The sequence below is a fragment of the Epinephelus lanceolatus genome, chromosome 16 (genome assembly GCF_041903045.1).
Source record: "Epinephelus lanceolatus isolate andai-2023 chromosome 16, ASM4190304v1, whole genome shotgun sequence".
Classification (NCBI taxonomy): Eukaryota; Metazoa; Chordata; class Actinopteri; order Perciformes; family Serranidae; genus Epinephelus; species Epinephelus lanceolatus.
This window is the reverse complement of record NC_135749.1, coordinates 13539249-13611337: the sequence shown is the minus strand read 5'-3', so window position 1 is coordinate 13611337 and position 72089 is coordinate 13539249. Positions and strand designations below refer to the sequence as shown.

General features: G+C 42.5%; 2 protein-coding genes across 2 annotated transcripts; both read left to right on the top strand.

Moving 5' to 3' along the window:
• Positions 1–1723: 1723 nt before the first annotated feature.
• nup42 (nucleoporin 42) lies at positions 1724–7675 on the top strand. The gene is made up of 7 exons (XM_033638093.2): positions 1724–2005; positions 4079–4442; positions 4538–4626; positions 4717–4793; positions 4981–5067; positions 5165–5267; positions 6702–7675. Exons 1-7 carry the CDS (start codon positions 1831–1833, stop codon positions 7226–7228), a joined length of 1422 nt encoding a protein of 473 aa, XP_033493984.2. The 5' UTR covers positions 1724–1830; the 3' UTR covers positions 7229–7675.
• Positions 7676–15098: 7423 nt separating this feature from the next.
• On the top strand, positions 15099–67076 carry rims3 (regulating synaptic membrane exocytosis 3). Its single transcript, XM_033636305.2, has 7 exons — positions 15099–15294; positions 35004–35329; positions 60893–61034; positions 61122–61234; positions 61770–61871; positions 61988–62127; positions 64068–67076. The coding sequence occupies exons 2-7, from the start codon at positions 35065–35067 to the stop codon at positions 64278–64280; spliced, it is 975 nt and encodes a 324-aa protein (XP_033492196.2). The 5' UTR covers positions 15099–15294; positions 35004–35064; the 3' UTR covers positions 64281–67076.
• The last annotated feature ends 5013 nt before the right edge of the window (positions 67077–72089 follow it).

Genomic DNA, 72089 nt, shown 5'->3' with positions numbered 1-72089 from the left:
TTATCAGGGTTAATTAGTGGAATTTCTTGCTTTATCAATGGGGTTGGGACCATCAGTTGTGTTGTGCAGAAGTCAGGTTAATACACAGCCGACAGCCCTATTGGACAACTGTTAAAATTCATATTATTGCAAGAACCAATCAGCTAACTAAAGAAAAATGAGTGGCCATCAGAAATGAAGGTCAGTCAGTCCAGAAAATTGCAAAAACTTTAAATGTGTCCCCAAGTGGAGTCGCAAAAACCATCAAGCACTACAACGAAACTGGCACACATGAGGACCGACCCAGGAAAGGAAGACCAAGAGTCACCTCTGCTTCTGAGGATAAGTTCATCCGAGTCACCAGCCTCAGAAATGGCAAGTTAACAGCAGCTCAGATCAGAGACCAGATGAATGCCACACAGAGTTCTAGCAGCAGACCCATCTCTAGAACAACTGTTAAGAGGAGACTGCGCGAATCAGGCCTTCATGGTCAAATAGCTGCTAGGAAACCACTGCTAAGGAGAGGCAACAAGCAGAAGAGATTTGTTTGGGCCAAGAAACACAAAGAATGGACATTAGACCAGTGGAAATCTGTGCTTTGGTCTGATGAGTCCAAATTTGAGATCCTTGGTTCCAACCGCCGTGTCTTCGTGAGACGCAGAAAAGGTGAACGGATGGATTCCACATGCCTGGTTCCCACTGTGAAGCATGGAGGAGGAGGTGTGATGGTGTGGGGGTGTTTTGCTGGTGACACTGTTGGGGATTTATTCAAAATTGAAGGCACACTGAACCAGCATGGCTACCACAGCATCCTGCAGCGACATGCCATCCCATCCGGTTTGCGTTTAGTTGGACGATCATTTATTTTTCAACAGGACAATGACCCCAAACACACCTCCAGGCTGTGTAAGGGCTATTTGACCAAGAAGGAGAGTGATGGAGTGCTGCGGCAGATGACCTGGCCTCCACAGTCACCGGACCTGAACCCAATCGAGATGGTTTGGGGTGAGCTGGACCGCAGAGTGAAGGCAAAGGGGCCAACAAGTGCTAAACACCTCTGGGAACTCCTTCAAGACTGTTGGAAAACCATTTCAGGTGACTACCTCTTGAAGCTCATGGAGAGAATGCCAAGAGTGTGCAAAGCAGTAATCAGAGCAAAGGGTGGCTATTTTGAAGAAACTAGAATATAAAACATGTTTTCAGTTATTTCACCTTTTTTTGTTAAGTACATAACTCCACATGTGTTCATTATAGTTTTGATGCCTTCAGTGAGAATCTACAATGTAAATAGTCATGAAAATAAAGAAAACGCATTGAATGAGAAGGTGTGTCCAAACTTTTGGCCTGTACTGTATATTGTGTATTGTTTATCTTAAAGTAATTTTCACAGTATTTTTGTTACTGTAAATTTTCTATTCTATATTTATGTTCTTGCAGTACTTTGCCTTACTTTGTTTTCATCTCGTTTATTGCATGTTAAATCTATTTAGAGAGAACCACACCAGATTCCTCCTCAGTGGAAACCTGCTCTGTAATAAACTTTATTCTGCTTCAGATTCAGAAAAGTTAAGAGTTAAGAATAACATTTGAGTGTATGATGAAACACTGCAGCCATGGAGGAAATGCTGAATGAATATTCAGTGTGTTTTCTAATGCAAACCAGCTGTTGGCGCCTTGTGTTCCTTTAAACTACCACATGGGGTCGCTGTTTCACACTACAATAGTGAGCGATGACGCAAATCTCCTGCGACACCAGCTCGTGCTTCTTCTTGAGTCGCACGAAAACACTACCGAGTGTGAGCGGTATCTGGGAGCTAACACTGCGTCTGACACATTAAACACTGTGTCGAAATGACAGTGTGTAGCTTTTTCCTCCAGGGCCGCTGTCGGTACGGCGACAAATGTTGGAATGAGCACCCGAGAGGAGGAAACAGAGGAGGAGGAGGAGGAGGAGGTGGAGGAGGATACAACAACAACAGCTACAACCGCTCCTCAGCTCAGCAGCAACCCAGAGGAGGTGGAGGAGGTAACGACAAATAGAAATAAAAATAGCAAAATTTAAACTTAACCCTGTAGCTGCTCTCTTGTATTGTAAACTCTGCGTTTGCTGGTTTAATTACAGGCGAAGTTACCGAGCAGAATTAACCGTCGTCTCTCATTCACTTCACTTCACTGAACTTAACTTTAGTTTGTGAGTCCTAACGTACATCAGCTAGCTACTTACTGAATATGAACATTTGGATACTTAATCTGAGCTAATTTATGTCAATTATATTATGAAAAATATTACAAACACTCTCAGCTTCAGCTGGCAGAGTCCAACTGCTTCCAACTGACAAAATTGCTAAGCTAGCTTAGCTAGCCGTATACACTCACCGGCCACTTTATTAGGTACACCTTGCTAGTATGAGGTTTGACCCCCTTTTGCCTTCTGAACTGCCTTAATTCTTGGTGGCATAGATTCAACAAGATGCTGGAAACATCCCTCAGAGATTTTGGTCCATATTGGCATGATAGCATCCATGATCCATGTCCATGAATCTCCCGTTCCACCACATCCCAAAGATGCTCTATTGGACTGAGATCTGGTGACTGTGGAGGCCATTGGAGTACAGTGAACTCATTGCCATGTTCAAGAAACCAGTTTGAGATGATTTGAGCTTTGTGACATGTTGCGTTATCCTGTTGGAAGTAGCCATCAGAAGATGGGTACACCGTGGTCATAAAGGGATGGACACGGTCAGCAACAATACTCAGGTAGGCTGTGGTGTTTAAACCATGCTCAATTGGTACTAAGGGGCCCAAAGTGTGCCAAGAAAATATCCCCCACACCATTACACCACCACCACCACCAGCCTGAACCATTGATACAAGGCAGGATGGATCCATGACACCAAATTCTGACCCTACCATCTGAATGTGGCAGCAGAAATTCAGACTCATCAGACCAGGCAAAGTTTCTCCAATCTTCTGTTGTCCAGTTTTGGTGAGCCTGTGTGAATTGTAGCCTCAGTTTCCTGTTGTTAGCTGACAGGAGTGGCACCTGGTGTGGTCTTCTGCTGCTGTAGCCCATCTGCTTCAAGGTTGGACGTGTTGTTGGTTCAGAGATGGTCTTCTGCACACCTTGGTTGTAACCAGTGGTTATTTGAGTTACTGTTGCCTTTCTATCACCTTGAACCAGTCTGGCCATTCTCCTCTGACCTCTGGCATCAACAAGGCATTTTCACCCAGAGAACTGCTGCTCACTGATTATTTTCTCTTTATGGGACCATCCTCTGTAAACCCTAGAGATGGTTGTGTGTGAAAATCCCAGTAGATCAGCAGTTTCTGACAGACCAGCCTGTATGGCACCAACAACCATGCCACGTTCAAAGACACTTAAATCACCTTTCTTCCTCATTCTGATGCTCGGTTTGAACTTCAGTGGGTCGCCTTGACCATGTATACATGTCTAAATGCATTGAGTTGCTGCCACGTGATTGGCTGATTCGCTTTTTGCGTTAAGGAGCAGATGAACAGGTGTAACTAATAAAGTTGCCGGTGAGTGTAAATATCTATCTAGAGCCAGTGTTTGGTTTGTGCGTTCGGGGCGACTGTACCGAAACATGGCAGTGCAACATGGCAGACTGTGTAGACAAGGACCGACTCCTTATGTAGCTGTAAACGGCTCACGCTAAAGTAACGAAAACCCAATGATTATATACCAAGGAAAAGATGGGTTTTATATTATATTCCCTTTGCACTAATATATCCCCCAAAATCCTACACACAGGACCATTTAAGGGATTTACACTTTGTACAACATCCAGCAGTCTCTATCCTTTGACCCTCAGTTCTGGAGGACACACACACACACACACACACACACACACACACACACACACACACATGAACCCCTTTGTTTTAGATGAAATAAGGGGAGACAGAAGGAGGATCCGTATTTTAGGACAGACAGCCATGCAACAGGTGTCATATGTACAGAGTAGACAGAAGTGACAGTAGTAAAATTATAATATGGACAAACAGGATGACTGTAAGTGTTGAACATCAACCTTTTTTTCCTCATCATATATGGTATTGGTATGCATGTTTGTTTCAGGGTTTGGAAACCGAGTTTGGGTGAATCCTTCCCAGCAAAAAGGAGGTTTTATCCAGCCTTCATCTTTCTCCTCTCATGGAAGTGATGATTGGGGTCGAGGAGGAGGAGGAGGAGGAGGAGGAGGAGGAGGAGGGAATGACTGGGGTGGAGGAGGAGGAGGAGGAGGAGGAGGAGGAGGAGGAGGAAATGACTGGGGCAGAGGAGGAGGTGGAGGGAGAAGAGATAACGTGAAGAGCTCCGAATTCAGCTTCTCTTCTCAAAACAGATTTTTAGCACTCAATACTCCCAGCACCTTTGACAGGGGAGGTCGAGGAGGAGGAGGACAGCAGGTAACAGCTGGTGAGGAGGATGACGACAAAAAACTGTGAGTACACCCTCTTTTTTAAAAGTTGTGTAGCATTAAAATTACTGTCGTCATAGGGAAATAATCAATGTAACGTCTGTCTCACAATCACCCAGGGAGATGATTCAGATGGACATGGACATTTGGGAGAGTTCAGGGCAGTGGGGCTTTTCGTGTTACTCTAACTTAAGGACATCTTTATCTGGTCTGTATTACATACACATTTAATTGCATGATTTTTTTTGTCATTTGTAAACACTTAGCTTTGAACATGTTTTGTATTTCTCATTTACAGGTTTTGCTGATCTCTCTCCAGAAGAGCTCAGGCTGGAATATTACTCCACAAGAGCTTCAGGAGATCTGCAGAGCTATGTAAGTGTAGTGACAATTATCAATGCCATGCCTGATATTTGTCCTTATATTTGTTCTTCTGATTAATAAGAACGTAAAGAGGATGAGACTTGACTCTCCTGCACTGGCACGAGTATTCTTTCATTGAAGATGATGGGTGATATCTCAGTGTTTTTGAGTCTAAGAAATCCCTGTTTCATGTGTGTAGGTGAATGGTGTCAATCAGTTGCTCAACCAGTGGAGAAGCAGAGTCCAGGAACTTAAGGTTATGAAGCCAGCCACGCGCACAGCGTTGGTGAGACTCAGACACACACAGTTTTTGTAACAGTACTCCCATGAGGGGCTTTTTAAAAAATACAGTCAACATGTTGTGATGTTTACTTTCCTTGCAGCTCGCAGAGATGAACAACCCAGATCCTCAGGCATCTTCAGGTGGCTTTGGTTCAGCAACAGTGACTGGATTTGGATCCTCAACGTCCAGCTTTCAGAGCGGAGGTGAAGATTAAGTGTTGCTTCACTATTACAAAAGAGGAGTAAAGCAATAGTTTAACATTTTCAGAAATGTTTTCTTTCTTGCAAAGGATCATAGGAAGTGTCTGCTCCTGGTCAGGAAATAGTCCAGCACATAACTTCTCGTCAAACCAGAAGTTGTTGTACTTACAGTTCGACTCTCTCAGGGTTTCCACGGTCATGAAATCCCTGAAAAAGTAATGAAATTGAATTTATTTAATTAATTTAAAGGATTTGGAATTAGTGGAGCATTTTTGAAAAGTTTTGAGTATACATTGTTTTGGCTATCGTTCAGAAGATGTTCTTAAAAAGCCTCCAAACATGCCTAACGTTAGGAAAACATGTTCCTTGTATATCTAATTCAGAATCGCCAAAAATGATTGGCGTATGCAGCTAGTTGGCAGCAGGAATGTGACAAGCGCGTAAAGCTCACATGGGAAGTGTGTGTTTAATAATGTATGGCTTTTGAAGAGCAAATATGATACATGGCTCAAGAGAGATGTAGTCTCCAGTCACGCTGGGTGTGTGACATTGGCAACATGAGGGAAGTGGCTCTGGTTAGCAGCGTCAAACGCCAAACATCTAATGTAGGTTGAGAATGAAGTCAGACGGGTAAAGACAGGGATATCATGTACTGACGCTGAGTGACAGACCTGTCAGTCTACGCGTCATTCTCTTCTGCTAATTCTGATTTAATACTTTTCGCTGTGTCTCGTGAAACTCTTCTGGTTTTATTTCTCATACCAATGGTAACCATGGCAACTGGAACAATCCCTTTTTGTTCTGGTTACATGTTCAACACAGTTGCTGAAGACAAAAATTTAGCTTAGACTGGTTGTTAGTTGTTACAGACACGGACAGTGCAACAGGTACCAGAGCTCCGCAAAGACATTTTAGAAAATGCTAAGTTAACATTAGTTAAATATTTGTTAAATTACTTTTGAAAAGAACCAGCGTTGGCGGTTAGCCACAAAGAGTAGCCACTGGGACTAACCACAGACAGTCTATGGAACTAACTAGCTTACTGCTACTTCCGCTGTCTCACTGGAAGTTGCGCACATAATCATTTCTACAGTAGTGCCCTCAGGAATAAGGTGGGTAAACAAAAAGGCATTTCATTTCATATTCCATGCTATATGTTTGCTACAATTTCTGTCTCAGCACACTGGAATATAGGGTTGCAGCTAAGGAACAATTTTGTATAATGCTCATAACAATTTCCCAGAGCTAAAAGTGACGTCTTCAGCTTGGAGAAGAGCTTTAGAGGTGCATCATCTAACACTCTTTAGTATCCCTCATCTCTCATGAATACAGTACAGATAATTTAACTACCTATCCTGTTTGAATATGTTGATCAGATAATCAGATCGATAGTAGCCATTTCTCCGGTGTTAATTCTAAATCTTTCTGACCATGTAGGCTTTGGGGCTCCAGCACCGGCCCAGGCCAACACTTTCAGTTTTGCTGCTCCAAGTGGTGGCTTTGGTTCCTCCGCAGCACCATCATCCTCCACAGGTTTTGGCAGTGCCTCAGCAGCTCCTACACAACCTCCCTCTGGGTTCGGTTCCTCATCTGCACTTCCAGCTTCGTCTTTCTCCTTCGCTGCTCCAGCTGCCAACAATCCAGCAGCCACCGCAGGAGCTGGCTCTGCCACTGGGTTCAGTTTCTCCTCGACACCGAGCACAGCAGGAGGCTTTGGGAGCGGATTCGGGGCTGATGCATCTGCTGCAGCAGGAAGGGGTAGTACTTTTGGACAGGCGAGTGGAGGGTTTGGGACGACCTCTGCTCCACCTGCAGCAGGAGCCGGGGCCGCTGGTGGGGCATCGGACAGTCTGTTTTCACAGGAGAGCGCACTGACTCCAGAGGAACTGAATCAGTTCAAGGCCAAGAGGTTCACTCTAGGCCAGATCCCATTAAAGCCTCCCCCAGCGGACATGCTGGTGTGATGACACTACCGTTGAATTTAATGTGATTTTTGAAAAAAAGAGATCATTTATACAAAGAAAATATTTCCCTTTTCAACCAAAGTCAGTCTACTAATTTTTTAAGATATGGTAAATGTTTAAATACTTCAATTCCGGCAGGGAGAATTCACTTTGGTTCATTTAAGAGTTTTTCATATATGCAAGGAAAACTTGACTCACAGATGTCCAATACACAGTACCTATTTTTAGATGATGTAATTTTTGTCATATAAAAATGCAATTGTATTTTCAAAAGACTGAATGTCTTTCAGGATTATTCTGAATCGCCAATTTTACCTTTTCCCATGTGTTGATGCTGACAGTAAGCTTATCAGCTCATGAGCAGATTTTCTGAAGCTTCATTTGCATGGTTATGTAATCAGACATAATCTTTATCACAACAAAACAATAAAACACGCGTAGAACTTGGTTGGAAACTTTTATCTGCACAAAACTCCTGCAGCAGTTCAGACATAGTGTCTTCCTAGAAATCCCTCTTAAAAGGTGACTTAAGTATTTTTCAACCTGGACCTATTTCCAAATGTTTTTGTTTCTATGTGACTAATGGAGACAAAAATGTTGGTGTAGTTGGTCCAGTAATGTTTATGGGTAGTTGTGCACCGTCAATGTACGTCAACTAAAAGCATCTGACAACATTATGGAAAGGATTTCTCCAGAGATATTACCCAAAATCGCTTTTGCCAAACCCACCAGATTCCATCGGAATAAACAAATTTTATCATCACAAAACACTCTTAATTTAAAGTTGACAGAAACAAAAAATGTCTTGGTTTCTCTTTCCACTGTTCCAACAAGTACAAACTCGGTTAGGTTGAAATAAACCCTTATTTTACTCAGTTAGGTGTGAAAATGTGTTGTCTCTATACACTAAAATTAATGTTTGTTCAACTGGAGTCTGGTGGGTTTGCTGATGACAATTTTGGATCTGGCTAAACATAGGTAAAATGATCTTCCATCCATTTCCATCCATTTTCATCTGCTTATCCAGGGTCAGATCGTGGGGGCAGCAGACCAAGCAAAGCACCCCTGATGTCCCTCTCCCTAGCAAAGCTTTCCAGTTCCTCCTGGGGGACCCTAGGGGGGTGATCACACCTACAGGTGGTGCTAGAAACGTGGAGGCTTCAAAGACACTTGAAATGCCTGAAACGCCCTTTCAATGAGTGCTCCTTATGAGGACCGCCTGTAGAGCGAGGGTGCATGAGCAACCGGACGATCAAAACATTGAAAATGGACCCAAGATGGAGCTATGGTGCTACTGACGCCCAAAAGTTGAGATTATTTCAACTTTCAGCATCTACAAATGCGCGTCTAAAAAGACGCCAGAAAGACACTCGTCATAAAAAAATGCTTGAAAACCAGTCAGATGCGCCGTATCATAGGGAATCAATTGTTTTCTGGATTGTTTTTCCTCCAGCGTGTTCTGGGTCTGCCCCGGGTCCTCCTCCCAGTGGGATGTGCCCAAACTCCTCCAGCAGGAGGCACCCAGGAGGCATTCTGATCAGATGTCCGAACCACCTCAACTGACCCCTTTCAACGAGAAGGAGCAGCGGCTCTACTCCGAGCTCCCTCCAGATGTCCAAGCTCCTTACCCTATCTCTAAGGCTGAGCCCAGCCACCCCAAATGATCTTACTCTTTAATAATACAAATGTCTGTCTCTATAGTGATCCTTTCTATAATTTTGTCAAACATGGGAAAATAAAAAAAAACTCAAGTTACCCTTTTAATGATAAAGCAACAGAACATTCTCATGCTGTCGTCATACTGTATTTGTGAAAGGTGTACTTGCACAGTATGCCCAGGAGATGGTGACAGAATATCACCAAAAAATCCAGCCTTTTACCATTTTAGTAAAGCACAAACAGATAAGTGTAAACTTTGATGTAACTTGAAAAGAAGAGGTACTTCAATGCCTCAGGCTGGGTATTATTCTCCCTCTGCTAATGCATGCTTCAGATTGTAACATGACACCAAGGCCATCAGTCTAAAACCATCTGTCTCCATCAGCCTGCAGGCCTGCATCCACTAAGAGACAGGGAAGTGGTAGTGTAGGGATGACAGTGAGTGAGTAAGCTATTCAATACGTATTCATTAGGTGTTGAACACCCGGTGGGACCACAAGAAGAGGAATACGGCGACAAAGAGACAGCAATAAGCTATTCTGCTGCTATAGGGGATTACGGCTCTGCTGACTGGAGCATATTTTCAGCTGACAGGGAGTTTGTGATATCGGCGAGAGGTGAAACTGAGCTGGAGCTGCCTCCTGTGTGCGTGTGTGTGTGTGTGTGTGTGTGTGAAATGATGTCAGTATCTCATGGCTAGGTCAGAGGCAGTGTGAATTATTCCTGATACTCCTCTCTCTTACTTCTCAGTCTGTCAGCAGTAACCCCCCCCCCCGCCAGCAGATAATACATTAATAATTCAGCAGATAAATGAACGATTGAAAGAAGCTCGTATCATGAAAAGGCCCTTGCATGCTCATTTCAGGGAAGCTTGTTTAAATTGCCATCCGGTGGCTCTTAAATACATGTAAAAGAAATATAGGCGTTTGTGAATCCTTATTTCCCCAACAGCAAATTAAAGCAGATTTAATCACTAACTGCTGTGGCATCAAATTACCAGCCTGCCTGTGTTTATGTAATGTATGCATGAGCTGCACAGTGTGGATCAGGGCAATATTAAAGATGAGGGATGAGTGTGTGGATGCCTGCGTGCGTGCACACACACACACACAGCTAGACACACATAACGTTATATCAATGACCTGTATATGGTTATGGTCATTTGATGCTTGTTTAATAGCGAGGAATATCATTTGTGAGTGCAGTCACATCCTCCTCCTTCCCTCTTGGGGACTGCTCAGTATTCCCAAGAGGGAGCTTACATCTTACGGAATGACATACGAGTTAAAATGAGCACACACACATGCACACCTGTCATGTCTGCACACACTGTCCTGCTTCTCCTTTAATCCCCAAGCTGCCCCACCCTCCTGTGAAACCACAGCTTACACATACCCGCTCGCATGACCACCATGTGTGCTGTAATTCAGTTGACCGTGACCTGACTCCAGCAACATGGGCCGGTCATGCAGTACACGGCGCTCCAGTTTACTTAGCACACTTTTCCATAGGGGTAACAGGGTTTGTGTGTCTTGTTAATTCCCTGTTTGCTGGTGTGGTGAATGTATGTCAGAGCTCTGAAAAGATCAATCCTTTGAATTATGACTGTAACCTGTAACTATTAAATTTCCTTCTCCCTGGCTGCCTTCTCTGGATCAGCTTTTTTTAATGACATGCAGCACCTAAATGTGTGCATTGTGTTCACTGCTATTACACAGCCATCGTGGTCACTACATCAGCTGATGACAGCAACAGATGCTCCCACCACCGCTCGAATCCCGCCTCTCTACAGAATGCCAATGAGTTGATTCGGATTCAGTGCTGGTATTAATGTTTGATGGGGCTGATTCCAGTCGACCCTCCTTACTGTTGCAGTAGGGAACAAGAAATTGATTGTGTTGTGCCACAGCGGTTCGCCTATGGGAAACAGGGCATTGATCCAAGGCCTGTGATTTATGTCTATTTGAGTGGCTTGCGCATGGGTGACTGAGTGGCACATATTTCTCATGCGAGGCTCTGGACCCGAGTTTATGTGCTGCAGATGTTTATGGGTTCATATTAGGATCAGTGCACCATGTTCTTCTAACACACTGACAGTAATAATACACTGTAGTGGGTAAATACTGTCAGTACAGAGAACACACTGTGTGTGAGACATAAGTAAGAGAGGCCTGGATGATTTGAACTACAGCGGCACTAAGAGGCTGAGCTGATAATTAGGCTACATTACATTAATTTTATCTGTGTATGCAGATGGTGCTGTGTGCTCCCTAAGCTTATGCATGTTCTGTATCAAAGTGCAAAAGGCAGTGCATGTTGAAGCATATTTAATACAAATTACAAAGACTTTCAGTGAGGATCATGTCTGCTTTTTTTTCCCTTAAAGGAACATGACTGGTGAGGTGATGCAGCGCACACTGAGCAACAATAGTGTAACTTTGACAGCGGCAGTGTGATCGATGACTTTTCTCAAGCAAGTTTCAAGTCTCCAAGTTGAGTTTTATAAAAAACAGAAATGGAAAAACACATTCAAAGATAACATATCCTATCCATAAAGCACTGAACCCATATAGGCTGCTGTATCCAGCCCAGCCCAGGTTTGCTTAGTAGCTATCCGGGTACTGAATTTTCACTCCTGCAGATGACGACAACTGCCAGAAATTTGCACAGTTCTTAAGAAATATAACTACAAGTTGCAGTGACGCAGACCTCCTGTCTATTTCTGTAAGCTGAAACCATTTCCCTCAGTGGAAACAAAGCTTTTATTTACTTAAATTTCACAGATAAGAAACAATAAATTGTGAAGACAATAAAGCCTCCACAAAAATAGCATTTTAAGTCTTGGGTGTGATTTATCCTGGCTTCATATGAGCAGAGGAAATCTCCTCTCATTGCTAGGCTAATTCATACAATGTAAAATGCCATAGGCTTGCGCTAATAACGTTAGCATGTTATATTTGTTTGAAAATGTGTTTAGTATAAGACAGTTGTTTTGTTGGTGAACCTTGTGAGTTGATATGGACCTAAATTTTGTAACGTTATCTTTGTTAAATGTTGCTGTTGTCCCTGGTTTTATATGAGAAGAGGAAAAGATCGCCAGCGGCTAGGCTAATTTATACAATGTAAAATGCCATAGGCTTGTGCTAATAATGTTAGCATGTTGTATTTGTGGGGAAAATGTGTTCAGATAAAGACAAGTGTTTGTCTGTGAATGCTGCGAGTTATAGTGAAGCTGATTTGTGTACTTGTGTTTGAAATTGTCTCTATTAAGCGATGTTTAATGTGTGTTTAATGTGTTTAATGCATGTTTTGAATCAACTAAACTTTACAGCACTTCACAGAAACCTCTGCTGCCAACTAGTGTTTCGGAGGTGTAACTGCAGAGTGACACAGACACATCGCCACACAAGTATAAATGCGCACAACGATGTAGGATCTGCTGCACAAGTATAAATCCCACTTAACTGAAATTATCCAGATTATCAGAGTCTCAGTCCTCAAAAATGATAAATCCCTGCCGATTACAAGACACAGACTATGATAACATTATTGGATAAAGTAGCTTTAGGCCTGATGATAAACAGAACAAGATTTACACCTTTAAAATCCCATTAGTGTATGCTAATTATCAGCTGGCGCTGAGTGTACACCAAATTATGTGGCTTCTCTGTGCAAAGTATTCGTCACCTCATCATGGCTGGAATACCTATCAGGCAAAGCTGGCAACTGGCCCAGGACCCCAGACCTTCAGGGCCCATTGTGTGTCATCTGATTAGTTGCAAGATATAGATTAAACAAATGGGATATAACTGTTATTATTAAATAAACCTGAATTACATATTTTTTTCACCACTTGGGAGCAAAAAAACAAACAAACTGTGAACACAACATGTTTTAAAGTTCCCAAAGGTCAGATTTCCATGTCTTTTTTTTAAATGCAGATATAGGTGCTATATAAATACTGTGAAAGTACCAGAACACTCAATCTACACAGAAATGCACACAATACGTATTCAGAAACTGTGCCTTTAAACAAGCTGTCAGGATGTCCGTGAAGTTGTGATGTCACAATTATACTACATCAAGGTAGAAAAGGCAGGTACAGTGCCGTAGCAGTCATTCCCTGGCTGCAAAGACCTGGAAACGCTGACCAATCAGAGCAGACTGGCTTTTTCGGGAAGGGGGCTTAAAGGAACAGGCACTATAATGGATCATTTCACACAGAGGGTATAGGTATATTCCACAGACTGTATACATAATGGACGTAGCCACCGTGACATTACCTATTGGTTTGTGGACTGCTGTTCTGAAGCCTGCAGTTCGGCATTTTGGCTGCCACCATCTTGGTTTTTGGAGCCAGAAGTGACCATATTTGGATGAGAGGATAGCGCCATGGAGGAGCGAGGGGTGAATCTTATTCATAGACTGCGGTGAAGCCTTGCAAACAGCATGAAAATATGTTCTAGTAATAACTTAAACTACAAGCAATCTATAAAACCAAAAGTGAATGTAATACGGGACCTTTAAAGTTGATATGGCAAACTTGTTGACAAACACACGTAATTTGCTAATGGTGCTACATCAAATGGCCAGTATATTTATACATCCAGCAGTTACAGAAATACATTGCCATTCATTTAAAGTCACTTAAAATTGTATTTTTGTCTATCCGGCAAGTTTTAGTCCAAGAGTCGCTCTCGGTTTTTGGCCTTCACCGTCAGTGTTGCCAGGTAGTCGCTAACTGTGTCTGCCTGCTCTTTGGTGCTGAGCACGTAAGAAAATAATTTGAGCCTTGAGACTGAACCACAAAAGTAAAGTTTGGTTGAACTGTTGATACAAGTCAGGATGGATCCATGACGCCAAATTCTGACCCTACCATCTGAATGTGGCAGCAGAAATCCAGACTCATCAGACCAGGCAACGTTTCTCCAATCTTCTATTGTCCAGTTTTGGTGAGCCTGTGTGAACTGTAGCCTCAGTTTCCTGTTGTTAGCTGACAGGAGTGGCACCTGGTGTGGTCTTCTGCTGCTGTAGCCCATCTGCTTCAAGGTTGGACGTGTTGTTGGTTCAGAGATGGTCTTCTGCACACCTTGGTTGTAACCAGTGGTTATTTGAGTTACTGTTGCCTTTCATCCTCATTTTTGGACCATCCTCTGTAAACCCTAGAGATGGTTGTGTGTGAAAATCCCAGCAGATCAGCACCCATGCCAGCCCATCTGGCACTAACAACCATGCCACGTTCAAAGTCCTCATTCTGATGCTCAGTTTGAACTTCAGCAGGTCGTCTTGACCATGTCTACATGCCGAAATGCATTGAGTTGCTGCCACATGATTGGCTGATTAGCTTTTTGTGTTAAGAAGCAGATGAACAGGTGTACCTAATAAAAGGGCCGGTGAGTGTAGGTGAATTTTACAGGACTGGTAGCCTATAGGTAGTTGGAGGCTGCCCATGAGAGGAAGAGGGCAAAATATGTGGACCTGGTGGCAGAGTGCAGGGAAGGAGGATGGAATGCCAAGCTCTTCCCGGTGGAGTTGGGAGCCAGAGATTTTGTTGGAGCCACAACAACACGGTTGCTCAAGGCTCTGGGGTGCCGAGGAGCCTGGCTGCATAAGCAAACCAGGGAGCTGTCAGAGGAGGCTGAAAAGGCGAGTTTCTGGCTGTGGATGAGGAGACGGGATAAGGGGTGGGGAGCAAACCCTGCAGGGAGTGTCAGGGAGACGTCCCTGTTCACTGCCCTGCCACCAGGAGATGTTCAGGGTTAAGGGGCGAAACATCAATGAGCGGTGGTCCCTAGCTGATGACCATGCAGCTAACCAGAGCAGGCACCGGTGGAGGTGCAGCAGGCCTAAGGTCATGCAGGAAGAACACTTACTTGTATAATGAATACCAAGCTACCACAGTCAGGGGGTCCGGCCATGCACCTCTTTGGCGTACCTGACCTATAGGTGGGCTCTGTGAAGCAGACCTAGCTGCTTTACTTTTAAAGCTTTTTAAACACAGACATCCATGTGCAATTAACCTGCTGATGTGAACCAACTCAGGGCAACATCCTGATCCCTCCATCTCTGTCACTACACATCCACAGTATTTATTCACGCTTCACTCACATGGCCACACGTTGTCGCTGTTTGTCATGCTGCTGAAAGCAACCAGGCCTAATCTCCTCTCCTCTCCCCTGCCCTCCCTCCTCTCCTCTCCTCTCCTCTCCACAGCAGCGCGCCTCTCACCGCGCCTTGGATGCCGTGTGACCAGCAGCCCTGAGCGGAGCAACCGTCCAGCAAAGCGCCGTGCAGCACAGCAAAAATAAAACCCAAACGATGACCTTCTTACAGATACGACAGAAGCAAACAATCATTTGACAACTTCCGACCCCACACCTTGCCTTCGCCGCTCCTTGCTGTAAGCGGTAAGTGCTCTGATTCCCCGTTTTTTAATTGCAGGGCTCGCATTGCTCAATTTCCGCACAGGGCAGTGATAGCGCCAATGGACTCATATTCTGAATCATGCAATTGATAGTAGATGATCAGTGATAAGAAATGCATGGCTCAAACTGGGCACAGTCATGTGCATTTGTCTTTATTGTTGCAGTGTATGTGCCTGGTGTAGAGGCAACAGCTGAGGTGATTAGTATCAGCTGGGTTCAGACTTGGTTTCTTCTTTTATACTCTCACCTTTTCAGCATTAGGAGCCTTGCAATACCAAGATGCGCTTACAGGTTACAGTTTAATGCCCTCTGCTACTCCAGCTAATCACATTAACGGTTTAAAGGGACTGATGTATTCATATGAGATGGTGTAAAGATAATGCACAGTAAGCCTGTAGGAGAGTGACTGTAATGTGACCTAAATACTCAGTTTCTTTTATGAGTAGCCTGTGTTTTGCAGTTTAAATGTGCTCTCATGTAAAAAATGGAAAACTAATTGTCTCACACAGGGACAAAGTTCAGCATGTCAGTGGTCAGTTTTGTATTTCTGCTGGTGATGTTTATTAAGGTTGGGGTCAAAGGCCTAAAGGTGCCTCAGGGTACGACAGCCATGCACTGCTACCCATTTTTGATTGCGTTTGTATGTGTGAGCGCATGTGAGCGAGGGTGACAGCAAGGGGAGGAGGGAATGGAGTGTGGGGGGAAGTATAAGCATATTTTGAGATGCCTGTCCTCTGCCAGCACTCAGGTCAGGCCAAGTGCACGCTGAGGTGCGAGATTATATCAGATGGCTGCACACACAGACACAAACACAACAGTGTCCAGATCTCAGCTCAAACTGTGTTCCCCACCTGTGGATGGGGACAGAAACACATGATGGGGCTCCAGAGCGTCCCGTGTCTTTCTCTAAACCTTTTTATTTTGTAGAAAATCTAACAATCTGAAAGCTTTTTAGTGTTTCTGACTCGTGTAATTGTCCGTGTTAAGCACATTGTGTGAAGCGCGTTAACTGGCACGAAAGGAGTGTGCCCTCCTTGGCCCGTTTTAAGGAGAACGAGAATAATTATCCACGTGCTTAACTCTTGAAATCCTTGCCTGACTCACACTTGATCCTCTGAATAATCCATTGAGACAGTAAAAGCTGGAAAGAGACTCAACCCTGTCCTGTGGAAAGCCATGTTTCTGTATCTCCATTTGCACGAAACTCAAAACATTTAAACGCTGAAGCCATTTTCCACAAATTCTCCAATCTATACTAGTACAAAAAAAATTGTCATCCCATTTGACGTCCTCAAACAGCTGTGCCACACAGCTCACATGACAGTTTATGAAGTATTTATGCGTTTGTGTCACAGTTTTGGTCACGGGTGTGGTCACCAAGCAGATTTGAGATGTGTGGCACACAAGTTCAAAGGGCAGACCAACCCCCTGTCCTCCTGAAATATTCACCAGGGTGAAATATATGTGCGTGCGTGTCTTTGAGTATGCGTTTGAGTCAGATTGTATCAAATAAGCTGGCTGCTCAAAAGGCCAGCCTGACCGCTATGTACTGTATCATCTTCCATCAAAGAGTTTCTGCTCACACGCATACACACACATACACACACATACACACACTCTTTTCAAAACTGATAGCTGGAAAGGGCAAAGGCAAAGTCCAGTGCAGCACACACCCACACACACTCACTGATGCACTGACACATCTGACCACACGTCAGATCTCTAGCTGGCAGCTGCTGGTCCTGGTCTTCTTTGAAATGAAAATAAAATGAAAACAACCAAGGGGCAGAGAAGACACTTATCATAGTAATGAGTAGGCCTCAGTGTGTGCGTCTATGTGTGTGTTGTTGTTGTTGTTGCACTGTGGCTGTGTACACTTGTAGACAACCATCAGCAAGGCACAATTCAATGGCCAGCTGGTATGTATCATCAAAGAGAGTCGCTGTGGTTGGTTTACAATGAATGCTTGGTCGCTTTCGCGCCTCTCTTCCCACTTCAAATCCGACTTGCTAATGAGACACTATAGTATTGTGGGAGGTTATTTTTGCACAGTCAGACTGAAGAGTTGGGCCCATATGAATGTGGATGTATGGGCTTTGTATGGGCCTATATTTTTGAAGTGAGTATTTTTCATTACACATACTCAGAGGATCATCCAGTTGAATGCCGCTGTACTTTTACCAGGCCGTATTGGACTCTGCAACAACGGCCCTCGGAAAATCAATTCCTCTCAACACCTGATACGTGTTTAAAGGCTGCTGCTGCAGCAAAGGTGACCTCCATCATGTGCACGAGAGTCACTCACTTCTTAACCCAAAGCCTGTCTCTGGGACAAAAGTGTGCCATGCTTCCTGCTAAAATAAATTCTAAAAAATGAAAAGAGATATGACAATAATCAGAAGACCTTTCAGTATTACAATATCTGTAGCTATGTGAAGGCAGTTGTCAATTTGTTTTGTTGGGTTCACAGAGGACTGCATGTCAGTAAGAATTCACTTTCAAATTATTTTTTAAAAATTTTAATTTTGAAACCATAATTGTGAATTGAAAACAAAAAAACACACAAAATGAATGCAGTGGTAGGCAAAGAAACGTTCCTAGCAACTAATTTCCCATACATTTAAACAGATGTTTAAATTTAGGATGCACTCACACTGGCGCTATTTGGTTCAAATGAACCCTGGTCCTCTTCCAAGGATAGTTTGGTTCGTTTGGAGTGGTGTGAATGCTCATTCGAACTCTGGTGCAGACCAAACAACGAACCCTGGTCCTCTTGAAAACTGGGGGTCTCGGTTCACTTGCAAGTGAACCCTGGTGCAATGTGCTTCTAGTGGGAAATGCAAATGGACTATCCAGCGAACCAAAGAGAGGAAGTGAACCAAAGAGAGGAAGTGACGTAGAGCACAGTGCATTTTGGGTAGAAAAAAAACAAAACCAACACTGCAAACCGGGAGAGGCAGAGGTAAAAAAAAAAAGAAAAAGTTGGAAACTGTCTCATGGGCAGATGTGGAGTAGTGAGGAGGTGCAGGCGGTTGTTGATATAAATTTGGTGTTGCTCCATTGTTTCTGTGGTGACCAAACTGGCTGAAGGGGATGGATTTCCTTTTTCGGTCCTGGCCAATCGATGAGCCGGGTTTTCTGCTTCCTCATGCGTTTTTTCTTCCTGGTCAGTGGTTGTCTCGGGCAATACCGCCCCCAAACGAGCAGCTGCTGTAACTGCGTGACGTTGTCCAGGCGGTTTGGTCTGCTTTAAAAAGTGCAGTGTGAAAGTGAACTGAACCAAATGAAGGTGTGAAATTTTTGAGCATTCCCCGCCCAATAGAACCAAGTCCCTCGGACCATCATGGTGTGAATGCGCCCTTGGACTGTGAAACTAGGCAGCACAGTGGTGCAGTGGTTAGCATTGTCGCCTCACAGCAAGAGGGTTCCTGGTTCGAACCCAGGATTGGGGAGCCCCTCTGTGTGGAGTTTGCATGTTCTCCCTGTGTCAGTGTGGGTTTTCTCCAGCTTCCTCCCACAGTCCAAAGACATGCAGGTTAATTGGTGACTCTAAATTGTCCGTAGGAGTGAATGTGAGCGTGAATGGTTGTCTGTCTCTATGTGTGATAGTGATAGTCTTGTGACCTGTCCAGGGTGTATCCTGCCTCTCGCCAATTACAGCTGGGATAGGCTCCAGCCCCCTGCGAGTAGTTACGGAAATTAATGAAAAGTAAAAAAGTAAGTAAAAAAAAAAAATAAAAAAAAAAATAAAAAATAAATAAAATAAAAAAAATAAAAAAATGGTTAATATATATATATATATATATATATATATATATATATATATATATTAAAAAAAGGTTTGAAATTGTTTATTTTTATTAACCAAATCATATTTTAATCAGTGCTGAAATGTGTGTAACTTTGCACATTATCCTACGAAACAACTCATTCAATAAAACATAATAAATAACATTTATTGAAAACAATATTCTTTAGGACAATAAATCTTTAGGAAATGTGTCTGTTTATTAAAATAGCATTTTAATTGAGTGAACACATAGTAAACAGCCTAAAAAAATAGTCGTCAAAAAATGTCTATGTAATTTACGTGTGTACATTATTTTAATAACAATGATTTTATTAATAAGGTTAACTGACTAGTATTTCTGGTGCCCAGCTTGTGAGAGTCGCAACGTTCTATTGACTAGTTGCGCACATCCCTAGTGGACACCAATGAAAGCTATTATTTTAATGGTAAATAACACAGACTAGTTGATATCCTGTTGTACCAAAAAAACGGCATCTGTCTGACAGATCAGCCAAACATGCAAGCAACCTTAAAAATGAGGTCACACATAAAAGCATGATAGGAGAGAAATGCATTAAAAGCCTATGTCAGAAGTCTTAAAAACAAAAGTGTAAGAGAGATAAATATACAGCTCTTATCTTATCCTCCCTCAGGGTCTGACGTTCGCATCCCTTTCAGAGGTTTAGCAGTAAATAAGACAGAGAGGCGTGCTTTGGTTGACCCCAGCCGTGTCCCCACTGGACTGTTTTAGCCCCCACCTCAGCAGCACACAACCAATGCTGTGTAAGCTGGGACTCAGTGATCCAGACATGGTAAGTGGGGTGAGGTTGTGTGCTACTCTGCTCCGAGCCTGCAACCAGAATCCCAGGTGGAGTGGAGAGATGGGGCAGGGTGGCTGAGGGGTGGTGAGAGAGATGTCACTGACCACATTAGTCACCAGAGAAAGCAGGCCATGAGTCAGGAAAGCTCCCAGTCTCATCCATCACGCCCCTCTTAACCCACTTTCCTTCCAGTCCAGCTACTTCGGCTTTTTATTTTTCTATTTTCTGCTGGGTCTCCATCCCCCTGCTGCTGACAGTAACCTTCCAATCCTTCTTTTGATGGTGATGAAAAGGAGAAGAGGGCGCAAAGAGAATGGCTCAGTGCTGGACGGGTTGTGGCAAGAGATGAGAGGGAGAGGAGATTTAGGGCCAACCTTTGGAGTGCAGCAAAGGAAACAGTCAGGACTTTCTTTTTCACAAACAACTTTAACATTTGCGTAAAATAGATTTAAGTTTGTGTAATTTTTGTCACTGTAGGGAGACAAAGAAGACGACACAGTGACACAGTGTGTCGCATTTTCACACTATGGTGGTGTGTGGAGAGAGACCCTGTGAGCTGGTGAGAAGTCTCACTTCTCCAAAAGGCTGCTGGCTCAAATCCTGGATGAGGTTTTTGATTCACTGCTGAGACGAAAACAATGTATTGCTAGCTCAGCTGTGGAGGGATTAGCGTGGAATGTGGGGGAGGCTGTGGATGAGTGATTGAACATTTAAAATGATACTCCAGGGCAGTGATTTGATTGTTATCAATGTGGCTTTATGCCAAAAGTATTTTCATATACAGGTAGCACCTACCTCCCAAGTGAGAGTTGGAGCTTGGCTTGGTGTTTTTGTGCAGCATGATGCAGAGAGAGTAGTAGTGTGCACCAGGAGTGGTCGCACATTCACACCATGGCTCTGTTACATTTCAGTATATTAAAGGTCCAGTGTCTAAGATTTAGGGACATCTGTTGAGAGAAATGTAGTTTATAATTACCTAAAATAAAAATTAATAGTGTTGTCTTGCCTTAGAGTGATCTTATATCTACATACAAAGTGGATCCTCTTCGACAGAGTCCGCCATGTTTCTACAGTAGCTCAGAATGGACAAATCAAACACTGACTCTAGATAGGGCCATTTGCGTTGTTGTGTTTTCACATTGGCCACTGCAGCTCTGCTACATGCTTGGCGCATGGTAGAAGTTTGAGTTAGTTGCAATCTGCAACCCCACTGCTAGATGCTACTGAATCCTACACACTAGACCTTTACAAAATAATTTCAGTTTATTACAGCTCAGATTTTATTTATCTGTCCCTCATTTCAACATTGTAGCATACACAGCGAGTTAAAAGCTGAGATCTTGGAATGCAGCAACTTTGCTAAAAAGAGGTCTGATAGGGTTTAACTTCCAAATTAAGTAGCATAGATATTTTTGTTCTAAACTTTGGTGAGTACAATATTTCATAATCGCCAGTGTTGAAGGCCAAAACTATGAAAATAAGTCCCAAGTTGCAATAAACCATTATTACCTCTCTCAGTGACAGCTCCAAACCGTAGTTGGAAACACGCTGGCTTGTGAACTTTAATTTAACTTGGCTCATTATCAGCTGGTAACTAGCTTCTAGTGGACCACTCTGCAGACGGAAGGATAGCAAGGTGCTGTTCACCAACAATGGCATTTTTGTAGTCTTCACCACACAACAACAAACATGGCCTTCTCATGAGGTTGAGCAGTAGCTCTGAGCTCATCTAGACACTTGATTCTGCTGACTCTCATCACTCTTTGCTGCCTGCCGTCTTCACCATGACACAAAGCCACCACCTTTAAAGGGGAAAAAGGGTAGGCCGATAACATGATTATGATCTTTTAATGAATAATGTTTTAGCATGATAACAAATATTAGCATCTTAAAATGTTTAATAACAAGCACATTTTTGTTCTGATTCCAAAAAAGTAGCAATAGTAGCACACAAAAAAGTATGTTAGCATCATAGTGTGGAAATCATGATAATAATAACATATAACTAATAACAACATGTAATTGAAACCACCCATGTCTAATGTTTATGCATGCTAACAAAAATAAGCTTTCTAAGTTTTACAATTAAGGGTTTTGTAAAACACTCAATAATGAATGTTAGCAGTGTATAGTTTTTGAGATGTTCTTATAAGTAGACCTACAAAAAAAAAAAACAAAAAAAAAAACAATAGTTTATTGGTATATCATAACTAACAGAACTAGCATGCTAAAGTAGTAGCGTTTTTTTTGTGCTCCATCTCTGCTGCGTGGAAGCAGGTAAACACAACCAGCAGTGGTTACAGTATAGTGTCACATGTAAATCAAGTACGCATTAAAAAAGTACTATTATAAATTCTGTTTCAATGACAAGCGTTCTGTAACTGTTATTTTCTGATAAGAAGTTGTGCGTAGTGTAGTTTGTTATAGCTTAACGCTACCATTTACCTTCTAGCAATAGCATTTAAAGCCCTATTTAGACGGGATTAGTTTAACATGGAGACGTGGGGTAAAGTAATTATTACCAGGGATTTTAGTCCTGTCAAAACGTGCCATGTCTGTAATCATTACAGATAATGAGAGTAAAAATGACGGTGACTTTTACTTTCTGTAAAACGGTCCTGAGAAAATACCTCGGGTAATATTAATCCCGTGCCAATGCGATTCTCTGTAAAAAATGTGTGTAAATATTTCGTCACGTCCTGTTTACAACCATTTTTCCATGTTTACAACTAGTTTTCTGCGGTTTTTCGATGATGGAGGCGTTGAAGAAGCATTCGGTGTTGTCGGCAGTTGTGATAGTGGACATTCTTCTAATGATCGCACGGCCCTCCGTGGGAGACCAATCAAAAAGGTCGAGAAGAAAGCACTTTTAGGAGCCACGAGACTTCTGGTTGTGTTAGGTAGGCCTAATATAAATCCATATTGCTAATCGTTGTGTACACACAATCCTGATCATGGGCAATATTTCATATTGGGCTAATAAACGTAACACATACAGGAAGCAACGTAGCACGCACATGCCAACAGGGAGGTGACGCCAGGGTGCAAACCGAGTTACCACTCCCATCTCTCGTAGAATTACAGAGATTTCTTGTCCCGTGCAAATCGGACATTTTTATTACAGACATCCTGTGGTTAACCGACATTAGTCCACATCCCTATGTAAAACTAATCCTGGCCGAATAGTACTTAAGTTAGAAAATTATAAACGTAATTTGTGAAGATTATCTTCCTGTAGAAAACGTGTAAGTATAAGATTTTGGTTGGCACAGAGCTTGAAATGAAATCATTTTATGTAGGATTGTTGTTATTTAATAGGAGAGGTATCCTCATAATGCAGTGTTTTAACTTTTAATTTCTTTCTCTCCTGTATTTTTTATACATGTAAGTGTAAATAAACTAAACTTTTCCAAACCCTAAGGAAAAAATCCCATTGACTTTTTGACAAGGGAACAAAAAACACATCATCCCTGCAGCACTTGAAACTATATACTTTTCTTATTCAAGTTTTTATTGAGGTTTTATAATGAACAAATACAAGAGACAACAAAATAAATACATAAACGTGAACTGAAACATCTCAGATGAAACAAAACCACGGCATCATCTCTGCAGTGTTCGTGCCATTAATGATTCAGAGGTCCGTCAGCACGGCACCAGTCCATGAAGGAGTCATCCAGTGACCCATTTTACAGATCAAACTTAGAAACAAAAGAAAAGTCCCAGTAGCACACCCTGAGTAGAAGAAAGTTGTTCATTCATTAAAAAGGACATATTTAATTAAACATGAGCCACACATCCAAAACGCAAATCCTCAAAAGTTTAATGTCTTACTCCTTTTATAAGACATATTTCAATACTACATTTAAAACAACGTGAGACAACTTGAGGCTAATTTGACCCTTTTACTGCAGCTGTGACAGAGAAAATGTAAAGCTTTGCTTCTGTCGTGGCTGATTCACCATGATCCTGGCAATTTGTCTGAAAACATGGTGTGACGGATCGAATTTATGTCTGCTGTCAGAAGGTGATGTGGAGGGAGTGACTCAATGACTCACCTCATTAAAGACTTTATTGGATAAAAATTTTGATTGGACCAATGGGAGAGGCAACGCGAAAGCTGCTTATGAACTGCTTTTTCTGTTCATTTCATGGCTGTTAGCATTTGATTCAGAGTTGTGTGTGTGTGCGAGTGTGTGTGTGTGTGTGTGTGTGTGTGTGCGCACCGGGCATAATATTGCTCTGCAAAGTGTGAAATGGGAAATTTGTGAATATCTTATTGCGATGTGACCGTATGTGGTCAGTTTTTTCTCTGACACATTGTACTATTTCGGGCAATGTGATAGTGAAGAATTCAAATCTGTGTCAGAGCGGAGTGTTTTACAGAAGACTTGGATGCTAATTCAAGTCCATCAGCCAAGACATCAGTGTCAACGGCCTCTGTCATTCAACATTTGGGCTCTTTTCTTCTGCCACACTCTGGCTCGTACATTCAGTGCAGCATATGTGTGTTTGCACTATGCTGGGTTTCTCTGTGTGGGATTTTGTGTGTGATCCATTTGGCTCTCAGTTGTCTCACAGCCTGGCACTCTTTACTCTGTCTGTGTGTGTGTAGCTGCAAAACCAGCCTTCTGTCTTCTCGCCTTAAGAGACCCCTTATGATCAGAGAGATACATCGGCCACACGCACACACATGCACAGGACACTGGGCCCAACACAATGGCAGCAGGCGCTGGTCCGACTCATACAGTATCATAACCTGGGACGTTTCCATGGTAGCCTCAACAGGAAGTGCATTACAGCTCCTGCCAGTCCGTGTGCACTGCCACTGTGATTGTTCATCATGAATTTCTTCTTTATTCCAGCTATTTTTCACTCCTGCACTCTTTGCAAGCTGCATGAAAATAGCATGTCAAGGATATAAACTTTTTGAAGAAAAAAAATATATTAGCAATGTACTGTTATACACTCACCAGCTACACCAATACAAATTACTTAGGAGAAAGAAGGACGCACACATGACCTGTTAGAACACAAACTCCTTAATTTACTTCAACATACTGTAATGTTTCAGCCAGAACAACTTTTATCAGATTAAGAGTGACACATGGCAATTACACATGCAACATGAGGCGGCTGTTGTTCAGAGGTAGAGTGGGTCGTCCACCAATTGAAAGATCGGCCCTGACAATTTGGGGTTCAGGTGCTCAAGGATACTTATGTCGAATTATCCTTGAGCACCTGAACCCCTGATGGCTGTTCCATTGGTGTGTGAGTGTGTTAAAAAGCTGAGTAACAGGTGGCACCTTGTGTGGTAGCCTCAGCCTCCAGTGTATAAATGACTGTGTGAATGGGTGAATGTGACTCGTAGTGTAAAAAGCGCTTTGAGTGGTCGAATGACTAGAAAAGCGCTATACAAGTACCATCCATTTACTTAATAGACAAGACCAATGACGGAATATAAAGATGGACAATGCATCTCCACTTCCTGCCAATGTAGGGGTGAGTTTGTGTACAAAAATCTCTAAACGTTTAGAGTGTGTCATTTTTTTCGTGTACACAGGTTTCACCGCTGGGTGGTGCTATTGCATTATACCAGTAAAGCCCCAGTTATCCGAATACCAACTGAACGACCAACGGTTACAGGCCGCCACACCAAAATATTGCCATTCCGACGGTCCGCCATCCCGAATTCTGGTCCCTGAGACCTGACAGTAAGCTATGGCGAGCCTGTAGAAGCCGTATTTCCCATGCATGTCAGCGATTTTCACCAGGGACACACGTGAGTAATTCAGGCTGACATTACCTGTTTTTCAGCGAACTCTTCTGGTAATTTTATTTAAAGGCATGGCATATAGGTCCACAGTAACTTATTATTATTATTATTATTATTGGGTCTTACAAGAGTAAGACTCAAAATCACAGCATCCGCGGTGAGAGGACACGGAATTGTGTGCACTTTTACACACGCGGGTGTAGGTGATCACGGATATGTGATGTGGGAAAGATGTAGCCAGATGTATTACCTGTTTTAGATACGTGGCTGTCTGTCTGTCCGTCCGTCCGTAGCACAAGTCACGTACGCCACTTCACCACCGACCCGTGCGTAAAAGCGCAAATAATTCCGTGTCATCTCCCCGCAGATGCTGTGATTTGGCCCTTTGCTCATTGTAGCCCACTGCCGAACGACCCCCTTAATGAACGCACCGTTTTAATAGAATGGAGCACGTAGGCTACTGACCTGTTGCCAAACCCGGTCTGACACCATTTCTTGTCATATTCACAGTCTATCACAGTTAATTAACAATTAGTGTTACCCCCCTCCCCCCTAAAAAAAAAACATACGTTTTTCGTGTACTAATTTTTCATGACCGTTTATGATCTCAAACACGTGTAAACATGTAAAGGTGTACATGGACTCACCCCTATGCCAATGTACAAAAATGAAGCCAAAATGTCCCAGATGCGGCCGCCACCATCTTGCACTGGTGATGTCATTTGGAGCCAGAGTCTGCACAGTCACAAGCTCAGCTGTTTCAAGTCCCCGCCCAAACACTGAACAATTGCGAGCAGTGCCATCGATCGCAAGCACACAGCTGTCAATTATGACTTCAGACCCTTTATCAGATAACTAATAATTAATCATAAAAGAACACTTGAGCATACCTCAATGTGATAAGAACTACCTAAAATTACTGAAACCATCTGTGGGAAAATGTAACGTGAACTTTGATTTTTAGTTCGGCCCATCCACTAACATAGAATGGCCGGGGTTTATGACATATACTGCAGCCAGCCACCAGGGGGCGATCGAGATGTTTTGGCTTCACGTTTCAGGGAGCTGTAATGTCGTTCATCTTTATATACAATCTATGGCCTAGGCCAGGGGTCAGCAACCTTTACAATCAAAAGACCAAAAATGATTTTAAAACAATTCTGTCTGGAGCAGCAGAACATATTTTAGCTCTATAATGGATGTAACACATTAACACTATTGACTAAATTAACCTATTAATATTACTGATAGGCTACTTTGCCTTGGGCGATTTATAATTATTTGGAACTTTGACTTTGCAGAGTTGGCAGTGAAATCAAATCTATCTGTCCACACAATATTAGAGTTTTACTTTTTGGATTTGGAGTCCATAGCTAGCCTAACAACGGAGGCTCAAGACTGATCACTGCTACTGAGGTTTGGCAAAATATAGAGGAAAAGGCGGCAGGCTATAGATGTATGATGCACATTTAAGTAATTTAAACATTTTTTAAATTTGCTGCATAGGTGGCTAATTTCTTTAGACCTACAACAGTGATATATAAAAACTAAAATGTTAAAAAACAACTGTAATCCATTTGCATATGATTTTTTGTCAAAGCCACGGGGAGCTAGAGGTGCTATAGAGTCGCAGGTGGCTCCAGGGCGACAGGTTGCCTACCTCTGACCTAGACAGATCTCTTTCAGTTGAATAAGATGCTGATTATTTGCAGTTTAATGTCTGTTGACATTTGACCGATGACCAATGGCCAGTGCACTGCTGAGACATATTTTTTTTCTGTTCATTTAGCTATGATTCAGCTCAGCTCACTCTCTACTGTCCCACATGGGAAACTTGCTGCTGCTTGCAGCAGCCAAAAGCACTTGGCAAAGCCACATCAAAACACACTCATCCAACAGCAAACACAGCAAAATCCTCAATTAGAAAAAAGAATAACATGCAATAGTAAAAGCAATAAATGGAGGCCATAGCAGTAAAAACAAATTAAAAAGAGGTAAAACAAGTTTTAAAAAGCCAATTAGACAGATGCTGCTGTTTATCGCTTCACATTTATGTTGATATTGACTCACCTTGGCTTTATATTGATTGGTTTCTGACAAGACACTCAGACCTACAGTATATCTTTACCATCTACTGTCCAGCTAAGTTGTAGGTTAATTAACAGACCGGCAGCGGCAGTGTGGCCTGCATACGAGAGCAACTTTAAGGAGACCATTAATGGATTGCTCAACCATATCTAATTACAAGGTTGTGGCTTTTGTGTTTATGGGAGACGCTGAAAAGTGAGGTCTCATTTTTACTCTTTGCTTCTCTGCATCAGCTTTCACTGACTGCAGACAGTCATGCTTGGCTGAATTCAACTGAGGTTCTGTTTTGTGGTCTTCAGCACTGTTAGTTTGCCAATAGAGTTTTCTGCTGGATAGTTGGTGTAATATAAGACAGTCACAACATTCAGGGCATTTTGTCATTTATACAAAGAATGTGTGGCTTCGTTCTTTTTCATTGACATGGGAATGACAAAAATTAACATTGTGAATATATCTTTTTTTATCGCATATTGTAGTCCTTGACGGCTTCTTCACACGGCACTAAACGTAACTGGTGTCGCTAAACGTAACTAGTGTCGCCATGTTTCTTTTGTCAAGCTTGTCCGACCTTGCAAAAGTAACTAATGATGTTGGGACTTAGGATTGGTCAAGTGTTAAAGAGGTGCTTTCACATTTTGGGAAATAGTCACGTGAAAGAATCATCAACACCACTCTAATATCTCTCTGTTACATATGAAGCTGCAGGCAGTTAGCTTAGCTTAGCACAAAGACTGGAAACAGGTGGAAACAGCTAGCCTAGCTCAGTACAAAAGTAAAAACAATCCGCCTAACTGCCTCTAAAGCTCAGTAACATATTTTATCACCTTTGTTGATTATTTAAAGTTTATGGCCACAAACCTGAGTAAAGTGTGTCTTTGCATGGGTGCATCTGCAGGATTTAGCTGCTGCTCTGTTAACACGCTGCTCACACGACGCCTCCTGTACAGACACGTTGTAACACTTATACAAATTAAGAGGCCAGATCTCTCGCAGCAGGGGTTGGTGTTGGGCGGAGACAGGTGGTGTTGAGGTGCGGCTGAGGGGCTGATGGCCACCGGGCTGGGTGGAGGGGGGGGACAGTTTGCTGACGTGAGGAGAAATAAATGAGCTCTGAGATGAGACGTTAGAGAGCACAGAGACATATGGCAGGGGAGATGTCTGGCACGGAGATGAAGATAGATGGGCTCCTGGTTGTACCTTTAGGTCCAGCAAAACACAGTGTGGGGACAGGTACATGGCGACATCTTTAAAGATTGAAATACTCTTAAATGCAGGTGTGCGTATTTTTTTACATCAGCTATTATTCATGTCCAACATAACAACAGAGGTTATACCTACAGGCTGATTTTTCTTTATTTGAACTTAATATTGACAAGAGTACTCCATGCCCCACTTTGAATTAAATATTTTATTGTCCTCTGTGGCTTGATTCATAAGCTACGGAGTTCACACAGCACAAGATAAGAAACTCTTTGAAAACGTAGAAATGTTTTACCTTTATTTACTCTGCCTTTTTTGGCCAAGAATGAATACTTAATAATTGGAAATATATGGAAAATATTGGAAAATATGTTTACATGACGTACTGATTGTCTAACTAAAATCATACTCAATCGAATTTCTCAAAGTCGGACTAACACACTGAGATAATGTGATTGGGAGTTGAATTACACCTGCTTGTATACAGTCAATCGAACCCAAACTGGCCTAGATGCTCTGCACATGCTCCACAGTTTCCGTCCTGGGCTTTGACCTGGAAGTCAAACAGCATTAAATGCATAACAGAAGAAGAAGCCAGTAACAACATGGTGTTATCTACGTCCAGAGGTGTGCATCTTTGGACGGACAAGGAGACACAGTTCATGCTGTGTCAGCTGAAAGAGTTAAATATTTCAAAATACATGGATAGAAGGAAAACACTGGTCTGTGATGTAATCGGTCAGCTAGAAAAAGGTACTAACAAGCTGAAAGGGGGCATATCGCCACCTATTGTAGCGGAGTCGGACATACTTGAGTTAATAAATTAATTCCCCTCTCGTGCACGTACACTGGGACAACGACAATAGTCCAATTAATTGGTCTAGTCGAGCTATAACCGTAGCTCGACTTAACTGTGTAAGTAAACAGCTGACTGATAAGTCCAAGCAAGGAGACCTCAAGTATGAGTGCACACTGGATCCTTTACAACCACTACCTACCACACCAAATCACAATGCCGATTTCAGTGTCTCATTCCAGTGCCAGATAGTGTGCATAGCAAGTGTGAGGTTGAACAAAGAGAAAGCGAGCATGTGTGACGTTGACATGTGAAGGTGGGGCTGCGGCAACTTGAGCAGAGAGAATGAAGTTAAATTTTCCAGGGAATGTTTGTACAGTTGTGGCTATCTGACAGTGAATAAATGCCACAACTCTTCAAGACCCAAGCTGAGTTTGTGTGTCTTGCTCGCCACCTGCTAATTAAAGTGAAGAGCGTTAGCCACAAAGTAAACAAACAAAGGTAGGCTGGATCCATATATCCATACTTTGCAGACTCCCAGACTTTGCGGGTGCATTTAGACTGACTTCATTTGACTCCGACGCCGATTCAACGTGTTCAATCGACAGAAAAAAAGCCGACTAGTGCGGATGAGGGTGGCAGATGCTCACTAGTGGCCGACCATTGTCTTAGTGTGTCAGGGCCTTTAGGGAGACAATTATTAATCCCAACTCAAAATGGATTTTGCTGTTATTAGTACTGTCACATTGTTATTTAGTGTAAATCATTGCAGTTAGGTCAGGGTTTTTTGGCACTGGTATTGGAAAACATCCAAATGATACCCAGCCCCTGTGTTTTCTGATTGGCTACCATCTCTAGCTTCAAAGTGTAAGTCTACAAATAAGTGTTTTAATTTCATAAAATGTTAAACTATGCCTTTAACTTGCTAAATATCTGCACATCAAACTCAACTAAGCAGTGAAACTTCAGCTCTGTGGATATGAAACCAACACAGCCACCAGTGTTACTTGTCAGTGTGCATGTCCTCTGGGCAAAACATATATACTGTACAGTATACACTTGAGTTCACTCTGTTGCACACACACTCACACACACACACTCAGACCGAGGATATCATCATTAAGAGGAGAACAGGAATGGATGCATGTCTCAGTTGCTGTCACTATCACGTCTCCCTCTTCTTCTCCTGCTTTCACTCCATTAATTCTCACAGATCAGGCCCCAGCTTCCTGCAGTGTTTTTCTCTGTGTCCATTCATTATGAAGCATCCTCTCCTCCCACGTCTATCGCCCTGTCCTTCGTCTTCCCCCACTTGTTCTTCTCGGTCCGCGTGGCTCTCTGAAAGCAGAGTTATTCTGTTTGTCCCCTTTCTCTCGCAGCCTTCTCTGTCCCTCCTCCATCCTCATTTTCTCCCGCTCTGCTCGAAGTACAGAGACCCCCCAGAGAGCCACAGAGAAGTGCACATGGGCTGGAATAGAAAAGAGAGGGTGAGCGGGGAAGAGAGGGAAGGCAAAAAAGAAAGGAGAGGAAAATAAGGGCATATAGGCTCACCTGACGTTCAGATTCCCTGCCCCTACCTTCCCTCTCTCCCTCTTTCTTTCCCGTCGGTACCCTTTTCCACTCATTACAAATGTCACGGCAGTAGCTCTTTACAAAGCACACAGTCCACCACTTGGCTATTATTATGAGTTTCATTACAAAATGCCAAAATTTGCCCTTTGCTACATCAGTTCATTGTCCCTCAATTGCACCCACATCGGTTATTGTGGTAATGCTAAATGAATCCCCACAAAAAGTGTCGGTCAGCAACATTTTGTGGGCTGTAAGCATCATGGCTGTGTTCGTGTGACAGAGCAGGGCGATGATGATGATGATTTACAGAGATATCTGAAGCACAGGGCATTTACGTCTTCAATCTGAAAGTCGCATTAAGGACAAATTCACTGTACTGCATATGTATTATTTATGACTGAGTGCTTTAAGGAAGCTGTGCAACATTTCCTGCGATTAGAGGCAGATTATTTAAACCGATGTCCTTTAGTTGCATTAGAGGCACATCTCAAGAGATGGCATTGCCAGTTGGGTGGTTGGTTGGTATTTTAACAACTGTTTCATGGATTGCCATGACATTTACTGACATTCATGGTCCCTGGATGATGGATGTTTTGGTGATCCTTTGACTTCATTCCGTCATGAGGTTTAAATTTGCAGTTTTTTGTTAAGTCTCAACAGCTAGAGACGGGCATTTATTGTCATTGTTATTAAGAACATAATGGGCTTGCAACATTGTGTCATCAATGCAGAATTATTCTTCATCTTCTGAAGACAACATAGTAACACAATAAAGCTACAATGACCTGAAGTCAACATCCATATGGTAGTCTAAAGACAACACCATATAACCGCGAATAAAGCTACGATGACTCGAGGATGTCATTAATACAATGGCCTAAAGACAACAACATTTAACGGACAATAAAGCAATGATGACTCTTAAACATCTATATGATGGTCTGAAGACAACGCCATGTAACACAAAAAAAGCCAACATGGCATGGCAACAAACTTGCTATGGTAATATGAAAAATGCTTGAGTGTTGACATATCTGTTGCGATATTGCCCAAAAATTGCCTTGAGTATCCCTCGATATTTTCCTGATGCCTTTTAAATATGAAAAATATTACATCTGCTCTAAAGTGGAAGTCAACAACTTTTAACTATCTAGAATGCTAGCTAGTTAGTTATTGCTGTCTGCTTATCAGTTGCTAAAGGATAAAGCAATTATGACTTGAGGTCAACATTGATTTGATGGTCTAAATACAACATCATATAGACGAAAATAAAGTAATGATGACTAGAGGTCAATATTGATTTGATGGCCTGAAGACATCATATAACAGAGACTGCTAGCTAGCATGCTACCTAGCTAGTTAATGCTTTCTACTAATCAATTGCTTGATCATTTAAGTCAGTAAGTAACCCCCACTTCTCATTTAAAAAGGCCATCACACAAAAAGGTGTTCTTGGTTTATCATGCACTTTAGATTCATTATGCAATACTTTGACAATGGGCACAATCCTGAAAGAAAATTAAGGATACAGTTGGCGGGCTAGCACGCTAACGCTAGCGTGCAAATTTTAGCATGCTAATACTAGCGCACTACAGCTAGCTCTCAAACTCTGGCAGTCAGAAACCAACATCTATGACTCCCTGTCCCTTTGACAATCCAATTAAATAACACATTTTCTTGTAGTGGCCGTTCTAAAATGAGCTGAAATAACGTTAGAGCATTCTGATATGATCAAGGAGTTAATACTAAGCAGCTAGTGTCCTAGCTGGCTAACTGTTAGCTCACCCTTGCAAGCTAATGTGAGCTTACTTCCATGGTGGCAAAATACTAACAATTAATTTAAAAAGCAAATATAACTTTTAATTTCTGTAGTAGCAGACTAGTGTAAACTAAAGTAAAACTTGCAGATTGGGTCTCATGTTGTAATTTGCGCTTCTTTGTGCAGCCATTTTGGTGCAGGGTTTGCAGGGTTTGATGACATCACAAACGTCGATTGGCTGAGGCAGTTGTTGTCCCAGGGTTATCATACAAAATGTTGTTCTCAGGACAACAACCGCTTGGCAAAATCAGGACGCACATTTGACGTCAGTGTAGTGGTAGGGAAAAATACATTTTTATTTGTACAATGCTTCGGTGTTCACTGTAGTTGTCAGCTGACATTTCACAAGTTTGAAATATGTTTGCAGTCCACCTTCTGCTACATAGGCAATGGTGACCCTTGAGGGTGACCAGTGTCCAACGTTCCACACTCCACCATATGGGTACTCATAGTGCACTGTGAACACGCTTATTTATGCCCTAACAAATCACATGTACAGAAGTATGTGATTTGAGCCACGGCATTAATCATGTTAAATGCTAATGCATTAAACGCATGCTGGTGTGTTGAAGCATATAAACCACCTGAGCTTTTGCAAGGCACTTACGTAGGTTCTGAGACAGGAAAAGACTGCATTGCTGTACTTTCTGTGTCAAAAAAAAAAAAAAAAAAACAGGAGAAGAAAGAGGACAAAAAAATATAGCGGGGGCCATAATGATAAAGCAGGTGGCAAGAGAAGTTATATGGAAGAGGAGTAGTGAAGAACGAGAACTATTAAAAAAGCAGTGTGAAAACAGGATGTTGGCCACAGTGCATCTGCATATTTAATGTTCCCTTTGGCTGTCGGTTTAGCCTCAGTATAATCACTCTAAAGTTAGGGGAGAGAAAAGAAAAGGACAGACAGGGGACCGTAAAGGAGAGAGATAGAGATGCTGAAGGATAATAGTCCTTTTTTCTACAGAAGACATTTTGACATGTCACATTAGTATAAGCACAGGGGCAATAAAATTTAACGATGGCTGCTTCAGTTTCAGATTCTGGCTCACTGTCATGCTGTCAAAGCTGAATAGAACGGAGCCATCATTAAGTTATTAGTAACACAGGTGCTTTTCCTACTATGACATGTCAAAATGTCCACTGTGAAAAAAGGCCTGTTGTGAGAGCTGTACCTGTGCGTGCGTCAGTGAGATTTATTACGAAGTTTATCAAAGTAAAGCAAGAGTGTGCGCACACACACTGTTGTCCTCCCAGGATTCAGCCAACCAGTGATGACTTGAGCTGTAGAGTTTATCATGTGTCACTGTTTAAGGTCAGACACAGAATAAGAATCCAAAAAAACCCACACAAGACAAATACCAGCTGACAGGGTCACCCCTCAACAGCAGGCCAGCCCTGACATTTGTGTGCGTTTGTGTATGTGTGTGTGTGACTTGAGACATTTCTTAACTCACTTGAACAGTCTGCTGCCATCTGCACTGTCCTCGTCTACTGACCTTTGTGTTCTTTGTTTCCTCAGTTTGCAAAACTATTTGAGATCAGAAAGGCTTTTTGGAGCTTTTCGCTTTTTATTTGTCTTTTATGAGGTAGGAAGTCATTTCTGCTGCCTCGGCAATACGTGGCAAATTTTATTGAAAACCAAACTGTGGTTGAAATTCAAACTGGGCGTCCTTCAGCCTCGGGGAGGTGCTGCAGCTGTAAGACAAGCTAGTATTCTATATTTCATCAGACACACTTCATATCAAGTTGTCCTTTTATTTGAGCTGTTACACGCCTCCCACCTTCAACCTCTCCTCTCTACATACACCCTCTTTTTTATCTCCCTTCCTCAGCCCGCGCTCCAACTTTCCTCCCCCTCCCCCCAGCCTATCGGCCCTCCAGTCCAGCGGGACCATGATGCTCAGCAGCTCTGTGGAGGTGCCCAGCCCGGGTGGGCTGAGCGGCCTTAGCGGGCTCAGCGCGGCAGCTCGGAACGTGGTGCGCTCTTCCAGCATCTCGGGAGCCATGTACAGCCTGGAGAAGAGTCCCGGCAGCGGGGGACCGGACTCCGCATCATTGGCTGGCAACAAGAAGCGGCGCTCCAGTCTGGGTGCCAAGATGGTGGCCATTGTGGGGTTGTCACAGTGGAGCAAGAGCACACAACAGCTCAACCAGCAAGGTCAGTTAACAGTCTGAAATGATTCTGATGGATGTAAACTCCTTGCATTAAACTTTACTGCCAGTGCAAGTGTCATTTTGACCTTTGAGTCCCGATCAAATACTCCCAACATATTTTTCTTTCTTGTCCTTTTTGTGCCATTTGTGCAAGGTCATTGTGACATCTGACGCCTTTTGTCCCTTCCTGCTTCCTTTCCTCATCACCCCTCTGTCCATTCTTCTTATTCTCAGCCTCCACTGTTTCCCCTGCCCCTTTTTGCTTTGTCTGTTTTCTAAAGTATGGGAATATCAATCTTTTGTTTCAATTTGGGTTCAGATGTGAAGCTGCAAATCATATTCATATTAAGTTCTTAATTCGGTAAGACATTTAATAACCATTCTGGCTTTGCTTTTACATTTCAAAACACTGATGCTCTTAAAATGATTAAAAGCTTTCCTGCTGCAGTTTCATTGTTAAACAGAAGCCAACACTGGTCTGACAGAGCAGTGATTATTTCACTGTATGCACAATAACATCAGCATAATCCACTCCAAAGGGCATTTGATGCCCTGCCTCTGTTGTACCTGTGATATGTAATTCAACAAGCCCTCAGTGGCTTTACCTTTCGTTGTAATGTAATGAGTTAATTTTAAAAGCCGCTAACACCAGCGAGTGTTGGAGGAAGCAGTGGCAGATAGTATGTATGATGGCAGTGGTGGTGGTGTTATGTGTCCTGTGGGGTATAATTACATATACTGTGCAGCAGCAACAAACATGTTTGTCGCTTTGTGCCTCGGCAGCGAGCACAAACCCTCTCGCTCCTGGTGGGAAATGGGGAAAAACATGTCACACACCAAGGCTTGGTACAGGCTGAGAGGCAGGGCCAGGAGGGGGCAGGGGATGCAGCTCATTTCAATACAGTTAATTTCTTTCTTCATTCCTCTGTTGATAAGAACCACACCGTTCATTTCCCCACATCCTATTAGCACATTCAGTTTCTCCTTCCAGTACATTGAACTGTAACCTTTTCAGAATGCTGTCTGCATGTGTCTCTCTGCTCGCCTGATCGCTTTGTGGTAGTACAGTGCGTACGTCTAACTCTGTGAGGACACTCAGTCTTATTACAACATCTGAGGGTTGTTGCTTGTCTTCGTGTGGCAGACTAGGACCTTTTTAATCTTTTCATTAGTTTCTGTACCAATGCTAAAATTATTTCCCTAGTTTAAGCCAGTATACTGTTAACATGTGTTTATCCATTTATTTTTACAAACCTTAAATAACTAATTTCTGTGAAATTAAAGTGAATATATTTGGGTTTGTTGGTCACACCAACAAGACATTTAAAGCAGTCACCTCGGGAGCTGTGTAACCAGTGGACTCTTGTGTTGTCTGTATTGTGTTGATATGAAGAGGCCCAGACTGTGGATATCTTTGGAAGCGATCTTTGTTTATCCCTGACAACAAGAGGTAAAAATAAAATCCTCTGTCAAACATGACCATATAACTCGAGCCCCTACACAAATAAAGTGACACAGGATTATGTTAGCATAAAATTAACTTATAAACAGCGCTTAAACACGGAAATTACCACAAGAGCAATGTCACTTACCTCTCCCATGGAGTACAACAGCAAAAGGGGAGAGGTAAGGCAGGAGACACCCCTTTATAGGTGGGGTACCCCCAAAGGTGAGTGTAGGGGTGCAGAGTATCAGATGTTCCACATATTGACCATGGAGGCCTAAGTGTCAGGTAATGGTAACTAAAACAAATTTTGTGTAATTATAAAACTTACTATTACAAATGTGCATTTGACTTTGTTACACATGTTACTGCACTATAATTGACCCTGTAACAGTTGGACTCTGGGAAGTTGTGATGACCATTTTTTACTATGGAAGCACCGATTTATTGGCCAAACATCGGTATCAGGGCGATTCCTGCCTTGTTAGCTGCCATCAGCATATTGGCAAACAAGATGTTGAATCACATCAGTGCTGTGCAGACTAAAAAGCAGGGCTTGATGACTAACTGTGTCCCTCCATTCTGGGGACGATAGAAAACCTGTTTTGGATGAACAGAGATCTTCCCCAGAACAAATTGGCAGGATGTTCAAATGTAATCTTGAAAAATCTAGTTTTTGGTGAGAAACTTGAAAAAATACAGCTGTTTGAAGGAGAAATGTATTTATTTATACAACAATATACATTTGATATTAGAGAATTATTATACATATAGTAAAAAGGCTTTTGAAGCAGTTTTTTAAAGATGTTTTTCATGTGAAAGAAGGTTATTTTAAAGGTTTTATGAATTCTGTACGTCTGAATTTGTGCTCATTTAAAGCGGAAAGTGTAATGATGGACTGTATGACTTTAAAACAGATTCCCCTGGCACAAAAGGGGAAATAACTAACAACAAAAACACAATTATTAAATTAAACATTGGTATCGACCAAAAATTTCCACAATCGATAAATAAAATAATCTTTAGGTGCAGTACGAAATCAAACACAGCTGCAAAAATGTCAAGAGTGACACCATAAATTCCAAGGCTTATTATAACAGTGGTTCTTGATGTAAAGAAAGTAGAGATAAGATAGCCCAGACAACATTTTACTATCAAATAAACCACACAATAAATACAATCATGACTAAAATTGGTCCAAGTGAAATAAATTTAAAAACAGTCACATACAAGTTATAACTGTAACGGTAAAGTTAAACTTCCAAGTTTCCCGTTAGAGCTAATATATCTTTCTAATTGAACACTCTTAGAAAAATATGGTAAACCACACACACCATTGCTGAATGGTGTCTTTACAGAATCAGCTGCAGTATATGACACATAAAATAAAATGAGTGACTGGTGTCCGTCCTGTCGAAGCAGCTCTGTCCTTTCTAATCTGAACTTCTTGCATAACTTCTGAAAGATTCGTGAGAGGAAAGAGACCATTTTAGAGGAAAGGAATGAGGATGAAAACATTAAAAAAAATGTGTGTGCTTACTTGAATCATACATGTTATCATGCCAGCTCTGACATGGCCACCATATGGCTAATGGGCAGTGTGCACAGGAACAAACACACACAGCCGATCACATGCGCATACACACTTACCTAAATCCTGTATCATTATCTTGTATCATTACCTGTTTTTAGCTCCCATCAGTGTGAGATGGCTGTCGCTCTAGCACTCAATACACACACACACACACACACACACACACACACAAACAAACACAAAGAGCTCAGTGCACTGAGGCACAGCTGACACTTGTCTGACGCAGGGAGGGCTGTCGATATTTTCACCACAGGGGCTTTCGTGTCTCTGTGTTCGTGGCGATGAGGAGAGCACAATGGAGGGGAAAGTGTGGATGAGGAGGCTAAGAGGGGCTGAGGATGTAGAGAAGAGGAAGGGGAGATGAGGGGTGTGTCTAAATTTAGATGTTCTCAGCTGCCAGAGGAAGACATCGCGCCTGGAATGAAATCACAGTATCATGCACCGCTCCTTCCTATTCCATCTATACCACATCTCTCCTTGTTATAGCCGGATCATCTTCAGCTTCCTCATGACAGGTTCTTGGGAGAGCATTGGTATTCTTATTGGCAGGCAGCCTGAGTTTCGGTATTGGGGAGAAAAAGTGAGATTGGCTCATCATTATCATTATCATTATTTGGCATTATCTCAGGTAGGCTAAAAAATAATGTTTCAATTGATTTAGGTTAAATTGAACCACATACCTAAATGTTACGTAAATTATTTTAAGGCCGAGCCAGGGAATCTGTTCCCGGAGACAAACAAGGCTGTTTACTCAATGACCCGGAGAGGCCGAAATGGGCTGCTCTAATCTGCTGTTTTCCCTTCCTCATAATTCATACCAGCTAGAGGCAAAAAAAAGGTGTATAATTAGTTGGGTGGCCCACACAACCAGACACACAGACAGAAGGTCACACAGACAGACGAACAGAACGACGCAAATATTCCTCCTCACCGGGTCGAGTTCGATTAAGATCCTCTTTGTGTTCCTTCCTGGCAGTCGTTAATGGCCCAATCTGGTCAGCTGTCGCTGCTCCATGTCCCGAGTGACATGTGCATTGATTGGCTGATTGACTGGCCCAGGTGCCGTCACCACGCTGCGCTCGGTTGGTCACCTAATAGCCGATAAGCCACAGGTTGAATTGGTCCCCAGAGACGAGATGTGTGAGGGAAGTAATTTGGACTTTGGATGGGAATAGTAAAAATAAATGGAATGCAAAACAGCAGAGACCTTGTTAATTACTTTATTGGTACCTGATATTATTGAGTAATTTGTTGTTGTATGTTATGGTGGTTGCATTGGCAAAAGAGAGATTCAAAGCACTCCACTAAGTCTATTAAATGCCTTTATTCTGTTTTTTTTGTAGTTATTCTAAATGCATTGCACCCGTTTCATGACTCTAAATAAGTCGTCTCTACTAAAAATCGTATTATTTGTTCTTTCTACGTTAAATAATAAGATTTATAGTGAGTGACTAAACAGAATGAATGGGGAGGCACAGAGAAAGTGACAGAACACTGAGGCGGCTGATAGAGATGCAAAGATGTAAAAAAGACAAAGTGAACGGAGACAGTGGGAGAATATGTCAGCGTCTCACCATTAAAGCGCTATTAGGAGATAATGTGGTTATGGTGTTGTTATTGTGTCAGAGTTCCTGCAGGGTATGTTCTAGCCGTGATCCATTTCTTGAATTGGATCCAGTCAATTTACAACTATCAGCAGAATTTGTCCCAGTAAGCTCTTAGGTAAGCAAAGCAGGGGGGGGTTTGTAGACATTGTTTCCGAACTGTAAAAAACAGCAAGTGTCACATTTATTTAAACTCTTAAGAAGGAGAATTGTGTAGTTACATTTTCTCTTCTCAGATATTAAAGTTTATTACTTTAATTTATCATTATGAGGTCAATGTTGATTACACTATGTAATGGCTATACTGTAAAGACACCAGCGTTTTGATTGGTTCCCTATAAGCCTCAATGTCACTGTCACTATGCAAATTTGTCTTCCACCAGGGACGGTCTTACTGAACATGATGGCTCAGTTCACGGCACAAAGGAAGTATGTCAGTCATTGCAGACAGAACGAGGACAGCACTTTTGTTTTTCCCGGTAACTAGCGCAGTCATCCCCACTTAGCAATGAAAGTTCTTTGCCGTTATTACCTACAGTAGAGGAACACCTGAAGTAACTGCAAACTTTTGTCGCTGCTAGGCTCTGAGGAAACCAGAAAGTGATCATGTTGTCTTTGCGGCAACGATAAAACCACTTGATAACGCTAAAAGGGCAGAAGTTTCCACATTTAGGCCCCTTCCATTGGAGGTTCTTCAAACATTTGGCAACTGTGGCTTGATTATCGTCCAGTTCTCGTTACAGTAGTCCTTGTTAGGGGTGTAGTGGCTGTTTCCTCACACCAAAGTTCCTAGGCCACTTAGTTTGTGAGGTGTCTCGGTTTGGACTCATGATCCACAGTATTCGCATGAGGCAGGGAAAAAGTCGAACGATGTTTATTGAGAATTCAAAAGGAGAATAACAAAACAACAGGCCAAGTCCTTCCAAAAGTTGAGCCTAGCGTTAGTTCAGGCAGGACACGATGTCAAGCTCAGCTCACATCCCAGCTACATCAGCTGATCTCAAACAGCCCAATCAACTGATGGAGCAGCTGATTGATGGAAGGGAGTCAGCTGATAGATCACATGATTCCTTTCTATGCCACCAATTGGCAATTCTCATTCAGGACGCCCTATTTAAACTGCTCTGGCCTACCTACTGTTGCTGCTTCCTCTGCAAGCTGCTTTGCTTCCTGCCTCCACCCCAGCTCCTCATTTTCATGCTGTGTCTGACTTATCAATGTCATTTCTGTTTGTCATTGATGCTGCTCTGTTCTGTTTCCTGGGGGGTCTTTGCTGCTGCTCTTCCTGCCTTAGGCTTTCTATGTAGGCACATGGAAGGGCAGGGAGGTGTGCTCTCTGCCTCAGGCTTTCCTCATTTGCACGTGGAAGGGCAGAGAGGTGTGCTCTTTCCGCCTTAGGTTTTCCACATTGGCGTGTGGAAGAGGCTTTCTGCCTAGGCCCGAGGAAGAACAGAGGGGCCTCAGAACAGAGCCATACCACCAAATATAATACTGCAAATGGAAATAAAATTTTAATTTTTCATAAAATGTGACTGTATTCTAACACATAAATAAAGTAAATATAAACATGACTTTCGTGTAGTCCACCACCATACACTATTCAAAATATACAGAAACGGTTGTGTAAACTTATGACAGCAGAACCTATATGATACGTCATATCAACACAGACAGTTTTACTAAATATAAATATGTGCTTAAGTGGCTCTCACAAGGGGTGTAACAATATTTTCTATCTATAATGAGCTCCTTCCAAAATGTTATATTCCACTGTAAAAAGTAACATTGCAAAAATCATAGAGTAAATGTCTGAACTGATACACAGCATTCTGCATGTGACAATGGGCCACAAACTCCAATTTAAACATCTTCTCATCCACTGACTTCAGACGTCTAAAGTAGGACAAGGACATATTTTTTTTTAGACTGCAGCCTTGTCAACATTTTCAGACAGCAGCTGAGACCTGTGACAGTTGTTAGTGTTAATTGTACCCTCTGGTGTTTCCAAACAAAAATGAGTAACTTTAGAGAGTCATAACTCAGATTTATTCCTTATTATGAATTCATTTGGCTTCTCAGAATGCTTATTTTAACGTTTTATAGTTCACATGACTCTGCACTTAAGATGTGAATTAAGGTGCTGATGAAAGAATAGAGACACAGGCTAAAGAACAAACCCTACGAAGATGAACACGGATAAAATATAGACAGCATAAAAGATAAAGTTGCGTTTGATTTTGTTGTATTGACACACTTTCAGTACGCTTTTCACAACAGTGTTGTTGTTATATAAGGTGTGCTTCCATATTTAGATCCTTTGATACAGGCTATTTTAATGCATTACTACATACATGATGTATGTTCCTCTCCCATGGTGTAACTCCGTACATAGATCCGACTCCCACTGTGTCATTGTCTCATTATTCTGGGTTTTGTAACAGGCGAGTGTTGAGGATGGCATTTTGGGTCTGTCTGTGTTCTATTTATTACCTGCTATTATTGGTATCGGTGAGGAGAGAGCACACACACACACATACACACACACGCGCGGTTTCCCAGGTTTAATGGGTGAGTCACTCCTCCGCTGAACACTGTCTTATCTCCTGAGCAGGTTTATCCGTGACTGTGAAAACAGGGCCAGCAGAGCGTCTCTCAGCACACTGTCAGTCTGCACAGAGGGACGCAGAGAAACAAGCGCCTCTGATGAGATGCAGTGCACCAGGAGAGTTAGATTAAAGGACACCAGGCGTGGATGTGTGTCTGTTTGTGAAAGGCTTCAACTCTGAGCTTCCCGTCTCTGGTTTATATATGTGTGTGATTGGCTGGTGCACATTCACACTCAATCACCTCACTCTTTTCTGCTCCATTTAGCTCTCACAACCCACTCAGCAGCCATCCTCTTTATTTTCTCAACCTCGTTTTGTCAGTTCCTTTTTTTAAATGTCCTTAATTTAAATCTCTCTGTCTTCTGCGTGTTTATTTCTGAGGTGCTGTAGATACTGTTGGAAATAAACCAGAGACGTGGAAAAGACACAGAGGCAGGGACGGAAAAATGTGACACAGGAAGAGAATACTTGTTAGTTTGCTTATTGAATTGATTCCAACTTTGTTCTCAAGACCCATAGCAGCCACGTTTCTGGGTGTACTATTGAGTTGGCTGACTGGAACTCTAGCTCCAGCCTGGGAGTGAAGATATGTGAAGGGGCTTTCACCACTGCCAGTAATGTTATGAAACCCATTTTCCAGGTTTCTGACTCAGTTTTATTTTGTGTTGCAATGAAATAAAACAGGTGCCTTTGTTTTTATGCCAAATACTATAATTAAATCCTTGTAAACTTTGTCTCTGTGTGTAAAGCACATTTAAGGGGTGTCTGCAGGTCCTTAAAGAGCCGTAAAAATAATACCATCCTTTCACTTTGTACTTGCACTTACCTGTTGGCAAAATGTAGATTAACCTAACTCAGTACTACTTATCTTTATACTTAGTGTACATCCATCCATCCATTTTCATCCGCTTATCCGGGGCCGGGTCACAGGGGCAGCCGGCCAAGCACAAAACTTCAGACGTCCCTCTCCTCAGCAACACTTTCCAGCTCCTCCTGGGGGACCCCAAGGTGTTCCCAGGCCAGATGAGACATGTAATCTATCCAGTGTGTTCTACTCCGAGCTCCCTCCGGATGTCCGAGCTCCTTACTCTGTCTCGAAGACTGAGCCCAGCCACCCCACAGAAGAAACTCATTTGGACTGCTTGGATCCGCGATCTCATTCTTTTGGTCACTACCCAGAGTTCATGACCATAGGTGAGGGTTGGGACGTAGATTGACCAGTAAATCAAAACCTTTACCTTCCGGCTCAACTCCCTTTTCACCATTATGGTCCGGCGCAGCGCCTGCATCGCTGCATCAAGCCACACCAAACCGCCGATCCATCTCGAGCTCCGTTCTACCCTGATTCATAAACAAGACCCTGAGATACTTGAACTCCCTTGCTTGAGGCAGTAACTCTCTTCCAACCCGGAGGGGGCAATGATCCACGCAGTGCTGGAAACAGCGTTGGAAGCAGGACCTTGTTCATTACTATAAAAGGTGCTTAGTGACGCACAGAGCCAAAAACATTCAACTGCTTTATATAGAATCACCCAGATGAACGGCGCTGCTTCTGCATCACTTAGCCCATAGACAAAGTGCACTGGAGACTTCCAGTTTAGCACTGCGCTAACTTTGATGAGGATAGAAGTATGTTATCGTGTTGGTCTTCTAGACTCTCCAAATGTTATCGGACCTAATGGATCAAAATCTGGAAGTAAAACGAGTCATTTCGTATCCACTGATTTATCCATGTCTTTTTCCCAATGTACGTCTATGGGAAAGTGTTTCTGGGCCCCATGACATCAAGCGATGGACTCGGAAATTTTAATTCCACCGTTCCACTGTAGACCCCCAGATTCATTGAAGCTGTCACAACTATAGAAAGTCCTCCTAAACTGCTTTGGAAACCGTATGCTCACAACATAAATCTTGATATACAGTACAGGCCAAAAGTTTGGACACACCTTCTCATTCAATGCGTTTTCTTTATTTTCATGACTATTTACATTGTAGATTCTCACTGAAGGCATCAAAACTATGAATGAACACATGTGGAGTTATGTACTTAACAAAAAAAGGTGAAATAACTGAAAACATGTTTTATATTCTAGTTTCTTCAAAATAGCCACCCTTTGCTCTGATTACTGCTTTGCACACTCTTGGCATTCTCTCCATGAGCTTCAAGAGGTAGTCACCTGAAATGGTTTTCCAACAGTCTTGAAGGAGTTCCCAGAGGTGTTTAGCACTTGTTGGCCCCTTTGCCTTCACTCTGCAGTCCAGCTCACCCCAAACCATCTCAATTGGGTTCATGTCCGGTGACTGTGGAGGCCAGGTCATCTGCCGCAGCACTCCATCACTCTCCTTCTTGGTCAAATAGCCCTTACACAGCCTGGAGGTGTGTTTGGGGTCATTGTCCTGTTGAAAAATAAATGACCGTCCAACTAAACGCAAACCGGATGGGATGGCATGTCGCTGCAGGATGCTGTGGTAGCCATGCTGGTTCAGTGTGCCTTCAATTTTGAATAAATCCCCAACAGTGTCACCAGCAAAACACCCCCACACCATCACACCTCCTCCTCCATGCTTCACAGTGGGAACCAGGCATGTGGAATCCATCCGTTCACCTTTTCTGCATCTCACAAAGACACGGCGGTTGGAACCAAAGATCTCAAATTTGGACTCATCAGACCAAAGCACAGATTTCCACTGGTCTAATGTCCATTCCTTGTGTTTCTTGGCCCAAACAAATCTCTTCTGCTTGTTGCCTTTCCTTAGCAGTGGTTTCCTAGCAGCTATTTGACCATGAAGGCCTGATTGGCGCAGTCTCCTCTTAACAGTTGTTCTAGAGATGGGTCTGCTGCTAGAACTCTGTGTGGCATTCATCTGGTCTCTGATCTGAGCTGCTGTTAACTTGCGATTTCTGAGGCTGGTGACTCGGATGAACTTATCCTCAGAAGCAGAGGTGACTCTTGGTCTTCCTTTCCTGGGTCGGTCCTCATGTGTGCCAGTTTCGTTGTAGCGCTTGATGGTTTTTGCGACTCCACTTGGGGACACATTTAAAGTTTTTGCAATTTTCCGGACTGACTGACCTTCATTTCTTAAAGTAATGATGGCCACTCATTTTTCTTTAGTTAGCTGATTGGTTCTTGCCAGAATATGAATTTTAACAGTTGTCCAATAGGGCTGTCGGCTGTGTTCTTCTTCTGCACAACACAACTGATGGTCCCAACCCCATTGATAAAGCAAGAAATTCCACTAATTAACCCTGATAAGGCACACCTGTGAAGTGGAAACCATTTCAGGTGACTACCTCTTGAAGCTCATTGAGAGAATGCCAAGAGTGTGCAAAGCAGTAATCAGAGCAAAGGGTGGCTATTTTGAAGAAACTAGAATATAAAACATGTTTTCAGTTATTTCACCTTTTTTTGTTAAGTACATAACTCCACATGTGTTCATTCATAGTTTTGATGCCTTCAGTGAGAATCTACAATGTAAATAGTCATGAAAATAAAGAAAACGCATTGAATGAGAAGGTGTGTCCAAACTTTTGGCCTGTACTGTATGACTAGCTTTAGTACACCTTAGCATCCAGCGGGCATTTCCGTTTTCTGTCCTTAGCTCAAGTTAGCCTGCAGTTCTGGTTATTATTACTGATAAGCAAAGCAGTGCTGATACTGTGCGGAACTCTGTTGATAGGACAATGTTTAGCTATAGCTCTGCTTCGATCAGTTTGCCTGAACTACAGTGTACATAAAAAAGTCTTTGTAGTTTCCTAAATACTTGCAAAGTGAACATTGTGCTCCCCCACATCGAGATAGCTCCACAGAACAGGATGATGTGATGCAGATGGGAGATAGCTGAAGAGTCTCTGTTTCTATCCCAAATAAGTAAAAAGTGTTGGGTAATCTCTTCTAGATAAAGTCCTGTACCATGTGTGTGCAGAGCTTCCCTTTATTCATTGTCATGACATGTTATATACTGTGGCTGAAGGTCTTTGTCCCCTGTAATACTCAGATTTACAGCTGCAGCTTATTTTCTGCCTCATTACTGAAGATGTTGTGTATCGTGCACGTCCGACCAGGAAGTTGCCATATCTCAATAATCCTAATTGTAATGATTGAGCAGCTTTGTGATATTTAAGCATAATGAGGGATGATTTGGCAGGAGAAAGAACCCCAACAATAACGCAATAAAAGACCACAGATTACAGTAGTATGTCCACAGGTTAAAAGCAGCCTCTACGTGGTCTCCTACACCAGAGAATAGACCTGGCATTTTAGTGCTCAGGGTGTTTTCGGGGTGACTCACTCATGCCCTACTTCTAGCTCTGTTTCTGAGTCACAGCTAGGAAACACACTGTAGGAATTTTGGCAGAGATATTTTGGAGAGCTTACGGTGATCAGATCCTTCGAGGGAAAATTCACCCCTAAAGAGAAATTCTTACATATCAAGACGGCTCAGAAAAGGCTTGTGAACAAAATGAGCAACAGTGGGTACAAAGCTGTGAATTCTCAGAATAGGAACAGTGGAAGTTGAATCACTGCAGCATCTGACCTGTGGTAACCGCGCTTTCATAATAACTATTTTACAGGATGACTACACTTGATAGCTATTCATATTCTCTATGACTAATGGAAAAATCCTCCTTGAGTCTATTGAGCTGCTATTTCAGGTGAGACTGCTGCTCTGTTGTCTCCCTCAACCCCCCTCTCGCTCCACCACCTCGTTTTTCTTTTGAAGCATATTGAGTCACTGGCTCTCCTGACACATACAAACTGAAACCTCACTCGTGGCTGTAAAAGCTTTCTCCTCCCCACTGGTGCTTTTAGAGGTTACCAAACACCAGCTAAGCTTACCGGCGATCACTTTCTCTCCCTTCTCTGTTTCTCATCTCTCGGCTAGCAGCACTCCCTCGTCGTTGTCTTTGTGTTTCCTCCAGCTCACTGACATCTTAATTTTCCCTCTCCTCTATCTCTCATCCCTTCATCTCCATCTTTTTTGCTCTCACTTTCAGTCACAGCGTCTATCATGTTTTCCCAATCTCTCCCACAGACTCCTCCATACTCCGTGCTCTATTCTTAGCCAGACAGATTGGTGAACCAATCGACTGTGAATCTGTCTTTCTTTATGTCTGTATACCTGCTATAGTGTGCATAGGAATGTGTGCATCTATAAATAGCTTATGCATATGAAAACACTGCCTCTCAAGAAAGTGCTAAACAGCATTTATATAAAGGGATAAGTTGCCATTTTGGAAAATATACTTATGGTTTTCTTGGTGAGAGTCACATGAGAGGATTGGTACCAGCAAATATGAAGAAACCGCAGCAGTTAGCTTAACAATGGCTGAACTGAAGTAAGCCTGTGATCAATTGTGCAGGCCACAGTCATTGATCACACATATCAATGCACACCCATGTGCACTAAGCATGATGCATGGACATACATGTGTGGACATGGACACACACAGACCTCATTCTTATAGTCATTGTTGATTGTTTTTTGTCTCTGGTCTTATTGTAGTCTCCTCTTTGACTTATTTGCCCGTATTCTGCTGTATATGTTGTGTTATATTGAATTACTCCATGCTCAGTAGTCTTACACTACACTAATTCTAAAAGCCAAACCAGGGACAGATGGCAAATTAGCTATGGCTAGACACCTGCATGCATTGCATCTACTTGGTGTTTTACATGTGAATCAATGTCTTGTGCATTCGTTCTTGTCAAATAAACAAGTAATTAGATGAATTAATTGGAGTGGAGGGGGGGGGGGGGGCAGTTAGCCAGGCTATGTCCAAACATAACAAAATGCACCTACCACAACTACCTGGAGTCTGGTTGTCACTGTGAGGATGCCAGGCAACCAGCAGACAATTCAGAAAGTAAAGGCCTGGCCACACCAGCGCTTAAAATAGGAAAAGTTGAAAGAAGTTGCAGGAACTGCCATTTGTACTCCGACTAATTAACAATTAGCAAGCTCATTACCGCCAAGAGATTTTGTTCCCATCTTTATTAAAACTCTCAATTAATGAAATTATGTCCTAGCCCTAGCATGTCCCAGAAGGCTAGCGTGTTAGCGGTCAGCTTGCCAGGCATAGTTCCCCACATGTGAGTGGTCTCTGCAACACCAGGATCAAGATCCACATATTTTATGTAGCCTACTTTTCTTCACCTGGCCAAGAAATAGAATCCCCCACAACAGAACTCCCCGCAAAACCACATTTTGTTTTACACTGTGGCTTTTGTATGTAACAAACGAAATATAACATGTTAAACAGTGAGCTTTCGAGATGCTGGTTAGCAGATATTTTTTTTGACTTTTGCACAGAGCCACTGTAGCTGTTTCCACCTGCTCCTGGTGTGTGTGCTAAGCTAAACCTAACCTGCTTCTGACTGTGGCTTTAATTTAAAGATTTTTATCGGCTGATATTCGCCTTGTTGACTTCTGTTGGCCTATTGGTAAATAAGATAGCATTCATTAGGGGTGGGAGGAAAACTCCATACAGTATAGTATTGCGATATTTTTGTGAGGCAATATCGTATCATCAGTGCCAATGAATTGTTAATGTTACAAATACAAATTAAACTTTAGGTAGCCTACTAGAATAACATAATCAATTGCTTTGTTGGTCCACTAGGTAGATTTTGCTGCTGCAAAAAAAAATGGTTGAAGTGAGATAAACAGACTGAAAATGTTATCTTTTTAGATAAAACAGATGTTGACAAAGTTTTCCTTTGGGGACAAAAGTTACAGTTGAAAAAAGGAAATAAATCGCAATATATTGTGATGTATTGTATCGCAATACTCTGCATATCGCAACAAATTCAAAATCGCAACAATATTGTATTGTGACGTCGGTATCATGATTATATCAAATGGTGATTTCCACCCCTAGATGCCAGTGACCAGTGTTTTTTCATTGTATCATCAGTTTTGCGCAGGCTAAAAAGCAGGGCTCAAAACTAACCGCCGCATCCTGGGGACAATGAAGAGTGTTTAGGATGAACAGAGATCTTACCCAGGATGCCACTGGGACAAAAGAACACAGTAAACTCATTATCGAGATGTCAGGGTATGCACGTTATTGCCAGGAGAGCAAGTTAATGACGGCTGTCTACTGACCGATGTTTCATTGAGTTATATTATGATGCATTCAAGGTCTCTTCAATAAAAATGAGTAGGCTATTAGACAAAGGTAAATTAGAATGTTGTCATGAGGTGTTCACATCTTATCTTGAATAAATACAGTTGTTTGAAGGAGAAATTTCGTACTGTTTTCACAGCAATATAAAATAGACATTAGAGAGGCAATTATGATATCATAAATCTTTGAAGAAGTTATTTAAAGAATGTTTTTTATGTGGAAAAAGTTGTTTAAAGGTTATATTTTAAACATAGGTATCGGCCAAGAATTTCACAAACAGTTCATCCCTGTTTAAATTACTGTCTGCAAAGAACCAAATAAGCTTCAACAGTAATGCATCTCTCAACTCAAAGCTTGTGCTTCGTCGGAGATCATTGAATTGCCATTTTTTTCTTATACTACATCATGTCAGGGTTTTCACACAGCCGAGCCAGCTGAGGTGTCATTTCTCATACGCTGGGGGCTTTTAGCTGATCTGGCAAACTGCACTAATAGAGTAAGAGCTCTCGGCTTTAGCAACCCGCGTCGAAAATGACTAAGAGCACTTATTGGCTCCCCTGCAAGGCTTTAACAGGCAATAAGTTGCAGTGTGTGTCACAGAACTCAAAAGTGTGTGGTGAGTCACCATGTTGTGTGTATGTGTAGCCTATGTATGAATGTCTGGGCGTAAAAGACCTATAATCAGGGTGTCATTACCACTCCTCTCGACACAGAGTGCTGTAAACACATGTATTCAGACCATACATAAGCCTGCTGCCGTCTGCCGTATGGTGCTGTAAAAAAAAAAAAAAAGGTGGACTGGAGAGCTGCTTTTGGTGCATAGGAGCAACACACACACACACACACACACACACACACACACACACACACACTTATAGTTCTTTCTCAGCCAATGCAAACATACAGGTTGGTTTCTAAATCTGTGTCATGGCACAGGGAGGCTGCTGCTGCACTGCAGGAAGCATCGACTAAGAGATGTTGTTTGGTTTTTGAGAATTAGAAATGTGATTTGCTCCTAAATCAGAGAGCACAAATCTGCCAAGATGGTCAGATAATTTCCCTTCTGCTCAATATGCTTTGATTTGTCTGGGGGATTCTCTTGACCTAAGTGTAATTTTCTTTTGGAAAGTGTAATTGGCTTCATTATTCTGCCGACAGTTACCTGAAAAATAGATAAATTAGATCAGACGGAAATGGAAATACCTCAGTGGCAGGATTTCGATTTTTTGACTTAATAAGACAGAGATTAACTTTTTTTTTTTCACAGTGTACCAGATATTATCCTGAGCTGTCTTTGTCTCGCCTGCTATGTTAACAGAAAAATATGTTCAGTGCTTAATGGTAGATTTTGTAAAATATAAAATGTTTTTGTTAGTTTCCAGCCATCTGATGTCATCTGCTCCTTCTTATCTGCTTCGTTCATTTGAATCGCTCAGCCATGTTGCATCATTCGCCCATCAGCCGCCGGGTTGAGTAATCAAGAGGAAATTACATCTGAATTAGATTACTCTTTTCCTCATTGTAATTAATTGTCATTAGACAGGAGCCCGTGTGGCATATTAACTCACTGACAGACATCCTGCTGTACATGAAGGTTTTAGATTTCAAGAAATCATTTCCTATGCAACATGGTGCTGAGAAAGGCTAATCGCCTCTCGATGACCACTCCCTGGCTTCTGTCCCTGCCTGAGCTGTTTATGTGACTCTCACACACACTGACAGCGCACACACACAAAGATAACACAGCAGATTAGTTTTGTTTAACTCCCATGCATTATCATTAAAGACTGACAAACACTTTGCATACTAAGCTACACTTAACTCCCGCCACAGTTATTTGTTTTTGCATGCTCTGTTAGAGTTAAATAACTGTCTTAGAGAAGTATACTGCTGGCAGCGTCCCATAAAGGTTGCATTTTAGAGAGCAAGGTTTTAAGAAGGGCACAAACACACACAAGGCAGCCGGGGAAGAAAGCGCAGCTGCATGATTGCACACATACATAAGTACATAAAAAGGTTCCTTAAACTCTTTGCATTACTTTATATTAGCATATAGAGTATAACATGAGCAAAATCCAATGAGATTTTCCCATTGAATTTTGGATTATTGCAGAAAATAAGCTTTGTGCCAAACAAACGTTTATGATACTTGTACATGCAATCAGTAGACATAAAAAGCTAATGAACGAACTTCACTGCAGTTGAATGACTTTAACATCACTCACACAACAAGGCTTTAAAGCTGTTTTTGGCATGATTACGTCCTGTAGCCTCATGTAGTCACTTGTTAGCAACCGAGTCGGGTATTCATTGACGTATTTTATGTCGCAGAACAAAACATGAAAGTTGCTTAAGCTTGTGTTAACCACAGACTTTAATACAGGCATCAAACCAATAACTTATTCAAAACACATTTAATTTGAGACAAGGGAAAAGGCGTTCCAAGGCCAGATGAGACATGTAATCCCTCCAGCGTGTTCTGGGTCTGCCCCGGGGCCTCCTACCAGTGGGATGTGCCTGAAACACCTCCATCTGGAGGCGCCCAGGAACATCCTGATCAGATGCCTGAACCACCCCAACTGACTCCTTTCAACACAAAGGAGCAGCGGCTCTACTCCGAGGTCCCTCCTGATGTCCGAGCTCCTTACCCTATCTCTAAGGCTGAGCCCAGCCACCCCATGGAGGAAACTCATTTTGGCTGCTTCTATCCATGATCTCATTTTTTGGTCACTACCCAGAGCTCATGACCATAGGTGAGGGTTGGGACGTAGACGGACCAGTACATCGAAAGATTTGCCTTCTGGCTCAGCTCCCTCTTCACCACAAGGAGGAGCTGGTAGTTGATATTTTTTATCTTTCGGCAGTCAGGCTAACTGTTTCCCTTTGGTTACAGTCTTTATGCTAAGCTATGCTAACCGCGTGCTGGCTCCATCTCAAAAACTTAGTTAACCTGTTTCATCAGGACTGTATGGATGTGGTTTGGTCATATTTGATTTACAGTGCAGAGGATGTCATGGACAAAGATACATTTTACAGTGGATGACTCAGATATTCAGCTGTATTTTTTCAAGCCAGTGTACAGCAGAGGAAATGCACTGGAGAGGCCGAAACTGCGTCTGCGAGAGCATACAGTATGGCCGGTGGAGACCATCCAGAACCTGAGCTGCTGAAAGTAAACACCGACTGGTGGTGCCTGTGCTCAAACTGCCCTCCGATGCCAACATAAACTGAATCATTCAGCTGTGATGCATTTCAGCATGGGCAGGTTTTGTTGGATACCATAGCAGATGCCAGGGGAGTCTGTGTGTGTGTTACTGTGCATTGAAGTTTTAATCCTCACTCCTGATAGCACACACTGAGGAATTTATTGCTTCAATTGCAATCATCACTGATTGGACATCCACATAAAAGGTGGCAAATTTCCCTTTTATGTGTAAAAAGTAGGGATTCACTGATTTACTGATCACGTGCTGAGGTATTGGCCAGTATTTGCCTTGTTTACTGTCAACGGCAGACAAGATGACATTCACAGATGGCAGGGGTTGATGCTTTCTGTTGTGTCACATCATTTTTGTACAAGGAAAAAAGCAGGGCTCAAGATAAACGGCCACAAACTTAGATTAATGAGCAGGTACAAGAGGAATACAATGAAAGCTCTGTGATTTCACTGTTGTGTGACGAGTTGGCTTGTAGCAGCCGGCGTCACATCACCAGCAACAATAGTGAATGTATTTGGGACAAACAAAGATCTCCCCCGGGACACCTTGGGACAAAGGGTGCAGTAAACTCAAGATCATTGCGTAGGAAGACGCACCTTATTGTTTCCTTTATAATACTACATAGTGGACAAAAAATCTGTGTTAAAACCAGCAGGAGGAGAGCTAGTTAACGTTAGCCCTAAAGCAGGATTTATTTGTTGGCTCTAGACAAAACCTATGCACGTGGCCCACTCTGTGGTGAGCATTTATAGTTGTGCGATGGTGTGTCTGTGTGTGTGGTACACCTCCAAAACACTAGCTGGCAGTGGGGTTTCTGTGATACAACATGCTAACGTTATTAGCATAAGCCTGTGACATTTGAAATTGCATAAATTAGCCTAATGGCTAGCGGACTTTCATCTACTCATATGAAACCAGGATAAATCACACACTAGGGGTGTGAAAAATATCGATATGGCAATATATCGCGATACTCGGCCGCCCAATATAATATCGATTTTTCAGCTCCTAATATCGATTTTTTTGTGAAAATATTGATTCATGTTTAATTTAGATGCACTGTGAATACAGTAGGACCTCCGTGCCTCCACTCCAGTAGATGGCGCGGAAGAGCCACTGCTGTGCGGCGCAGCACATTGTTATAGTAGAGGCAGCGCGTGGAAACACTTTGGATTCCAAGTCAAAAAGGGGAGTAAAAGCAATGAGTTGGATAAAGAAAATGGCGTTTGCAAGCTTTGTCTCGCTGCCATGAAATATTGTGGGAACGCGACAAACTTGAGAACTCATCTAACAAGACACCACACCGAGGTAGTAGCACAGAAGCAACTGCAAAAACGTGTTCAGCCAAACCAAACTACGCTGGAAAACTATGGCGTAGGCTACGGCGTAGGCTACACCTCGACACAGGGCCTACGCTGTTGGTTTAAATCCAGCTTAAGCAGCTATTGGCCACGACTAAATGCTGACAGAGGTTGCACTGAGTTGCGGTATGATGCGTTAAAGTACTACTCAGTAAAAGAAGAAGATTTATGAAGATAAATTAGAATGATCTCATGATGTGTTTAATGTGATCTTATCTTAAAAATTATTGTTTAAAGATATTTTTCATGTGAAAGTTTATATTGAATTTTGTATGTTTTGTAAATTTGTATGATTGAATTTGTACTAATTCAAAGATAGTGTAATAAAGGGCTTAATTACTTTAGAACAGTTCAGTTTTTTATAGTGTAGCTGTCTTTGTTTGGCACAAAAGGGGGGATAAATAACAAATATAAAATACACAACAATATAAAAACATCAGTATTAGTAGAGTGTTATTTTAAACATCTGTAGCAGTATTGGCCCAGAATTTTGAAAGTGGTGCGTCCCTAGTAAAAGGTGATGTCCTGCCAGCTGAACTGGAGGCATTACTTTCTATTTGTAATATAAATGAGTTTCCTCAGGCTGTTGATGAGCAAAGCAGCTGGTCACACTCGTTGGTTAACAGGGTTATATTGTGTTTTAACCAGGAACGTCTTGGAGGGTTAAAATCCATATGCATGAGTTTTAATTTGTCAATATGATGCATGTAATTCCTTGTACCTGCCATATAAAGTGCTATAATCTGTTTAAAGTTACATGATGCTTTGTAAGATTATTGTAGAGAAGTTTAGTATCTATTTTTATACTATAATTCTATAGTTATGCTATACATATAGTTATACTCTACCTATCTCTATCTCTATCTGTCTATCTATCTGTCTGTATACACAGTGAATCACTGAATCACAGGCTATGCTCTTATGTAACTGTATGATACGTGGATACGGCTCTGAATCACTGATTTATAAGCCGTTGTCCTACTTCTTCTACCTTGAATCCTCCTTTTGTCCAAATTTAGCAGGCGTCCAGCGGTAAAGATAACCACAACAGATCTTTCATCTCCAACACTCATGCCTGGTTACTGTTGCTATGCATGGTGGATCGTTGCCGTCACCAGTGCATCCAATAGGCATGTCAGCGCAGCCAGGGAGTCTAAAAACAGCATTCTATATTACAACATATAATGAGAAAGGCTTCATCAGTGTTCTCTCCAAATGTCAGAGCAGCTTTAATGATCTACTGAGCGTGCACTCGCAGTGTGTGGCTCTTTTCTGCATTGTTGGCGTTTTCAGTAATCCCACCTTTCTTTATCCCCCCCCCCCCGCTATTAATTCTCTCCACTGAAGCTATTAATTCTTTCCATCCTGATCACTTCTGTCCTCCTCTCATCCTAATCTTCCTCCCTGTCACTTGATCTTGTCTTATCATGACTATCAAACATGTGGCTCGCATAAGTAGTTTCAAAGAATGCCTCAGGTTTTTAGACATGCAGCGAAAGTTTTGTGCGTGTGATCGCTCCCCTCACATTTCTGTGAGAGTCATGAGAGTGTCTTCAGGGACTGAGGTATTGCTCATCATAGTGAAGCCAACAGGAGACACTTTTAATAGCCTTGTAGCGCACAAAGAACAAGAACCCCCCTTCCTCTGGCACGGTAAAGCACAACAGCTTATGTAATGTTGTTATTTTAGCTGCTCAAACGGCATATATGTCAAACCACCTCTAATTACTCCTTCCAGGATGTGTGTGCGTTTGATGTTAACACTGTATAACAAAGTTAGTTCAGCAGAGGGAGAGGAGGAAATACACTGAATAATTTACATGGGATGGACTGGGAGAAGAGACAGAAGTTGTGTGACAAAGACGGACTGCGGCCAGAACTATAAGAAAAGAGAGTGATTTGAGAATGCACATAAAGCAAACAAAGGAATCAGTGCATGTCAGCGGGTATGTATAGGAAAAGGGGGGAGCAAGGATAACAAAAAAATGACAGCAAGCTAACAAAGAGCTTTAATAAATGAAAGAAAGGGTGATGGGAGATTGGATTTGAAGGCAGGGAGAGAAAGAGAAGTGGTGGCTGATTAAGGAGACTCATGGAGAGGACAATACGAGCGAGTAAAGACACAGAGAGAGGGGAAAGGCTTATGAGCGAACACGCCAGCCGGGGCTCTTGGTGCAATGCAGACGGCATTGCCATGGAAACGAATGGAGGGAAAGCGCAGACGAGGAGGAGGGGATTAAATAGGAAGGAAGAGATCACTGCTTCACACCAAGGTGTAGAGAGGAGGGGTGGACAAATGAGTAACAAGTGTGGATATAAAGTTAAATGAATAACTACTTGATAGCTCAAAGATGGGTTCACAGTTGGGGGATGACCCACACTGACCCACTTAAAGTATTGTGACAGATTCACCATCATTATAAACACATTTAACCATCATGACAGTTAGATCACACACACTTGTAGCCGTAACTCTTCTTGAGCAGCGGGCCTGTGTGGTTCAATAACGAGCCAGACGGGTTTCAGGTTACTGTTGCAGTGATGGTGTTAGTTTGTGTTTCAGTCAAAAGTGCAGGAGTTTGGTGACATGTTGCCTCGAGAAATTAAATTTATAAAATACAAAAAAAAAGGAGACCGGAGACGAGCCTGTCGCCATGGCGCCATTTGTCTCAGGTGGCATTGTCTAGGTCCAGATCCGAGGGCGGAGGTTGTCATGGCAGCAGGAGAGCATGGAGTTTGTCTGGCTGTGATGCTGCAAACATACACACTCTTTCTCTCACACACACATGCACTGTGTGTTAGAAATACTCTTGACTGCAGGGTTATAAATAGAAGGCGGCAGAAGGCAGCACCCCTCTCCTCATTTCTGCACCCGTGGGACCCCATCATTCTCATCTTCCTCTTCACCCGTTTCTCCTCGACGCTTGCATCTATTTGTCCTCTCTCTTCTGTTTCAATCTTGATCCCCCTCTCAAAGCCCTCGCTCCTCTTGTGTTAAATCTCCTCCTTTCAGCCCCCCAAAGTCTCATCAAGTGGCTTTGTTTGCTATCTGTTTATCTCTGTAGTGATGGTGATGATGCGGGGTGTCTGCGGTTGTCATAGAGATGAGATGGGCACGGCGAGGATGCTTAATGAGCTTGGAGTTGCTTAGTCTAATGAAGTGGGACGGCTGTACCTGGGTGTGCGCTTAACTGGCAACAATAAGCAAGCGCTTGTTAAAAGTCTCCTTTGGTGACTGCACCATTCATCTATCTGTTCTCCTACAGAGGAGAGATGTGCGAGTTTCTACAGCAACTGCAGTCATAATGAGCTGCACGGGTGCAGCAATAAAACACAGGAAGTTAGTCTGCTTTTCTTGTTATTGCTTTGTTAACCAGTGATTTATCCCCAAATTAACACATTGAAGGAGAAAAGTTAGAGGCGTCTGTAAAAGCTTTAAAACATTTGCAAGAACTTAAACCTCTACTGCAGGACTTCAAAAAATGTGCCAGCATAGAAAGCCCCTGTCAAAAGGAAGTCCTGGGAAATAAGTCGGAGACTTTGTAGAAGTCTTTATAAAGCAAGCTTTGCCGACACGACGACTCACAGCAGCTTTCTCATCCCCTTGTTTGAGTAAACTGTCACCGTGTTGCCCCGACTGCTCACGTGCAGACACTGTGTGTGTGAGAGTGTAAATGTTGTACAGAGGTGTGAATACACAGACACTAGTGCTATCTAGTGTCAGCATGCACTTGTGTGTGAATGTGTGTGTGCGTCTCTGTAGATTATTGTGTTAAACAGTTTGGGGAATTTGAAGTTTTTATATTGTTTTATTGTTTACAGTTGTAGATGTCGCGGAAAATGAAAGTGTTTCTTTTTATTTGTCTCTTTTGTTTTACATCTTCCTCCCTCCTACTATCAGGTTCAGCCTTTACAGCTGGGGTAGGCCGTTTTATTTAGGCTGCATCATCTTTAAGCTCTGTGTTTTTTTGTTTTTTTTTTTTGTTTTTTTTTAGATTTAGAAAATTTAGCCCATGACCGGAGACTTTGAACAATCAAAGACCATTTCAGAGAGGTCGTTCCCGTTGTCTGTTTTACAAATGCAGATACGTTTGCACGTCCCTTCAGTGAAAGCCTGATTCAGTCAGAGACAATAAAGGGATGAAGAGAATATGTTGCCAATACTTTAACCTTCTGCTAACGGGAGCCTAAAGCTCATGACTCTGGCATCAAGTTCACGTTAATGTTAATGTTAGCCAGTGCCTCGCATTATAATGTGTCCTTTGCCTCACTCCCCGCCACAACAGACCACGGTGTTTCCACAGAATAAGAGTGTATGTGTGGCAGTAGCTGACTCCAGGGGTGGACAACAGTCACCGACAGCAGCCTGTGTGTCCTTTTGTATCATTCTGTGTCCCGTCTCTAAATTAAGAGGTTCTTGTGGGTCCCTGAACGCAGCACAGGCAGATCTCCATCATTTCTTTTTTCCTCAGCAGCAGTTTGTGACTTGCAGGGTGGATAATTGGTCTGTCCTTCCAGTTAGAGCTGATCAGATCAGATCAGTCGATGAGAGGAGCAGCTGCTGTGAGTGAATGCAAACTTTTAGACCCAGCAGAATGAACAGTGAAGTTCACTGTCAATGTGCCTAGCAGTCTTCTGCTCTGTCTGTGCCTCGAGTGTGCTCTGCTCTTCGACAGTAGTGCTTTTAATGAACGGTCCAGCTCCAAAAAAAAAAAAAAATTTCTTTGTGGCAGCAGAAGTTTTAATCATGCTGGGCCAACGAAAAATAAATTAATGTGTGGGAAAGCCTTGTACTACCTCTCCAGGAGGAGGCCGGGCCAGCAGCCGCAGCACCACAAATCCAGCTAGCGCAAACCTGCAAGCCACCACAGTTGCCGACCAAAAGTCCGTCTCCAGGGCTGCTGCCCACTTTCCTCCCAACGAAGCAGTCCACAGTGACTGGGAGTGAGGGACCATGGAGTGGCTAACTAGCTAACTCTTGTCTCATTTTAGGTCTGATAAACAGAGAGCAAGAGAGAAAGGGGCAAGGAGGGGTTGAACGAATGATGTCCATGTTCATCTAGTGGGAGGGGCTTAGGACAGAGAGGGAAGAGCTGCAGGAGGAGGATGTATTTTTTAAAATTCTGCTGTTTTTTTTTTGTTGCCTTTTACAGATTTCTGCTGACCCTAATGTTTTAACTCCAAATACCAATTTGCATCCAATACACATACTCAGTGTGTGTATATATATATATATAAATGTAATTCATGACTTCTGTGATAAATACACTCATTAGGGCTGTAAACGTATGATTATTTTCATACAGTTCCTTTAATCTGATCAGTATTTTGTTGAACAATCCAAGTTTTTGGAATATAAAATGTCAGGAAATATTAATTAACTCGTTATAATTTCCCAGAATCCAAGGTGATGTTTTCAGCTCCTCACATTTGGAAAAAAATAAAGAGAATATTTGGCACTTTTGCTTGAAAAATTACTGCGATGATAACTTTAACTTAAAAATATGTCAGTACTTCAGTGTGTGTTTGTGTCTTTGTTGCCCTGAGGTGCATCAGTGAGCCTGCAGTGCCTCTTTGGACCCTGGGAACTCTGGGTAATGTTGCAAGAAGAATAGTGGAAACAAACTATAGGAGTGATGGCAGGGATAAGGGAAGGGCTGTCTGCCAAAACTGCATGAGTGTGCAACCTTACATGTCACATCCTGAACCCAAATCACATTGACTGTGCCTTAGTACTTTGAACTCAGCATGTCAAGTCACACAGAGATACAGTGTGTCATTACAGGGGATGATGCCCTGAAAGCTTCTTGTGGGGTTAGCAGCTCGCCAGCTCGCTCCTGTTCTCCTAGCGTCAGCAGAGCTGTAAAGCCTAAATACCTTCGCCTCTCCCCCCTCTCAGCTCAGCCTCCTGACTTTCTCTCTACGCCACCGCTCGCAACATTGCTCAAGCTGCCAATTTGTGTGTGTTTCTACCTTGCAAGTCAGGCTCAGGAGTCCCCCTTTGAAGCTTATTGCCCCCCTGCTCAACAGCCATTGTGAAATGGGCTTTACGTGTTTAAAATGGGCTGTAGTAATACCTGCGAAGTGGAGAGATTTTCCAATAGCGCAGGGACGTCCCAGTGGAATTTAGGTGAGATTGCCTTCTTGCTTGAGTGAACTTGTTTCACAATAAATAGTGGAGAGATGGGTGTTCTCAAGGCTACACTGAATTTTCCTTATTTCTGGTGAGACGTTTTAAAAAAGCAAACGTAGTGGATATTTCCCTGTACAGCTTATCTCACAGACTTAAAATGTTTGACAGACACATCCATCTTTGCTCTGTTTTAGGTGTGTTTTTAAAAACTCTGTACCAAAGAAAGCATTCACGGAACAGTATGAGAACCTCTCGCCTGAGGAAACATCTACTTTTATCTGCAGAACAAGATATGTAGGGTTCAGATCTTCTCGTATTTGCGCCTAAATGTACAGGAAGAACATCCCTCATGTAGGTACTGGCCCTGTGTAATACCTGACTTACTTATCAGACAGACTTCCTCTGATTATTACGCTTAGAGGATAATCCTGCTGAAGTAAGGGCACTTAAACCAGGAGCTTTGACCTCTGTTTTTCAGATGGTGGGACGAAGAAGCTTCGCAGCACCATCCGACGGAGCACAGAGACCGGCATCGCCGTGGAAATGAGGAACCGGGTGACACGGCAGGGCAGCAAGGACTCAACTGATGGCAGCACCAACTCAAACAGCTCCGATGGAACGTGAGTATCCGAACCGCAAGTCATCCACCCATCTGTGCACGTTCAGTATCCATCCGTTTTATCGTTATTCTGTTTCTTCTCGCTCAGGTTTGTCTTTCCTACCACACGCCTGGGGCCTGAGAGCCAGTTCAGTGACTTCCTGGATGGACTAGGCCCTGCTCAGATTGTAGGCCGGCAAACACTAGCTACACCCCCCATGGGTAAGTCAAGAGTGAAGTCGACCAACAGCGCCATCTTTTCCTGTTCAGTCCATCTCATTCTCATCTAGATTCCCTTTGTGATTTCATGTGATTCTTTGCACTCATGTAGAAGCAAGATTTAAGTGTGTATAACAACGGCAAAACAGCATCACTTTTAATGTATCATCAACCACACAATCATAGATAACTAAAGCTGTAATATGTGAGGATCTAATGTTGGACTGCAGGATGACAGAGAATCAAACCTGCAGCACTATACTAACACACAAACTGTTAGATGCACAGCAGCATCTAGGAATACTGCACAATACTCGTGTACTCACTCAGCACGGATGAGGTTATTCTTGCATGAGGTATGAATCTTTCATGTAAAGGTCATTGCTTGTGAAAAACAACAGAGCAGAGCTCCACCATACCTGGTTGTAAAGACAGACTCACAGCACTGTGTCGCCCTCTGCAGGTAGATATTGGCTATTACAGCCTCAGTTGGTTCTGATTATTGGGTTGCTATAGATTAATTGTTTGTCCTCTACAGGGGATGTCTATGTAGGCATGGTAGACAGAGGAGGGCAGCTGGAGGTGGAGGTCAACCAGGCCAGAGGGTTGATCCCAAAACCAGGCTCCAAGAACATACCAGGTACTCTGAACCGACTTCACCCGCTGCATTAAAATTCAATTGGCTTTGCCCCTTTGTCCGATCTGTACGCTTGTGTAGGAGTTTCACTGTGTTGTATGTTGTCGCTTTGAATGCAGCGACTTACGTGAAGGTGTATTTGCTGGAGAATGGCGTGTGCCTGGCCAAGAAGAAAACCAAAGTCGTGAAGAAGAATCTGGACCCCACCTACCAGCAGGCTCTGTTGTTTGATGAGAGTCCTCAGGGCAAAGTCCTACAGGTATGAGATTTCTCTGCCTTCCTTCCTTTATTTCTTCAACATTTTTTTATTCCTTCTGAACATTTCTATACACAATACACATGACACGATTGAATCCAATTATTATCAGGCGTTAAAATATGTTTTCGCACCTGTTAAAAGATTTCTAGAAATTCGTGAAACAGTGGCGTTGTCACTCACTTTATAGTAAAATGTCCCATGACATGGACTTGGCTTTTTCATTAGTGAATTTGTGTTTTTCTGCCCGAGTGTAGTCTTTAAATAAAAGGAATCGGAACATTTTATATTTGTCCCTAAAAACAAGGTGCACTCAGCAAGAACATTTTAATGCCTACAGGAAGTTAGGTATGAGAAGGTATTTATTTATCATTACATTTAAGATTTGTGACAAAGTAAGCAACAATCAAAGATAAGAAAACATCCTAATGTATTGTTTATGACAGGAATACTTCACCCCACAAATGACCATTTGTATACCAGTTACTCGGCCCATGTTACATTGAATTTAAACGAAGAATACAAAACTAGAGAAAATTCTTAATGAAGTGAAGTCAAAGGGGTGTGCGTTTAACACAAAATCTTACCATTTAAAGCTGAGGTATAAGTGAAAGTGTGCTCTCTTCAAAGCCAGACTCCATTAAAAAAAAACATACATTTTACCCCACTGAACACTGGTAAAATTACTGTTTTTGTCAATTGAGTCTGGCTTGAAAGCGCTGTCTGGTTGGGAAGCACTGAGCATACAACTGGATAAATGAGACTTGGATTTTACTGCAGGAGTTGTGTGAGAGTTTGTAAATGATTGTTTCAATGTGGTTTTGCCGTTGTTGGACTCACATGTGACCTCAACAATTCTGTAAGGGTTCACACTCACACAGAGTTTAAAGCCTGCGACTCCGAACCAGTCAGTCAGAACTGAGGGAGCTTCTTAGGTCCTGTTTATATGACAATGATTTCAACCGAAAACGGTAAACTTTAGTTGCGTTTTGGCCAATCGTTTACACGACAACGTCATTTTGGGTGCCTGAAAACGCAACATTTTGAAAACCGGTTCCAGATTGCAATTTTTTGGAAACAGCACTGTCTCTGTTGTCATGTAAACTTGCAATATGCAGTTCCTCTGAAAACTGAGACTTTTCACACATGTGCATTCCAGTCACTAAGCATGCGCAAGAAAATCGACCATCACAAAAACAATGGCGGACTCCTGAGCTCTGTTTGTGCTGCTCACCCTGTTGAATTTATCAACACTTCTCCAGCAAAGTGTAGATTTACTGTAGCAACTCCACCTTGTCGTCTGTCCAGTCAAACGTTCGTGTGGTCGCCGTTTTGTTTGTTTATACGTCACCGCTCTGTAGAAGGAAGCGCGTGTTGTTTGATTACAAAGTCACACCGCCAACTACTGGCCTGGCATGTATACTACAGCGGTTTTGGTCATTTTTGTGAATCCGTGTGCACGACAATTGTTATCAAAACGTTGTCGTCTGAACGCGGAACTTTTTTCAAAACAAAAATGAGAAACAATTCAGTTTTCAGCAGATCGCTTTCCTGTAAACATGGCCTCAGATGAGAGGTGAAACGTCTTCAAGAAACGCAAACAAGTCCAGTTGCCTACAATATAGCACTTATGATCATGCAAAAATAACAAAGTTCTCTTCACAAATTTGACGAACTCTGGGTGAGTAATTGATGTACAAATAATCACTTTGGTAATCAAATATTTTATTTATAATTGATAACTAGAAAAGAGACTGCATTGATGATTCAAATGTTACTAAGTCCTGACTGGTGCCATAAGCATGTGATCAAACTCACTTCAAACCAGTTGACACACAAAAAAGAAACCTCTTAGAACCTTTTCTAACATTGGCAAACAATAAATAATTAAACAAACCATATCTTAGTGTTATATGTATAATTTATTCTGGGCCTCTCTGTAGGTAATCGTGTGGGGGGATTACGGGCGAATGGACCACAAGTGCTTCATGGGAATGGCCCAGATCCTTCTTGAGGACTTGGACCTGTCTGCCACAGTCAGCGGCTGGTACAAGCTGTTCCCTACCTCCTCTCTGGCAGATCCCAGCATCGGACCCCTCACCAGACGCCTCTCCCAGTCCTCCCTGGAGAGCGCCACCAGCCCCTCGTGCACCTAGACACCCAGTAGACACGCACATGCACGGGCACAGGCAGAGTCATGCAGACACGGACACACGTACTGTATATACACAACGACTGTATTAGAAGTGCAAGACAGGTAGGCATACACACACATACACATACACACAGATAGATGCAGGTAGACACATTTGACATACAGGTGCAAATACCTGATCTCATCCACATGAATACACACACTGACACTACGTCCATACTCTCACACACTGATCAGTATTTTAGTTGAGAAAACCACGAGCAAATCCAACTTGAAGTAGACTTACGTTACCAGAACATGTAGCATTTCTCGCCATCCCATTTCGACATCTCCTACCATGACACAGCGATCCGCCGGGTGCCATATTCTGCATTCCAAGGTACCAGATATCCGTGGCACGACTCATCCCAGGGCCATCCCGATGCCAGTTTCTAAACTCTCTATGCCAAACTAAGAAAAAAAACTTTATTTTTTAAAACCAAAGCAATTGTTATTGTTGTTCTTATTGCTATAGGTCGTAGGTGAACTAGTATACAATATTAAGTATGGATATGTAGCAGAGTCAATGACTTAGATGTAATGCAAAAAAAGAAGATACACTCTACACACACGGGCTGAGAACAGCAGGCCGAACACAAACACACCTGGGTAACAGGCTTGGATGTTCACATAATGGCTATTATGTGAGGTAGCAGCACTGCTATTCTATAATTTTCACAGGGCAGAGTTTATATATAGATATACATATATATATAAATAGATAGTTAAATACTTATTTGTGTTTATGTATGTATCGGCTGCATTCTGCATGTTTGCTTGCAACCCTTGTAGAGACATTTTGGAGTGCTTCGATTTTTTTATTTCGCTTGCCTCGACCAATGTAACACGAGTATAGCGCCACTTTATTTTGCAAAACAGCACTGCACTGAGTTAGGGAGAATGATGGGTGACGGGGGGAGCGCTATCATCGCCATCTGCAGAAGAAGAGAACAAATTAGTCAGCCAGCTACCCATTCACTGATGAACAAAGTTTCTGATCCTGCCTTCATGTTTTACAGTAAAAGACTGTTGCACCACACAGGGCACGCAGCACAAAGGCAGTCTGGGATATGTGTTCGGCTCCAGTCTGGGGCTCTTGTGTTCCACATCCAGGGGGTGCCACAGTCACACTCTTTCTCTCTCTGTATACCAGCACCCAGACTTCCTGTTGATTTCCCTGTTTCGATGTCATTTTATTTCTTCCTGATTTATAAAGGGGGGCTGGAAGTTTGCCTGTGTCTCACATGCAAACACACACACAGCTGGTACCAACTTTAACCCTCCTACTTTCTCTTGGATCACCCCTCTGCGTCAGACTGACTGTAACTAAACCTGTTGTAAATGTTGTAAACACGTATTCCAAATGAGTTCTTCTTTTTGATATCTGACTATATTACGCCAGTGTTACTTTTCTAGCAGGTTGATTGTGAACCTGCCATGTACGGTAGTTTCAGGTGCAACATGCTCCTCCTCATATATCCTGTCAGGCAACATCATTGTGTTTAAGATAGCACTTTACTGTAATATGTGTGTTATGTTTATGAATCACAAACATGCAGAGGTCGACCACCTGTTTATTTATTTTTTATTTTATTTGGTCAAACTGCAGTGTGCATCTCTGAGTCTTTTAATCGAGTGCCAGCATGGAAATGTAACTCCAGTGTGAAGGACAGCTGAAACAGGTCAGTTCTGCCACTGATTTTCGACATCTGAGCAATCGTGATCGTAAATTATTTGCAAAAAGCTTCAATCTTTTACAACATAAGCTCTTAAAACACATTTTTGTGTAAATAGGTACATTTCACTCTTGAAAACGCATGTCTTGAAGGATAAAGACGTGTGTCCATAATTATATATAATTATATATAAAGAAAATTCTTGTGCATTTTATATATTTAAAGTTTCTTCTTTAAATAAAAAACAAAGTGTTTTCGTTAAAGGTATTCTATGCAGGATTTTCCCTAGTAATTCCTTTCGATTATCACGTGAACGACTAGAAGTGCGATGCGCTGTATTTCTGCCTCTGTTTCCTTATATTCTTCTTATTTTGCTTTGTTCAGGACATTGTTGGGCACAGTGCACAGGTGAGGTTAAAGGGAAATTTTGGTTTATTTCAACCTGTTTCCTATCGTCCTAAATTTGTTTCAAGTGACTAGTGACATAAAAATAATAGTTAGCATGTTAGCCGTTATCCTAGATACAGCCAGGGCGCATAGTAGCGTCAGACCTGTTAAAACGTAAATGAATGGGCATCCCTTCAAGTGCAAAGTTAGTCACTAAACAAGCTTTTTTTCCACAAAGACCGCCTCATATCGTTAGGATAAATGTCAGAGAACATATAGAAAATGACATGTAAACGTGTTGTCTTACCTTACCGATGTGCTGCCATGTTTGTTTACCATCTAGCTCTGCTTTCCAAAGCGCGGCCAAAATATCGCGAGAACAAGCAGCGATCTCATACAGTGATCCATAAAGAAGGGGTCCCACTCAGACCCATTGTCAGTAACATAAACTCAGTGACATACAATATTGCAAAGCATGTAGCTAACATTTTAGCTCCTCTGGTGGGTAACACACCACACCACATACAAAACTCGCACGAATTTGCAGGAAAAATCCAGGGTCTAAAGCTAGAACTGGATGAAACCATGGTATCATATGATGTAACATCCCTATTCACTTGCATCCCAACCGGGGAAGCAGTGGAAACGGTGAGGCATCATCTTACACAGGACAGAACGTTACCGGACAGAACAAATCTCAATACAGAACAAATTTGCCAGTTACTGGAATTGTGCCTTAACACCACATACTTCCAGTTTAACGGTACTTTTTACAGACAGAAGCATGGCTGTGCTATGGGGTCACCAGTATCCCCCATTGTGGCAAACCTGTATATGGAAAGGGTAGAGCAAAAGGCACTGAACTCTTACAAGGGTACATCACCAAGCCACTGGTTCAGATATGTGGATGACACATGGGTGAAGATCAAATCCCAAGAACTGGAGGCTTTTACTGAGCACATCAACTCAGTGGACAAGAACATCAAGTTCACTAGAGAAGATGTTAATGATAACCACCTACCTTTCTTAGACTGTGATGTGCACTTAGATGAGAACAGGAGCCTCCACATTGGGGTATATAGGAAACCCACACACACAGACCAATATCTTCTTTTTGACTCACACCACCCTCTGGAGCACAAACTGGGAGTTATCAGAACCTTACAGCACAGGGCTGATAATGTACCAACCACCACTCAGGCAAAGGTACGGGAGCACAAACATTTGAGGAGAGCGTTGGAAACTTGTGGCTATCCTAGTTGGACGTTTAACAGAACAAAACGATCCAACAAGAACAATAACTCAGAGAGGGCTGAGGAAGGAAACAAGCGCAGGAACATTGTCATACCCTATGTGTCCGGGGTGTCTGAGAAACTCAGGAGAATTTTCAACCAACACCAAATTCCTGTGTGTTTCAAACCAAGTAACACACTCAGGCAAAAACTGGTACACCCCAAAGACAGGGTACCACACACTCAAAAAAGCAACTTGGTATATGCTGTCCAAAGCAGTGAGGAATGCAAGGACTCATACATTGGTGAAACCAAACAACCATTAAACAAGTGCATGGCTCAACACAGAAGGGCAAACTCCTCAGGTCCAGTTTCTGCTGTTTATTTACATCTAAAGGAGAAGGCTCACTCCTTTGAGGACAGCAATGTGAAAATCTTGGACAGAGAGGACAGATGGTTCGAAAGAGGGGTGAAAGAATCCATCTACGTTAAAATAGCGAAACCGTCTCTAAACAGGGGAGGTGGCCTGAGACACCACCTATCCCCCATTTACAATGCGGCCCTTGCTGCTGTACCTAAGAGATTGAACAACAAAGACTGCCCGAAACTAACCTCAAGTGGCTCAAAGAAACACAATGACAGTCGTTCACTGGTAACCACACATCATGCCTAACGACTGTTGCTCACCAGTGGCCCCACCCACTCCTAACGACCGTCGTTCACTAGTGTGACTCACCTGACCCAAACAATGGTCCAGTGAAACTCCACTAACGAAGTATTGTCTTATGAGGGTGGTGGGTGTACACCTCCACAGAGGTTAAAAACCTGAGTCTTACTCCACTGTTTGTCAGACTAGTGAGGACTAGTCAGACTTATGCGTTGAGAACTGATGAAGCCGCTTGGATAAGAGGCGAAACGTCTTCTAGACAAAATCAAAGTCCAGGTGCCTACGATTTAATTGTTGCCAGAATGGAATTGACCTGGATAAATGAGAATATCCACAGACATACAGTGCCTGAAATCTCGCGAGCTCTAGATAAAGCCCAGCTGGATACTACTCCAGGTGGAGGTGTCTGGTCCTCGGTCACATCCAGACCTTGAAAATAAGGCTGCAACCGCTCCCATTCCTTGCAACAGAGGCATTCCTCTTCTGTGGGCACTGGGGCACAGCATTCACAGGTACACCACCAATCTCCAGAGCTACGCAGCCTTGCAGCAGCCATTCCTCCTCTCTCATCCTCTAACGTTACCTGTTGCGCCTCTCTCTCTCTCCTCCTCCGTTCTTCAATTTCACGAAGCTCTTCGTTAGTGTATTCTGGCTCAAATAAATAAGGGCGGCCATCAAACTCTGCAAAATCAAATTCCTCCTCCACAAAGTCGAAGTCTGGCAAAAAGTCAGCCATTATTCTATAAATCTTTCGTAAAATAAATGAATGAACCTTTCAGGCTACTGTCCGGTTCTGCCTTCCAGCTGTTGCTGCTTGTTCTCACGAGATTTCAGGCACGCTATGAGATCGCTGCTTGTTCTTGCAATATTTTGGCCACGCTTTGGAAAGCAGAGCTAGATGGTAAACAAACATGGCAGCACACCGGTAAGGTAGGACAACACGTTTACATGTCGTTTTTTATATGTTCTCTGACATTTATCCTAACGATATGAGGCGGTCTTTGTGGAAAAAAAGCTTGTTTAGTGGACGAACTTTGCACACAAGGTATGCCCGTTCACTTATGTTTTAACAGGTCTGACGCTACTATGCGCCCCGGCTGTATCTAGGCTAACGGCTAACACTAGTCACTTGAAACAAATTTAGGATGATAGGAGACGGGTTGAAATAAACCGAAATTTCCCTTTAAGACTTTATAAAAACGTAGTGACCAGGTGCCATACCGTGAGGAGGAAGCTACAAAAATTGCGGACACAGCAAAAAAACAAACCACAAATACAGCGAGCTCGTTCCAAAACATCAACTGACAATTCCTGCGTACTATACCTTTAATTTTTAACTTGCACAGTTACCAACATCACTTTTTTCTTTGCATTTAAAGCATATTATTTTGCATGCAAAAACACAAAACAAGGTAAAACTGACCTGTCGGCTGTTCAGGTAAAATGTGCAATGGTTGAGTCTTCACTGGTGGCAGAGGAGCAGCAGGGCAAACTGAGCTACTGGTGTTTACTGTTTTCTTTAAGATGAAAGTTTCATCGTTCTCTTCAGTGGTTCAGAGTGTTTTCGAATCTGTCTGTCTTGGGACCAACGTCCAACCTTGTGTACAGATAAACACACCAGAGTCATGTTTTAGTAGTGTTGTTAGCAGAGATGACAGTCTCAAGTTATAGGCTATTAAAAGCGTGTGCGTGTTTACGAGCTCACATTTGGTTTTATCACCGCCATATGTTGTGTCATCTGCTAAGAACTGTGTAGCTCATGCCTCTCTTCATCTTTCGGCAAAAAGGGAAACTCCGAGGCACTTTGTCTCGTCAGCACCTCAGACCAACAGAATTCACATTTCAGCGCTCTTTGAACTTTGGATAAAAGGATCTATGGCATTCTTGAATCTTTTTTGAGTTGGGGGGTGAAGGATGATGGTCATTTTCTTGATCCTCCCATCGTGTATACAGTCCTTTCCCCGAAGAACCATCAAGGTCTGGGTTCCAATTTCTTTTTACCTTTTTGGAGCTATTTCTTGCTGGATCTGTAACTGTATGGTCATGTATATGAAGTGATTTTATGTACCTTGTTAATTTGTATCTATCTATTTTTGTGGACAGCTGGCATGATGTAAAAATAAGGACTTATACTCTTGGTATTTGCACACATTCTCTTCAGTGTGCGCCTTTTGTGAGGACAAGAAAGCTTGGTTGATGACAGAGAAATGGAAAGACTATAAAGAATATCTAAAAGAACATCCTATATAATAATGTTTAGTCCTTAGCAGACTCTTTAAAAATGCTGCCACTTTGAAGCTTATATAAGACCCTGTATGTCCCTTTGCTGTACGTTGAGTAGCCCTAAACATTAAGAGTTCTAATAATTGAAAGCAGAAAAAGAGACAATGCAAAGAGATGTAAAATTATTCTGTAAGGAGTGTTTCTGCAGAGAGCATATGCCAAATTTGTCCCAATCTTTTAATTCCTGAAACCAAAAGGAAAAGTTGAAACATTGCCTTTATTAGAAGTGTAGTGTGGGTGTGTGTCTTTAAATGAGATCCATTTATTGTACTGCGTGATGCATAATAACTATCAGATAGATGTGAGTGAGAGAAAGATTTTAATGTGTAGATATTTATTAAAAAGCCACTCATACACCGATCAGCCAGAACATTAAAACCACTGACAGGTGAGGTGAATAACATTGAGCATTTTGTTACAATGCATTGTTCTGCTGACAAACCTTTGGTTCTGGCATTCATGTGGATACCACTTGATGCACTCCACCCACCCAAACACCGTTGCACACCCCCGAGCAATGGCACTCCACAATGGCGGTGGCCCCCTCCACAGCAGGACAGTGCTCAAGACATCGACCTGTCCTCCGAATTCCTCAGATACCAACTTGCATGAGTATTCGTGGTACACACTGGTACAGCAGAGATACCACCGAACCACAGTGGGGCCCCCATGGTTCAGACTTGGCCCTGACTTGTCGAGACATGGACACAGGATCTCTGGGAGTGCCCTATGGTGTCTGGCACCAGGGCGTTGGCAGAGGACCCTTTGAGTCCTTTGGGTTACAAGGTGGGGTACCAGCACGTCCCACAGATGCTCCAACGGATTGGGATCTGGGGACTTTGGAGGCCAGGTCAACACCTTGAGCTCTTTGTCACATTCCTTGGGTCATTCCTGAACAGTTTTTGGGGTGTAGCACGGGGTATTGTCTGGCTGGAGGCCATCGTCTTCGGAGAGTGTCATTGCCACGAGGGTTGGTTCTTGGTCTGCAACAATATTCAGGTGGGTGGAGCGCATCAAGTGGTTTCTACGTGAATGCCAGGGCCAAAGGTTTGCCAGCAGAACATTGCATTGTACCAAAAATAATGGATGTTATTCACTTCATCTGTCAGTGGTTGTGGCTGATCGGTGTAAACTCAAGTGGTGGACCACAGCGAGGAGCTTTTAAGGATCAGGGTTTTCAGATTTGAACATTAGCACCTCTCGTCATTGCATGGACCTTAGATTAGAACAAACTGACTGTAGTATTACATGATCAACATGCATTGTCTCATCACATTTGATTTATTTCAACACTACTCTTTTAAGGTTGCGTAAGGAGAGGTAGAAGCCTCACAAGCAGCAGGGTTAATAACGGCAGGGCGGAGTTAACGCGAAGGTAGCTGCGTGTAAGCAGGTCGCTGACTTGTTGGATTAATCAGAGTGTCCATTAAAGACACTTTGGCAGTTTGGAGCATGTAGAGCTTGATACACAGACGGGTAAATATAGTGTTAGCTTGGGTTAGGCAGTATCTGGCTCAGCTGAGGTG

Excerpts from the sequence above, each read along its gene's own strand:
- nup42 (XM_033638093.2), top strand. The coding sequence starts at position 1,831 with ATGACAGTGTGTAGCTTTTTCCTCCAGGGCCGCTGTCGGTACGGCGAC. Across the intron at positions 2,006-4,078 it reads ACCCAGAGGAGGTGGAGGAG|GGTTTGGAAACCGAGTTTGG; the intron begins GTAACGACAAAT and ends TGTTTGTTTCAG. Across the intron at positions 4,794-4,980 it reads CAGGAGATCTGCAGAGCTAT|GTGAATGGTGTCAATCAGTT; the intron begins GTAAGTGTAGTG and ends TCATGTGTGTAG.
- rims3 (XM_033636305.2), top strand. The coding sequence starts at position 35,065 with ATGATGCTCAGCAGCTCTGTGGAGGTGCCCAGCCCGGGTGGGCTGAGC. Across the intron at positions 61,035-61,121 it reads TCAAACAGCTCCGATGGAAC|GTTTGTCTTTCCTACCACAC; the intron begins GTGAGTATCCGA and ends CTTCTCGCTCAG. Across the intron at positions 61,872-61,987 it reads AGGCTCCAAGAACATACCAG|CGACTTACGTGAAGGTGTAT; the intron begins GTACTCTGAACC and ends CTTTGAATGCAG.